Consider the following 72,089-nt stretch of genomic DNA (forward strand, 5'->3'; position numbering starts at 1 on the left):
TATCCAATTCCTTGCAGGTTTCTTTTAGTTGATCAACTAAGCTTCCTTGAGATGTAGGCTCCCTTCCGGCAGATGTCATGACATCATTGACATGACTTCCCTCAAACAGCTTATAATGAATGGACAGAGGGGATTTTCTCCTGCTTGGAATGTCACTTGTACTCAGGATGCCTGGTTGTTGGCTCAGGATAATGCCACAAATAAGGGAGGGGAAGGCAATGGGTAACTTCACAGCATTTGTAGAAGCATGTTTAATGGTTTGATTAAATATGAACTTGCCAAAATCATAGTTAACCCTTGTTCCAATTGCATGAATGATTCTTCCAAGACTAATGGAGATGGTAGAGACATGATTAGTAGGCACCCAATTAGCTGAACCAATCTTGTGTAAGATGGCATATTTAACAGTGAGCTTCCCAGCTGATAAGTGATTCCTACTAGGCCATTCCTTAACTTGGCCGACTGTGATAACCCTACAGACCTCATTGTCTGTAGTCTCTAGGTCCACTCCTCCATCAGTTCCTCTTCCTAGGAACTTGTTGATAATACTTGGTGAGAATTTCACACATTTTCCCCTTACAAACACCTTGCAGAATTCCCTGTTGCTCTTTTCATAAATATCCTCAGGGATATTAACAATAAACTCTTTAACCAACCCCTCATAACATTGGGGTAGAGCTACCACAGTCTTCATTAGTCCAATATTTTTTATCAACTCAACTACCTCCTTTACCTCTACAACCTCTTTTCCAAGCTCTCTTTCAATAGCTACTCTCCTCTGAATGACAAATTTCCATTTTGCTGCACCATCTTCTAAATGAAAGGAGATATTGTCTAGGTGTACAGCAGCAGCCTTGCCAGGAGACTTCTGAACAGCCTGCCTTTTTGCAGGGGAGATGTCTGGGACATCGTCTTCAACATCTTCCTCAGAGTCAGAGCTATCTCTTTCTTTCCTTTTCCTTACCTCAACTTTGCTCCAAGCTTTTGAGGGTCCTATTCCAGCAGTCTTTTTCACTCTTCCTGTTCTCATTCTAGCCACACATTTTCCTTTCCTAGTTCTTAGTTTCTCAGCTACACTAGGTTTTACAAGATTAACCAAAGGATCATCTTCTTCTTCAGAACTTTCTTCCTCTAGGTCAATAAGCTTCTCCTGAGACATATTTGCTGATTTCTTGCTAGGTAAGGTTTTACCTAGAGAGCATAGCCCTTCAGCAGCAACTTCCTTTTCTGATCTAGATGAGTCATCATCTTTCTCAACATGAGGTTCCTCCTCAAGAGAGGGGTCTCTTCTGGTCAGAGGAGTGGAAACCCCTTTGACTTCATGCCCTTCACTTAGAATCCTAGTGACTAGGTTCCTTATGGCACGATTAGCATAATGCATGTCTTTGGGAAGAGAAGAGTTACCAGAGGTATTACCTTGCTTATCTCCATCCTTGGAGGAGGGCCCTGGGGTGTCTCCTGGTATCATGCAGAGTGGAGTAACGTCCATCACGTCTTCATCTACAAACTCTATGGAGGGAGTCTTTGCATGGTGAGAGGATTTTGAACTAGATGATGATGGATGTTGAGACATGTTGTAAGACTTTTGAGAATAGTTTCTTTGACCTAGCTGAGCTTCTCTGAGAAGTTGAATGGTAATGGAGATTGTTGGGTTTAGGTAGCGTGTGCTAAGGGAATAGATACTATTTTCAATGCTAGGGAATGATTTGTCATTAATGTGGCTCTTTCTTTTAAAAGGGCAGACAATATTTTTATTTCTTTTATTTTTCCACTTTAATTGACATAATTTCACAAGAGCCCAAATCCCTAATTTTTCTCCCTCATATTCAATTTGAATTTCACCCAAATTCCTTGCAACCTTGTATGCTAGTTCCAGTCCATGCTTTAGACCTCTGAATTTGTCTTCCACAAATTTTCTAATAGAGTGATAATAGCAAAGACAGTACTTTGTCCATCTGTGCTGAATCTGATTTTTAGACCTAGTTTCAGCATTCAAGTTGTCATAATACAACGTCATGACATCGTGTGTGACATTGTATGCAATCATCAATAGTTTCATCCAACCCAGTTGAACCCAACTGCTTTCATCTTCTATACCTTTCACTTGTGTATGAGCAGGTGTCATCCCAATCTCTTCCATGTTGTCCTTGGCATTTTTGCTTTGAGATAAACATGTAGTCCCCTGTGGCCTAGCCCCAACAGTTCCATTCTGTCTATGACTGGTCATCTGTCCACCTATTTGATCTAACATCTCAATTGTTTGAGCCATCATAACCTTTTCTCCTATGAAGGTGAGGTTAAGTCTGAACTTCTGGTGTGACATCTTTGCCTGACATTTCCCACAAACTTGTTTTTCATCATTCTTGAGAGTTCTTCTAGCACTTGTACTCATCTTTTCCCTTTTGACATAGGGATACTTTAAGGGATAATCCATTTGAGAGCTCCACATGTAGCAGTTGTCTTTGGTCCTGATTCCTTTCATAATTATTTTACTATTTTTGTCAAGGATTAGACATTCAGTTTTGGTGAAGTTAACATTCAGACCTTGATCACATAGTTGACTGATGCTTATTAAATTAGCAGTCAGACCCTTAACTAGTAGAACCTTCTCACGTTTAGGACTGTAGATGTTTGATTGGCTGCATTTTATGGTAAAACACTAGCTGGATTCTAATGTCTTGACTGATGTCATGACATGCTGTGGAGATATTTGTTTGACTGCATTGTGTGTTAGATCATCTAACTGTACTCTGATGTCTTGACTGATGTCATGACATACTTGAGTAGTATGCTGCAGGTTTAGCTAATACATGACTTATTGAATGTCAAACTAGATGTTATGACATTCATCCCTGTCAGCAGATACTGAGGAATAGAACAGTTGGTGTTCTTCTATAACTCAGTATTTATTTTCAGTCTGTTTATCAAGGGAATAACAGACCTGGCACAAGGCCTACTGTCTGAATGTCAAACTGGATGTTATGACATTCATCATTGACAGCATATACTGAATAATAGGCAGGTTGGTTTTCTGCTACACTTTAGTATGTATCTCAGTCTGTTCTTCAGGAGAACAACATACCATGGCATAAGGCCTTATGTGTAAATGTCAAATTGGATATTATGACATTTATTAATGTAAACTGATACTGAAGTATGGACGGATTGGACCTATACAGTACAGCAAATTTGTACAGTCTGGTTTCAGGAAAAACAGACTTAGCATATGGTCTATGATGTGGACGTCAAACTGAATGTTGTGACTGTAACACCCCGAATTAAATAAGAGGATTATTCAAATTAAGTTAATAATATATTTAATAATTTAATTAAATAAATTGAATTATTGGATTATTATTATTAGTATTATTTGGAATAATTATTTGGAAAATATATATAAGTTGGAATAAGAGAAAAGGGTTTTCATTTTTGGTAAAGAGTTTTTCACGTGAAACAGAGAAGCGGCTGAAAGGTGAAAAGTGGAGAAAGGGCAAAGAGGAAGAGCTAGAGAGCAAAGGTTGAGGAACGGAAAAGCTTGAAGCTCGAAGATTTGCCGGATTGTTCAGGTAAGGGGGGTTTATCGTCGTTTGATGGGTATTATAGATTAACATGTCATGGGTAGTGATAGCCGTTGAATTGACCCTAATTGGGATTATGAATGCTGGAAAATTACGTTGGATGAAACTGTGTTTAGGCTGTAATTGAATATGTGTTTGGGTTAGTTGTGAATTTCCGAACGTATAGCTTTTTACGGAATTGGAATCGGAGGTCCGGAAGTCCTCCAACGGCGGAAAATGCGGAGAACTCTGCATTCTGCCTTGTGTTAGCGCAGGAACTGCTGTTTTGTCTGCGTTAACCGGTTAACCCAGGGCGTTAACCGGTTAACACTGTTATATTTTGTGGAAATGTGCTGTTTTGCCTGCGTTAACCGGTTAACACTGTTGCGTTTTGCCAGAAAATGTATTTTTGTCCTGCGTTAACCGGTTAACCCAGGGCGTTAACCGGTTAACACTGTTGGAAATTGGAAAATTTGATATTTCAATGTTGGGAACCTAATTGGTGATTGGCATATTCTCGTTGATTTCGATGAGTAATTTTGTTGAGTTTATGTTATGAAGTGTTGATATAAATATGTTGATAAGTTGTGTTAAGTTGTTGAAAATACTGAGTTGTAGGCTTGATGAGCCAACGTTGATTATAAGTTGATTATGTTGAAAACATTGTTGTGTTGCTGTTATTATTATGTTGTCGGAATTTAAAGTCGTGTATGCCATGTACATTCATATGCATTAAGTCGGAGCTTTGCTCACACCACGTTGGCCTGGATTGGCAAAAATCGGAGCTTTGCTCACACCACGTTGGCCTGGATTGGCAAAATTTTAAGTTGAAAGTTGAAGGCTTATGCCTTGATGCCCACTAAACTGGCAATGATTTAAGTTGGGAGTTTTACTCCGAATGGTACCACATGCATGACGAGTCGAGTCTCATTTGAGTTGCATTTTATGTTGTTGTTGAGTTGCAATTTATGTCGTTATTGAGTTGCATTTTACGTTGTTATTGAGTATGATATTTGAGTTGATGTGCCGTTACTGAATGCATGATACGATTAGGGTGATTAACGTGTAAATTTACTTAACATAACATGATAATTTATAATGTTTGTTATATCGATTGAGGAACTCACCCTTACAACTATTTTTCAGGTAACGAGCAGTGAGTGAGTAGAAGCTAGTGCCTGGAGTCTAGTGTAGTCTACTTAGTGGGTCGTGCTCTGATAGATGTAACATCGGGACGGGAGGTTTAATTGTTTTATTGTTGGTTGTTGAACCTTTTACCTGTAAAACGTTATATGTTTTGAATGGTTGGTTGATTTCTATCCGCTGCGAATTTTGCAAACAAAAATGTTAATGTTTATTTTGATTAAATAAAGAGCATGACAGTTTTTATGGTGTGAAATGTTGTGTGACACCCTTGGTGCATGATTACTCTGATATAAATAATTGTTGTTGTTATTAAATATTTGGGGTATTTTAGAAGGGTGTTACATTAGTGGTATCAGAGCAGGTCGGTCTGTCCGGCCAGTTGTCGTGTCGTTACTGTCTGACAATTGTGTAATTGTTACTAGTCTAACTTTTAAGTTGTGTTGTAGTGATAAGTTGAAATGGCTGGAAGGAATGACGCTGCAATGGCTGCCGCAATGCAAGCGATGGCACAAGCTGTGCAGAACTTGCCAAATGCTGGTGGTGATGCTGGATCACGTAGCTTGGCGACTTTTCAGAGAGAGAATCCGCCGGTGTTTAAAGGGAAGCATGATCCAGATGCAGCCTTGGGATGGTTGAAAGAGATCGAGAGAATCTTCCGTGTTATGGATTGCACTCCAGCTCAGAAGGTTCGGTATGGTACTCACATGCTAGCAGTCGAAGCTGATGACTGGTGGCTAGAGACTCACGAGAGGTTGACCGTGGCAGGTGAAGTCATCACTTGGGATGTATTCCGCAGGGAATTCATGCGAAAGTATTATCCGGAAGATGTCCGTGGTAAGAAGGAAATTGAGTTCCTTGAGCTGAAGCAAGGAAACATGTCTGTCACTGATTATGCTGCGAAATTTGTGGAGCTGTCCAAATTTTATCCTCATTACACTGGTGTTGGTGCTGAATTTTCAAAGTGCATCAAGTTTGAAAATGGACTGCGCTCTGAAATTAAGAAGGCTGTTGGGTATCAGAAGATATGCATTTTTACTGAGTTGGTTGATAGCTGCAGGATATTTGAAGAAGACAATAATGCTCATTACAAGATTGTCAGTGATCGCAGAGGCAAGCAACATCAAAATCGTGGCAAGCCGTATGATGCCCCAGTGGGAAAAGGGAAACAAGGAGCTGCTCCGGCTCAGAGGACTAGTAGGGGAGGTGCTCCTGTTGGTATAGTTTGTTTCAAATGTGGTCAGGCTGGTCATAAGAGTAATGTATGCACTGTTGAAGTAAAGAGATGTTTTCGTTGTGGTAAGACTGGGCATGCAATAGCTGATTGCAAACACAAGGAAGTGATTTGTTTTAATTGTGGCGAAGAAGGGCATATTGGAAGTCAGTGTCAGAAGCCAAAGAAATCTCAGACGGGGAAGGTGTTCGCATTGACCGGAACTCAAACCTCTAGTGAGGACAGACTTATCCGAGGTACGTGTTATATTAATGGCTTTCCTCTTGTAGCTATTATTGACACAGGTGCGACTCATTCCTTTATATCTTTGGATTGTGCTGTGAAACTTAAGTTAGAGATATCTGAGATGTTTGGTAGTATGGTAATTGATACTCCTGCGAAGGGTTCAGTGACTACTACTTCAGTTTGTTTAAACTGTCCTTTGAGTATTTTTGGTAGAGACTTTGGGATGGACCTAGTGTGTCTTCCACTAGTGCAGATTGATGTTATTCTGGGTATGAACTGGTTGGTGTTTAACCGAGTTTCTATCAACTGTTTTGATAAGACGGTGGTCTTCCCTGAGATTGAGGAGGGAAAGAGTTTGTTTCTATCAGCAAGGCAAGTGAATGAGGAAGTAGCTGATGGGGCAGAGTTGTTTATGCTGTTAGCGACTTTGGAGGCTAAAGATAAACTGGTGATTGGCGATCTAGCCGTGGTGTGTGATTTTCCTGATGTGTTTCCGGAAGAGGTGAATGAATTACCGCCAGAGCGCGAAGTGGAGTTCTCGATTGATTTGGTACCTGGTACTAGGCCGATATCGATGGCTCCGTACCGTATGTCTGTTGTTGAGTTAGCTGAATTGAAGAGTCAGTTGAAAGATCTGTTGGATAAGAAATTTATTCGTCCGAGTGTGTCACCGTGGGGTGCACCAGTGCTATTGGTTAAGAAGAAAGAAGGTACTATGAGGTTGTGTGTGGACTACAGGCAACTGAATAAAGTGACGATCAAGAATCGGTATCCTTTGCCGAGGATTGATGATTTGATGGATCAGTTGGTTGGTGCAAGTGTGTTCAGCAAAATAGATTTGAGATCTGGGTACCATCAGATCCGTGTGAAAACCGAGGATATTCAGAAGACTGCTTTCAGAACAAGGTATGGACATTATGAGTATTCTGTAATGCCTTTTGGTGTGACTAATGCGCCTGGAGTATTTATGGAGTATATGAATAGGATTTTCCATCCGTACCTAGACAAGTTTGTTGTGGTGTTTATTGATGACATTTTGGTGTATTCGAAATCTGAAGAAGAGCATGCTGAGCATTTGAGAGTGGTTTTAGAAATTCTCCGAGAAAAGAAGTTATTTGCTAAACTGTCCAAGTGTGAATTTTGGTTAGGAGAGGTGAGTTTTCTTGGTCATGTGATTTCAAGAGGTGGCGTTGCTGTTGATCCTTCTAAGATAGAAGCGGTGTCTAAGTGGGAAGCTCCGAAGTTTGTTGCTGAGATTCGAAGTTTTCTTGGCTTGGCTGGTTATTATAGGAAGTTCATTGAGGGATTTTCTAAGTTGGCGTTACCGTTGACGATGTTGACTAGAAAGGGGCAAGCGTTTGTTTGGGATTCAAAATGTGAAGAAGGTTTCCAAGAGTTAAAGAGAAGGTTGACTACTGCTCCTATTCTGATATTACCGAGTCCGTCGGAATCATTTGAAGTTTTCTGTGATGCTTCATTGTTGGGTTTGGGTGGCGTGTTGATGCAGAATAAGCAGGTTATAGCTTATGCTTCAAGACAGCTGAGGGTTCATGAGAGGAACTATCCGACGCATGATTTAGAGTTGGCAGCCATGGTATTTGTCCTGAAGTTATGGAGGCATTACTTGTATGGATCAAGATTTGAAGTTTTCAGTGACCATAAAAGTTTAAAGTATTTGTTTGATCAGAAAGAGCTGAATATGAGACAGAGAAGATGGTTAGAGTTTCTGAAGGATTATGACTTTGGTTTGAATTACCATCCGGGTAAAGCAAACGTAGTGGCGGATGCATTGAGTCGGAAATCATTGCATATGTCTATGTTAATGGTTAAGGAATTGGATTTAATTGAGCAGTTTAGAGACTTGAGTTTGGTGTGTGAGAGTACTCACAATAGTGTTAAGTTGGGAATGTTGAAGTTGACAAGTGGTATTCTGGATGAGATCAGAGAGGGTCAGAAATCCGATGTGCTTTTGGTTGATAAGTTGACTCTGGTGAATCAGGGTCAAGGTGGTGAATTCAGAGTTGATGAAAATGGTATTCTGAAATTTGGTAATCGGGTGTGTATTCCGGATGTTACTGAGCTTAAGAAGAGTATTCTTGAGGAAGGACATCGTAGTGGCCTGAGTATTCATCCTGGAGCTACGAAGATGTATCACGATTTGAAAAAGTTATTTTGGTGGCCGGGAATGAAAAGAGAAATTGCGAGCTTTGTTTATTCTTGTTTGACTTGTCAGAAGTCAAAGATTGAGCATCAGAAGCCGTCTGGGCTAATGCAACCGTTGGCTATTCCAGAGTGGAAGTGGGATAGTATCAATATGGATTTTGTTTCTGGGTTACCGAGAACAATTAAGAATTTTGAAGCTATTTGGGTGATTGTTGACAGATTGACAAAGTCGGCTCATTTCATTCCGATCAGAATGGATTATCCGTTAGAGAAATTAGCTGAGTTGTATATTGAGAAGATTGTAAGTTTGCATGGTATTCCGTCTAGTATTGTTTCGGACCGAGATCCTAGATTTACATCGAAGTTTTGGGAAGGTTTGCAGAAGGCTTTGGGAACTAAGCTGAGATTGAGTTCTGCATATCACCCGCAGACTGATGGTCAGACTGAGAGGACGATTCAGTCACTAGAGGATCTTTTGAGAGCTTGTGTTTTGGAAAAGGGAGGTGCTTGGGATTGTTATTTACCTTTGATTGAGTTTACCTACAACAATAGTTTTCATTCGAGTATTGGTATGGCACCGTTTGAAGCTTTGTATGGTAGGAGATGTCGGACACCTTTATGTTGGTATGAGTCCGGTGAGAGTGCCGTGGTTGGACCGGAGATTGTTCAACAAACTACGGAAAAGATTAAGATGATTCAGGAGAAGATGAGAATTGTTCAGAGTCGTCAGAAGAGTTATCATGACAAGAGGAGGAAATCACTTGAGTTCCTAGAGGGAGATCACGTGTTTCTTCGTGTTACTCCGATAACTGGGGTTGGTCGAGCTTTGAAGTCAAAGAAGTTGACACCTCGATTTATTGGTCCTTATCAGATTTTGGAGAGGATAGGAGAGGTAGCCTATCGTATCGCTTTACCGCCGTCACTTGCGAATTTGCATGATGTTTTTCATGTGTCTCAGTTGAGGAGGTACATTCATGATCCGTCGCATGTAATCCAAGTAGATGATGTACAGGTGAGAGATAACCTGACCGTTGAAACGTCACCTATGAGGATTGAGGATCGAGAGTTGAAGCAGTTGCGGGGTAAAGAGATTGCCTTGGTGAAGGTAGCTTGGGGAGGACCAGCAGGTGGCAATGTGACTTGGGAACTGGAGAGTCAGATGAAAGAGTCTTATCCAGAGTTATTTGCTTGAGGTATGTTTTCGAGGACGAAAACTCTTTTAGTAGGGGAGAGTTGTAACACCCCGAATTAAATAAGAGGATTATTCAAATTAAGTTAATAATATATTTAATAATTTAATTAAATAAATTGAATTATTGGATTATTATTATTAGTATTATTTGGAATAATTATTTGGAAAATATATATAAGTTGGAATAAGAGAAAAGGGTTTTCATTTTTGGTAAAGAGTTTTTCACGTGAAACAGAGAAGCGGCTGAAAGGTGAAAAGTGGAGAAAGGGCAAAGAGGAAGAGCTAGAGAGCAAAGGTTGAGGAAAGGAAAAGCTTGAAGCTCGAAGATTTGCCGGATTGTTCAGGTAAGGGGGGTTTATCGTCGTTTGATGGGTATTATAGATTAACATGTCATGGGTAGTGATAGCCGTTGAATTGACCCTAATTGGGATTATGAATGCTGGAAAATTACGTTGGATGAAACTGTGTTTAGGCTGTAATTGAATATGTGTTTGGGTTAGTTGTGAATTTCCGAACGTATAGCTTTTTACGGAATTGGAATCGGAGGTCCGGAAGTCCTCCAACGGCGGAAAATGCGGAGAACTCTGCATTCTGCCTTGTGTTAGCGCAGGAACTGCTGTTTTGTCTGCGTTAACCGGTTAACCCAGGGCGTTAACCGGTTAACACTGTTATATTTTGTGGAAATGTGCTGTTTTGCCTGCGTTAACCGGTTAACCCAGGGCGTTAACCAGTTAACACTGTTGCGTTTTGCCAGAAAATGTATTTTTGTCCTGCGTTAACCGGTTAACCCAGGGCGTTAACCGGTTAACACTGTTGGAAATTGGAAAATTTGATATTTCAATGTTGGGAACCTAATTGGTGATTGGCATATTCTCGTTGATTTCGATGAGTAATTTTGTTGAGTTTATGTTATGAAGTGTTGATATAAATATGTTGATAAGTTGTGTTAAGTTGTTGAAAATACTGAGTTGTAGGCTTGATGAGCCAACGTTGATTATAAGTTGATTATGTTGAAAACATTGTTGTGTTGCTGTTATTATTATGTTGTCGGAATTTAAAGTCGTGTATGCCATGTACATTCATATGCATTAAGTCGGAGCTTTGCTCACACCACGTTGGCCTGGATTGGCAAAAATCGGAGCTTTGCTCACACCACGTTGGCCTGGATTGGCAAAATTTTAAGTTGAAAGTTGAAGGCTTATGCCTTGATGCCCACTAAACTGGCAATGATTTAAGTTGGGAGTTTTACTCCGAATGGTACCACATGCATGACGAGTCGAGTCTCATTTGAGTTGCATTTTATGTTGTTGTTGAGTTGCAATTTATGTCGTTATTGAGTTGCATTTTACGTTGTTATTGAGTATGATATTTGAGTTGATGTGCCGTTACTGAATGCATGATACGATTAGGGTGATTAACGTGTAAATTTACTTAACGTAACATGATAATTTATAATGTTTGTTATATCGATTGAGGAACTCACCCTTACAACTATTTTTCAGGTAACGAGCAGTGAGTGAGTAGAAGCTAGTGCCTGGAGTCTAGTGTAGTCTACTTAGTGGGTCGTGCTCTGATAGATGTAACATCGGGACGGGAGGTTTAATTGTTTTATTGTTGGTTGTTGAACCTTTTACCTGTAAAACGTTATATGTTTTGAATGGTTGGTTGATTTCTATCCGCTGCGAATTTTGCAAACAAAAATGTTAATGTTTATTTTGATTAAATAAAGAGCATGACAGTTTTTATGGTGTGAAATGTTGTGTGACACCCTTGGTGCATGATTACTCTGATATAAATAATTGTTGTTGTTATTAAATATTTGGGGTATTTTAGAAGGGTGTTACAGTGACATTCATTCCTGACAGCATATGCTAAATTGTAGGTTGTTTAGTTTTTCTGTTTCAGCATTTTTCTCAGGCTATTCTTCAGGAATTCAACAGCTGAGCTAAAATCTAGGAAACTAACAACTAAGCTACAATTAATGAACCTAACAAATAGCCTATTTGTTAGTACCCTAAGATGTGGAAATTAGGTTAACTTGCTTTACCTTAATTTCAGGAAATACAAGTACAAGGACCAAGTGCTGCAATATAAAAGGATGGCTATCCTTCATTCAGAACTCGGGGATTTTAGGCATGAAGATTTTATTGTTTCATATACTTCGCTGCTGTATTTTTGTATGTGTCTTGTATTAGGTGTATCTTGTGAGCCAAGCAATTATCACCTAGATGATTGCATTGGACTAGGGTGTTCATTGAGTTGTAAGTGTTGTGTCACTCTAAGCTTTTAAGCGTGAGTGCTGTGTATCTTGATTAAAGCTGTTAAGCACAATCAAGAGTTGTTTGAAGTGTGACTTCATAATTATCTTTAATCTTAATTAAAGGTTGTAATCACTGAGGTGATTGAGGGGGAGTGAGTAGGAACTCTGATCTTAGTGTAAGATTGAAATTGCATTGGGTAGGTATTAAGTGATAGGGTTAAACAATTGGTTTAAGGTCTGAATTAATACTACTAATAGTGGATTTCCTCCCTGGCTTGGTAGCCTCCAGACGTAGGTCATGTTGGACCGAACTGGGTAAACAATTCCTTGTGATTATTTACTGCACTTACTTTTTAAGTTCTGCATAATTCTTGTCTGCGCAGAATTGGATGTCATAACATCCCGTGTGACATCGAAAGTCTGTTAACTAGAATTTCAATTGGCATCAGAGCAGGCACCCTGCCTGTTAATTTCTGGGTGATATCTAGGGAAGTTACTTTCTAGTACCATGGACAAGGATGTAGGATACTCAAATAGACCACCCATGCTGGATGGGTCTAACTATGATAACTGGAAGCCTCGTATGATAGCCTTTTTGAGGTCTCTAGATAGCAAAGTCTGGAGAGCTGTCAACAAAGGATGGGAACATCCAACGAAGACAGATGAAGATGGAGTCAGTGTGCGAATTCCTGAAGAAGAGTGGGACAGGGAGCAAGAGGCATTAGCCCTTGGAAATTCTAAGGCCTTGAATGCATTGTTCAATGGAATAAGTAAGAACATCTTCAGACTGGTGCATCACTGTGAGCTGGCTAAGGAAGTCTGGGATACCCTCAAGATAACTCATGAAGGTACCTCCAAGGTGAGGATGTCTAAACTTCAGATGCTGACCACCAAGTTTGAAAATCTGAGGATGAAAGAAGATGAGACTATTCATGACTTCCACATGAATATTCTTGAAATCGCCAACACTTCTGGTGGCTTAGGTGAGAAAATGGCTGAAGAGAAGCTGGTAAGGAAGAATCTCAGATCATTGCCAAAGAGATTTGCCATGAAGGTCACAGCCATAGAAGAGGCTCAAGATATCAGCAATATGAAGGTTGATGAGCTTATTGGTTCACTCCAAACCTTTGAAATGGGCTTATGTGAGGATGCTGAAAAGAAGAACAAAAGCATAGCTTTTGTGTCAAATACTGAAGAGAATTCAGAAGTAGGAAACATTGGAGGAAATGAAAGCATTTCAGAAGCCATAGCCATGCTTGGAAGACAGTTCAACAAGTTCATAAAGAAGGTTGATCAACAGGGTAGACCTAATGTCAAGAACTCTTCATATGACATCAGTAGAAAGTCAAAATATGAAGAAAAGGTCACTCAAGGCAAGGGAATCCAGTGCCATGGATGTGAAGGTTATGGTCATATTAAAGCTGAATGCCCTACCTTTCTCAAGATGCAAAAGAAAGGGCTATCTGTCACATGGTCCGAAGGAGATTCTGAGAGTGAATCTGAAGGAGAATCTGCTAAACATGTCACTGCTCTGACCAGTGTTTGTGCCTCTAATGATGACTCAAGTGGAGATGAACTTACCCTTGATGAGCTTGTTGCTTCATATAAAGAACTATGTATTAAAAGTGCAGAAGTTTGCATCCAAGGAGAAAAGCAGAAGAAACTCATCAAAGAGCTGGAAGCTGAGAAACAGAAGCAGCTGACAGTCATAGATGGTATGAATGGTGAGATATCTGTGCTGACATCTAAGCTAGAACAAATGACTAAATCCATCAGAATGCTGAATAAAGGAAATGACACCTTGGAAGAGATTCTAAAGGTGGGGCAGAAGTCAGGAACCATGTCTGGTTTAGGCTATGCTAAGAAATCCTCAACTGAACTCAAGAGATCAAAGGCTGAAGTTCAGAAACTCAAGCAGAAGTCACAACCGATGTCTCAACATCAGGGAACCAGGATGAGTAACCATCAGAAGAAGAAAATTCAAAGATGGAGATGTCACTACTATGGTGGATTTGGTCACATAAAACCTTTCTGCTACAAGCTGCATGGTTATCCTAACCAGACTGCTCAAGTCAGACCTAAGCTGAAGGCATCTAAGCATAATGCCCCCATTAAGAAACAAAAATGGGTTGCTAATCAGACACCTCAAGTCAGACCTAAGCAGAAGGCATCTAAGCATAATATCCCCATTGAGAAACAACAATGGGTTGCTAAACTAGCTCACACATCTCCAAGGGCATCTACCAGACAAGACTGGTATTTTGATAGTGGTTGCTCAAGACATATGACTGGGATGAGCAACTTGTTGGTGGATCTATAACCCCATGCCACCAGGTATGTGACATTTGGTGATGGAGCTAAAGGAGAAATCAAGGGTGTTGGTAAGCTGGATTGTCCTGAAGTTCCAAAACTGAGTAATGTGCTGTTAGTAAAAGGACTAACTCCTAATCTCATCAGCATAAGCCAGTTATGTGACCAAGGATTCGATGTGCAATTCACTAGGGGAAGATGTGTGGTGTTGAATGGTTGTAATCAGGAAGTGATGAGAGGAGCCAGATCCAAAGATAACTGTTATCTATGGGAATCTAAAGACTCACTCTACTCCTCCAAGTGCCCCTTAGCCAAGGGAGAGCAGGAAGTGAAGCTGGGACATGGAAGACTTGGACAACTTCATTTAAAAGGAATGAAGAAGATCATATCCAAGGGAGCAATTAGAGGAATCCCAAATCTGCTTATGGATAAAAGAACATACTATGGAAAATGTCTGATTGAAAGCCATGAGTCATTGTCACCTATTGGTCATCATACAAATGGTGCAGTAGCAAGGGATAAACAGATATGTGTATCATTGTCCATGGCAGAAGCTAAGTACCTAGCTTATGACAGCAGGTGTTCACCTCTGGTATGGATGAACCAGATGCAGACTGAGTACAATGTCACTCAGAATGCCATGACATTGGATGCTACTCAGTCTGACGAAGTTAGGGGCAAAGAGGGAATGTGCGCTTCTGAGAAATTATAGCAACTAATGATGTTAGTTATTTACTGTTTAGTAAGTCAACTTATTAAACAATTAATAGTGCACTCTGAGTGGTCAACAAATAATAGACATTGCTCGTGCAACAAGCGCTTCCTATTCCATCGCTTCAACTTTCAGTCTTGCAAACCTTCTTCCAAAGAAACTGTTCAACTCTCCTCCGAGATATTCATCATGTCGCACCAATCCGACTCAACCTCCTACACGACCATGTCTAATTCCTCCAACTCTGAGTCTTCCAAACCTAACTGGGAGGATCCTGTGGCTGACGCTGCAACTTCGCCTCATGCAAGAAGACCTAAAGAAACGGTCTCCGGATTCTCATCAGCAATCGCACGTGATGAACAACCCAGGGAAGGCTCGAGGTATGTGCATAATGCCATTGCAACTATTGTCACTAATATACTATCTGGCAATCAGAATGTTCCTGGGGTTTCCGTTCCCTTGAACACTATCATACCTGATAATGTTACATGTCAAGAAAACGCAATCGTCTTAAGAAAGAATGTTTCTGACAATGCTGAGCAACCTGAGGGGCAAAATTTGACAAACCCTTAGGCAATGTGAGAGGTGAGAAGGTCCGTGTCACTCAAGATGTTAGTGAAAACCCTAAAGCTGACACAATGAATCTGGAAGAATTCTCTGATAATGAACTGTTGACCTCAGTTGCCCCTAGCATAGCCAAAAGGGTTAGGACTAGGAGAGGAAAGAAGATTATGGTGCAGAGGTCCCCAACAAGGAAGGCTGATGTGGCAACTTCTTCCACTCCAAAGGTGACCGAGAGTTCCCTCAAAAGGAAAGGGCATGGGCCTGCAAAATCTTGGAGCAAAGAGGTGTCCAAGAAAATGAAGACCAAGACTGTTGTTTTGGAGTCTGATTCTGATGTCCCTTGTGATGTCACAACATCTCTGTCAAAGAAGAAGCCAACCACTAGCAAGTTGGCTGCTAGTGTCCCTGAGGTACCTATTGACAATGTGTCATTCCATTTTGCCTCCAGTGTAAACAGGTGAAAGTACATCTATCACAAGAGGCTGGCCTTGGAGAGGGAACTGGCTCAGAATGCCCTGGAGTGTAAGGAGATTGTAGACTTGATTCAAGAAGCAGGCTTACTGAAAACTGTGACTCAACTCCCAAAGTGCTATGAGACCTTAGTAAAGGAGTTTATTGTCAATGTGTCTGAGGAATGTGCAGATGGAAAGTCAAGTGAATTCAAAAAGGTATATGTGCGAGGCAAGTGTGTGAACTTCTCTCCCTCAGTTATCAACCTGTATTTGGGAAGACCTGATGTAGTTCAACCAGAGCTTGAAGTGACTGACAACAGAATATGTCAAGTCATCACTGCAAATCAAGTCAGGAAGTGGCCTCTTAAAGGTAAGTTGGTGGCCAGCAAACTCAGTGTGAAGTATGCTATGCTACACAAAGTTGGAGCTGCCAACTGGGTGCCCACAAATCACAAGTCCACTGTGTCTGTGATGCTTGGAAAGTTCATCTATGCTGTTAGAACCAAAGCAAAGTTTGACTATGGAACCTACATTTTTTATTAGACCATGAAACATGCTGGGAGCTTCAGTGTGAAGGGGCCTATAGCCTTTCCTTCCCTCATATGTGGCATTGTGCTGAATCAATTCCCAAACATCTTAACAGACAATGACTTTGTGAAAAGAAGAGAGAGTCCGTTGGCCTTCAATTACAAAGTGTTCCTGGGTAAGCATGTCCCTGACATTGCCATGACAACTGGAGAAACATCAAGTGTTGGCAATCAACCAGATAAGGCTGCTGTCGTTGCCATACTCAGAGAAACTTGCAAAGAGTTAGAGGCAAGGAAGCTCACTTTGGAAAGGTTGATTATCCAATTGGAGATGTTTGATGATGGTGTGCTTGGTGAAGCTACTGAGGGTACAGAAGGAGCTGCAAGGCAAAGTGCAGAAGGTGAAGAGGAGGCCAATTCTGATGATGGCACTGATGATGGGGCTGACTCTAAGTCAGATGAATAAATCATTTTCTGTAATTCTGTCATTTGTGTGTAATTCTGTTTATTGTGGTCTGTAATTTAAAGTGTTGCTTTGGCAACATTTTTGACAAAAAGGGGGAGTAACACCTGTGATGCCCCAGGACAACAGATTCTTTCTAAACAGATATTGAAGATCCTCTAATCCATAGGTTGTGCTGCAACTGATGTTCCACTTCCATGAGTGTGAGTGTGTTTTTGTGTGCTACTATTAGAAGTTTGTATTTAACTTCTGTATGTGTGCTGAGATGTGAAGTTTTTATTTAACTTCTATGTGTGTGAGTGTGCTGCTACTCTGAGTGTATTAGCTAGGTCAATTTCCCTGCTAGATGTGTGTTTTCCGCTGCTGTGTACTCTGTTGTGATGCCAAGTTGTTTTAGCCAAAAATTTGCCAAAGGGGGAGTTTGTAGATGTTTGATTGGCTGCATTTTATGGTAAAACACTAGTTGGATTCTAATGTCTTGACTGATGTCATGACATGCCGTGGAGATGTTTGTTTGACTGCATTGTGTGTTAGATCATCTAACTGTACTCTGATGTCTTGACTGATGTCATGACATACTTGAGTAGTATGCTGCAGGTTTAGCTAATACAAGACTTACTGAATGTTAAACTAGATGTTATGACATTCATCCCTGTCAGCAGATACTGAGGAATAGAACAGTTGATGTTCTTCTATAACTCAGTATTTATTTTCAGTCTGTTTATCAAGGGAATAACAGACCTGGCACAAGGCCTACTGTCTGAATGTCAAACTGGATGTTATGACATTCATCATTGACAAAATATACTGAATAATAGGCCGGTTGGTTTTCTGCTACACTTCAGTATGTCTCTCAGTCTGTTCTTCAGGAGAACAACAGACCATGGCATAAGGCCTTATGTGTAAATGTCAAATTGGATATTGTGACATTTATTAATGTAAGTTGATACTGAAGTATGGACGGATTGGTCCTATACAGTACAATAAATTTGTACAGTCTGGTTTCAGGAAAAATAGACTTAGCATATGGTCTATGATGTGGACGCCAAACTGAATGTTGTGACATTCATTCCTGATAGCATATGCTAAATTGTAGGTTGTTTAGTTTTTCTATTTCAGCATTTTTCTCAGGCTATTCTTCAGGAATTCAACAGCTGAGCTAAAATCTAGGAAACTAACAACTAAGCTACAATTAATGAACCTAACAAATAGCCTATTTGTTAGTACCCTAAGATGTGGAAATTAGGTTAACTTGCTTGACCTTAATTTCAGGAAATACAAGTACAAGGCCCAAGTGCTGCAATATAAAAGGATGGCTATCCTTCATTCAGAACTCGAGGATTTTAGGCGTGAAGATTTTATTATTTCATATACTTCACTGCTGTATTTTTGTGTGTGTCTTGTATTAGGTGTATCTTGTTAGCCAAGCAATTATCACCTAGATGATTGCATTGGACTAGGGTGTTCATTGAGTTGTAAGTGTTGTGTCACTCTAAGCTTTTAAGCGTGAGTGTTGTGTATCTTGATTAAAGCTGTTAAGCACAATAAAGAGTTGTTTGAAGTGTGACTTCATAATTATCTTTAATCTTAATTAAAGGTTGTAATCACTGAGGTGATTGAGGGGGAGTGAGTAGGAACTCTGATCTTAGTGTAAGATTGAAATTGCATTGGGTAGGTATTAAGTGATAGGGTTAAACAGTTGGTTTAAGGTCTGAATTAATACTACTAATAGTGGATTTCCTCCCTGGCTTGGTAGCCCCCAAACGTAGGTCATGTTGGACCGAACTGGGTAAACAATTCCTTGTGATTATTTACTGCACTTACTTTTTAAGTTCTGCATAATTCTTGTCTGCGCAGAATTGGATGTCATAACATCCCGTGTGACATCGAAAGTCTGTTAACTAGAATTTCAAGGACCTCTAAGACAATCAAGCTTACCTGTTCCCTTGATTTCACCTTTTGCTCCATCTCCAAAGGTTACATGGTTTATGGTATGATGATGCAGATCAGTTAGCAGACCTTGGTTTCGAATCATGTGTCTGGAACATCCACTATCAAAGTACCACTCTTCTTTGGCAGAGATTCTGAGGGGAATGTGAGCTATCAGACTTGTGACATTAGCCTTAGGAACCCATTGCTTCTTGATGATAGTCATGTGCTATTTGGGTCTGGATTAATAGTGATCCTGATGATGAGTGGGCCTAGGATAACCATACAGTTTATAGCAGAAAGGCTTTAGATGACCAAATTTCCCACAGTAATGGCATCTCCATCTTTGGTGTTTCCCTTTCAGCTGTTTTCTCCTCTGGTGTTGTGACATATGATGTGACATCACATGTTTGCTTTTATTTTGGATGCACTTAAGTTTGGCTTGAGGTTTGACACCAGTGTAACTGCTCTCAGACTTTGAGTCATTATATCCAATGCCAGATTTGTCTCCTATTATTTGTCCAGTTTGAAGAATCTTGTCTAAGGAATCAGACCCATTGCTTAACATTCTTACATACTTGGTCATCTCTTCTAATTTAGATTTTGAAACATGACTTCAGTTTTCAATTTAGAGATAGTTTTTGCATGGTCTGCCTTCTCACTTTCCAGCTGTGCTATCTTCTGATTTTCAGCTTGTGGATTTTTACCTAGCTTGGCATTCAGAACCACTGCTTCTGTTTGTAACTTGGAGATGGTTTCCAAGTATTTTGCCTTCTCATTCTCAAGTTGAGTTATTTCCTTCTTCTGGCTTTCAACCTATTTGCACAACTCTACACGTTTGTGACACAACTTTCTGTAGGTAGAGGCCAATTCTTCAAAGGTTACTTCATCATCACTTAAGTCTTCATCAGATCCCCATCTTCCTGTCAACGCAGTCACAAGATTTGCAGCCTCCTCTGTTTCACTCTTATCAGACCAAGTGGCAGCAAGACTCATCTTCTATTTCTTGAGGTAGGTTCCACATTCAGTCCTGATGTGTCCATACCCATCACATTCATAGCACTGAACCTCTTTTCCTTCTTTGAGCTTCTCATATGATCTTGCTCTTCTTCCAGCATTGTTGGATTTACTGATGTCAAATGAAATGTTCTTGACATTTGCCTTTGATCTTACATCCATCTTTTTCAACAGTTTATTGAACTGCCTTCCCAACATTGCTACTTCATTGACCAAATCTTCATTAACCTCCTGACTCTTTTCCTCTTCTGTGTTTGACATAAAGGCCATGCTCTTTGTTTTCTTTTCAAAACCATCATTTAATCCCAACTCAAAGGTTTAGAGGGAACCAATTAGCTTATCTACCCTCATGTTGGAAATGTCTTGAGATTCTTCTATGGCAGTCACCTTCATTGCAAATCTCTTAGGAAGTGACCTGCGTATTTTCCTTACCAGTTTTTCATCTGTCATCTTCTCTCCCAGGGCTCATGAGGCATTAGCAATTTCAAGGACACTCATATAAAATTCATGAATGTTCTCATCTTCTTTCATTCTTAGGTTTTCAAACTTGGAGGTGAGCAACTGAAGTCTAAACATCTTTACCCTAGAGGTGCCTTCATGAGTGGTCTTGAGAATGTCCCAAGCCTCTTTGGCCACTTCACAGTTGTTTACCAGCCTGAAAATATTCTTGTCTACCCCATTGAATATGGAATTCAAGGCTTTAGAGTTTCCAAGAGCAAGATCATCCTCCTCCTTGGACCATTGTTCTTCAGGCTTCTTAGTGGTGGCTTCTCCTTCTTTAGTAATGACATAATGCACCCAACCTGTTAACACAACTTTCCAAGCCTTGTTATCAAGGGATTTCAGAAACACTACCATTCGAGGTTTCCAATAGTCATAGTTAGAACCATCCAGAATTGGTGGCCTATGAACAAATCCTCCATCTCTCTCCATTGTACCAGAAAGTATTGCCCCTAGATCTCACCCAGAACTAGAGTAGGATGCCTGCTCTGATACCAATTGAAATTCTGGTATCAGATATAAGATGTCGAAGGTAATGTTACGACACTAATATTTGTTATCACACAATGGATAAAAAATACAGAATGGTAAAGCAAATAACACAAGCAATTGTTAACCCAGTTCGGTGCAACTCACCTACGTCTAGGGGCTACCAAGCCAGGAAGGAAATTCACTAAAATAGAATTAGTTCAAAGACTCTCCGTACACTTCAACAAGTTACATTCTTTCTCACCTAATCTCTACCCATGCAATTTCTACCTAAGCACTCTTAGATATGAGAACCCACTCACTTCCCTACAATCACACACCAGTGATTTTAAACAACAATCCCTTGAGAAAAGAAAATACTTTTCAATTACACACTCTTGATTTTACTTCACAGTTTCAATCAAGAAGACACACTCTTGATCTTGCTTCACAGCTTTCATCAAGAAGACACACACTCTTGCTTAACAACTTTAGAGTGACAAATTACAACTACAAATCAGTCCAATTCAATCATCAATGGATGACTTGAATGACCTACAAGTCTTACGACTAAACAGACACAAACCCTAGCTCTCTCTCTATATTTCGCTCAGTATTGGTTGTGTGTTCAAACAGGTTTTCTAAGTCCCTTTTTATAGAAGCATCTAGCTGAGCTTGGACATCTTGAAACCCCTAAATCTATTTTCCAATTAAATCTTTTTATAACAGCTGGTTAGATATCCTTGGAAAATAAGTAAATCTGGTTATAATCCATGATTGAATGCGCCAGCTAATCATATCTTCAATCATCCAAAGATTGCCATTAATTGTGCAATCACAAAACACCAGACATTCATACTAAATGTTCTGTGTACAGGATGTCATGACATCAGGTCTGACATCCTGGAAAAATCCTGCATAATCCAATAATTCCTTTTATAACTTCCAGCAGGTACAACAATATCAGATGCCATGACATTGTGTATGTCATCTGAAACAATCCTGCATGAACATGTCTTTCATTTAAGCTCCAGCAGGTACATCCAATATCAGAATCCATGGCCTTGTATGTGGCATTCTGAAACAATCCTGCATGCACATGTTCTTGAACTCCAGCAGGTACATAGGATATCTCATGTTAAGACATCACACATAACATCTTGTGAACACTCTTTGTTTTACCAAAATTGCTGCCAACACTTAGAATCAACATTATGTTGTTTTACATTTCAAGTATTTACCAAATAATCAATCTTTTGATAAACCAAACTTAAAGTAATAGAAACTATTGAATGGTCTTTCAAACAAAATCAGTCAATATGGAGAAGATAATTACAAAACTTACACTTTCATGTTACAACACAATTAATCATCATCGTAAGCAAGTTATCGTTGTTATAAAACTACTAAGACCTTTGAGTATTCCCTACCCACGTAGAGATACCACACACACCTATATTTTTTGACAAGTAATATATATATATATATATATATATATATATATATATATATATATATATATATATATATATATATAAAACAAATGCAACTGTTAGGAAGAATCTGATACCATATTTTGAGGATAAAATTTTAGAAGGTTTCTTCCTAACAGTTGCATTTGTTATATATATATATATATATATATATATATATATATATAACAAATGCAACTGTTAGGAAGAATCTGATACCACATTTTAAGGACAAAATTTTAGAAGGTTTAACTTATGTTTTTGATTTTTTTTTTGGGACTACTCTTAAAGATGTTTCAGTCAAGACAAATGAACATAAGTTTAAGTTTAATTTTATGGGATTGATAATATTTTTTAAAGTGAATCCTTTTGAAATACCTTGTGCACATTTTGATGTTATGTCTTTTCTCAACATTTTGTCATCAACTAAAGAAGACAAGTTATTTGGTGAGATTTAATTTGTTCTCTATAGTATAATAGTTGATAATTTTAAACTATATCATATGTTATTTTTAAAATTTGATTTGATAAGTGTTATTGGTCATGTGGTAAAGAAGGATAGTATTAGAAACCCATAAAAATGGCAAAAAGAAAAGCAAGGTTATGATTTGGAGTGTTTTTTTATATTGAGAATGACTATTTTATTTTATTTATTATCATGTATATAACTAAATGTTTTGATATAAATTCATTCATCTATATTCTAGGAAAAATAGAGTTCACTGTAATTTTGGACTTCTAAATCACAAGTTAAGATTGAAAATTGGAGTCTCATTAATGTTATTGAGAAATGTTAACCAACCTTTAGGATTCTGCAATGGAATAAGGTTAATAATCACAAAAATGGAAAACACTTTGGTAAAAAAGTTTATATCCCAAACTTATCATTGACTCGTTTTAATAAAAAATCTTCTTAATGACCTCAATTTTTATTCGTTGATTTATTTGCAATGATTATGAATAAAGGTCAAGAGCAATCACTCTAACATGTTGGAGTATATCTACCACAACCAATCTTCTCCCATGAATAACTATATATTATCATGTCAAGGGTTATAACTATATATTCTCATGTCAAAGGTTACTTTAACAAAATGGTTAAAGATACTAGTGACTACTGATGAATGTCAAGATACATATACAACATCAAATATAACTTACAAAAAGTATTCAATAATATTCATTAGTTAATTAATATTCTTTTTTCTAAATGTATAAAATTTAAATTACATTAATAAAAGTTATTATAATTTATTATTTTTCACCTAAAAAATGATAGCAACCATACAATATAATTTAAGGTCATGCTAATGAGGGTCTCGGGCACTCTTTATGGATGCCAAATAAAAAAAATATTTTTTATAAAAATTAATTATTTCAATTTTCAATTCATTAAATACATGCATTTTTAAAAAATCTTACTTTTCAATAAATTAAATATTAACTATTGAAAAATATTATATTTTTCAATTCTAATTAATTAATGTAAAAATTAAATTGTTACAGTTTTATATTTTAAGAACTAAAATTATTATATATATCAAAAAAATATATTTAAGTTTAATTTTAACAAATGTCACACTTTTCATTATGAATCTTTCTTATACAAATGTAATTACCATTATATTAAGGTTTTCATTGTCATACATTTCTTTGTTTTCTTTGTTGTGGTTGTTGACTTCTAAGATATATTGCAAAAGTTTCGTCTTTCCAAACATTTTTTATCACTCCTCCCTATATTAAAACGTGATTTAAAATATTGATTATTCCCTCCGTTCTTTTTTAAATGTTATTTTTTGATTTTTTATACATATCAAGAAAACTAATCATTATTGTTACTTTTCAAACAATAATTCTTGATTTATCTCTAATACATTTAATTATATATTACATTCATTTTATTTTTTCTCTCTATGTAATAATTACCTAGGAATAATTTTGACAAAATTGTAATTAATACTACTTTGAACTTTGTCAATGACAATTAAAAAGAAACAATCTTTTTATAAGAAATGATCACTTAAAAAGAAATGGAGAGAGTAATACATTTCTATTGGCAATCTTAAACATCTTAGATCTAAGTCTGATCATCATTTTAATAACTAATTAATCATATATACCATGAAATCACTCTTATATGCTCATGTTATTTATTATGATGTATGAGATATAATGAATGTTGCACGCTATTCATCTTTTTGAATAATTTTTCACCACTCTTTCCTATATTAAAATGTGATCTCAAATGATAATTAATATATTTCGATTGTCAATCTTAAACGACACAGGTCAAGATTCTCATTTTATAAAGTAATTAGTCAAGCATAACACGAGATGAACTCTTATTCTGATACTCTTTTTTGTTTGAGCCATTTTGACAAATTCTTTTAAATAATTTTTTTCGTAGTAAGATTTTCTATTTTTTCTGTAGAATTTAATTTTAAGAATTAAAATCAAAAAGATTTTACAGAAGCAAAATAAAAAACACGACCAATTTATAAAAATTAAAAGATTATTTAAGTTAATAATTTTAGATTTAATTACTATCAATATAAAAAATATTATATATAAATTCAATCAAAATACTTTGGCAAATTATATAAATAATTTATTTTTTTCACTTCATTTTCTTCTAGGCGTTTAAAATGCTATAGTATCCTCATTTTGTTGTTTAGCTGTCTTACTTTTTCTCTTTATCATAAATAAAATATTAATTATAACAAATTATCAATTATTATAATTAAAATAATTTAATTTCTCCTCATCCTAGATTTAATAAGAAATCAAATTAGAGGAATCATCTCGATTTGTAGCTATATATAGTTCCATAATTAAATACTTACAAAGACCATCGTGCCCTAAAGTTAAAAATGCACAAATCGGGTCAAAGGATCTACCGGAATAAATTTTGACGCCCACATATTTACACCCTGTTCGATACCCTCACCCCTCCTCTTTCTCTCTCTAAACACTTTCTCTCTCTAAAGTTGAAACTCGAGCTTCGGAAAAACCAAGCATAAACCCAAACTGCTTCAATTTCATCACTGATCAAGGTGAGTTTCGCTCCTTTTTCTTCTACTGTTCAATCTTCTCTTTCTCATACTTGATTTTCGATTTTTTACTGGTTTCGATTCCGTGTAATAATTTATTGCATCTCATTAAGTTCGTTTTAGCTTAGAGCTTATCCCGAATCGCTTAATTCTATGATCAGAGTAGTTAATTTGTGTAAACAGTTGTGTTTGTTTTTTGGTTTTGTTTTTGCTTTCTGGCTTTTTTCTGTGTTATATGTGTGTTTATTTAGAGAAGATTTGGGGAATTCAGTAGCTTCATCGAGCTTAGTTTGCTATGTGTTGTAGGTTTATTTTCTATGATTGATTGTGTAGCTTTGGATTTTGGTTTGATTTTGATTGAGTCGGACATGAATTTGATCCGCAATTGTGCTTTGACTGGTAGTTTTATTCATGGAGTGGAAATATTGAGTTTTAACTTGGCGTAGATATTGTGATTTTCACTATACAAATACAATTGCTGAGAAACAAACGAGTTAGTTGATCAAGAACTTGAAATTGTATATTTTAGTTCTGCTGATATACTACTAGGTCCATCTCAAACGAGTTTTTTATTGAATGGAAAGAGCTAATGGACTATGTGGTTACGCCTTACACATTTATGGCTTCTTTCGAAGTGAGGTTGTTATTTTTTAAAATGTGCCCTTGAAAGAGCTCTACTGAGCCGTGTACTTTCTTTTTGAGTAGATGGGTTGTATATCATAAATTACATCATCTGAAGTTTTTGTTTCGTAATATTATTTTTTCTACCGATGTAAATGTTGCGAAGTAAAATTCCTCAATTGGAATTATTTTCTTGTATTTATTCATGGGAATACTATTTATTCGATGTGATTTATGACTGTTATAGTTTCTGCAATGCACCGCGTGGGTAGTACGGGTAACGCAAACAATTCAACTCGTCCTCGAAAGGAGAAGAGATTAACGTATGTGTTGAACGACTCTGACGACACAAAGGTGATCTCATTATTTATTTATTTGTTTTATTTGTTCTAGGAAAACTGTCGAGTTTCATTATTGCTTCTTTTAGTTGCATCGTTATCCCCACTAGAGTTGTCTTTGGTATTATACACACCTCTCTACAAAACTACAACTATTAACTAGTTGAGAATGATTGGGCAGCTCATAATGGTCTCTTGCAAAATTTACTTGGTTGGATGAAAATAAAATTTATATCTTTAGAGTGGATCCCCAATTCTCCCTCAAAATATTTTTTTGAAGCTAAAGTTTGGTCCTCGAAAGATTATTGGCATATTGTAATCCTCAAGTTGTAATATTTGAATGACAGTGTTTTGATCTTAGTAAACTGTAATTGGACTTTTTAAAATTTTAAAAACCAAACATTTGAAAATCAAATCAATTTAATAGTTATGCGAGGATTATATTGATTTTAAAAAAAAAATTACAAGGTTCAAAATGGCGGCTTTCTTTAAATTTTAATATTACCTACTCCATTCATTTGTAAGTGCAGTTCAAGGTAAGGACACAGAAATTAATAAATACAATTAATGTATTTGCATTGAAATTGTTATTTAGTAGCTAGTATTTTAATCTGGGCAACACAAGGAGAGATTTCGGTTAAATTGTAATTTTTATCTCTTGACAATTCTTTCTCTTATTAATTAACTAGGCAAAGATAAGAGTATAATTCACAATTTATCATGTAACCGGACAGTTAAATAGGACTGCAGGGAGTATTTTCTCTTTTAAAAATTGAACCAACTATTCGGTGCTTTGTGTAATTCCCCTTTTATATTTAAACATTTACCCAATAGTCTTTTGATCAATCAAAGCTTCATTTTGGGATCATATTGATATTTGACATTTTTCTGCTAGCTGCTTAGCATTTTGGTTATATAGGTTTCAAGTCATGTCAGAGATTCTATTTTTGCATTAACATTGCTTGCTTAAGTCAATTTTTAAAGTTTTCTTAGTTTCTCGATCTACTGTCTTTGAAAATTGTTTTTTTTTTCCTACAGCATTGTGCGGGCATAAACTGTCTGGCCCTACTTACATCTGCAATATCTGATGGGTCAGATTATCTCTTTACCGGAAGCCGTGATGGCAGGCTAAAACGATGGGCGCTTTCTGAGGATGTGGCAACATGCTCTGCTACCTTTGAATCTCATGTGGACTGGGTAATCCTTTTATTTATTGCTTCTTTTTCTTCCTGTCCATTTATTTGGTGTAATTTATTTTCGTAATGCTCAATATTTCTGTACTACAATTACTTGAAGCTACATCTGCATTTACAATGACACCCTCCCCCCACAGAAGTTTTTTGGCCTTTTCATATGCAGGGTATTTTGGTGACCATTTAGTTAGATTGTTAATAATGCATTTTTAAATATCTCTAATGTCTAATGTCTAATCTCAATTCTCAACTTGTAACAAATTTTTGACGCACATATTTTTATTTGCATTTGATTTGGATGTTCTACTGTAATGGGACACTAAAATGTTGGTTCCTTTATAACATGAAACTAAGGCAATTTATAACATGTGCACAGCAGTATAAGTTACAGGTGAATAAATAAATGTTATTCTATTCTTGCAGGTTAATGATGCTGTTCTTGTTGGTGACAACACACTCGTTTCTTGTTCTTCCGATGCAACCCTTAAGGTTTGTTGATTGCTGGCTGTTATTTGTTCTGACAGTCCTTAAGATTCCATAACAGTACCAGCACTAATATAATTATATACTCATTTTGATTTTTAATTGGGTTGCTGTATTTTTGTGCTAGACATGGAATGCTTTGTCCACGGGAACTTGTGTTAGGACACACCGCCAACACACTGATTATGTTACTTGCCTCGCAGCAGCTGGAAAAAATGTAATGTACTTCAAATTTCATACGCTTCTTATTAAGTTCATAAAAAGGTTGATTTTCTTATTTTTAACATGTTCCATATAATAGTCACTTTGGTTCAATTAAAAGTTTGTATCATTGTCAAATCTGTTCTCTGATCCTTTAATAGTGTCTGCATTTTAGAGCAATATTGTTGCCTCTGGTGGCCTTGGTGGGGAGGTTTTTATGTGGGATATTGAAGCTGCACTTGCTCCAGTGTCTAAGTGCAACGATGCTACGGTTGATGAGTCTACTAATGGTATTGCCAACTCATTACCTTCGACAAACTTGCGTAATATCAGCTCAAGCAACAGTATATCCTTGCACACTACTCAAACTCAAGGGTACATTCCAATTGCTGCCAAAGGCCATAAGGAGTCTGTTTATGCATTGGCCATGAATGAAGGTGGGTCGATTCTTGTCTCTGGTGGCACAGAAAAGGTACAATATGACATACACTCCGACTTAATGAGGCTTTTTACCATTGGACTGTTGGAAGATATTTTGTTTGAAGTGCAGTTTCTTAAATTTTCCACTAGCTAGATTATGTAATATTATCTTAGACCTAAAAACATGCTTCATTAGTTCTTTTATTAATTTGTCTGGGACACTCTAGGTTGTACGCGTCTGGGACACAAGATCAGGATCAAAGATTCTAAAGCTTAAAGGGCACACAGACAACATCAGGGCTCTACTTCTGGATTCTACTGGCAGGTTTGTAGAATAAATATTTAAGTTTAGTGGCAAATTTTCAGTTGACATTTATATTTTAAAGTTTGTAACCTGCTTTTCCTTCAATTCATGTATAATTTCTATTATTAAAAAAATTTCCTCACCTTTTTTTTATCCTTCTATTTTGGCATTTGTTTCCTTCCTACAACGTATAGATAACAATACACATGATAAACTTGTAATAATTTTCTTAGATTTTGGGCTAGACCTAACTCAAAGAAAGTTAGGTCAAGCTGTTAGGAATTAGGATTGCCCAAGCCTTATAATACTTTGGCCATACCTCTAGTTGGCGCGGCATTCAACACTTTTTCTTGCCTAGGAACGAACATCTGAAGCATGAAAAAATGCGGGCAGCCCCTATGTCGTGAATAGTGGCACCATAGCATGCGATTACTGAGCAAAATCAAGGTCTCTGCTGTGATGTGAAGGGCTGGTGCAGAGTATTTTTTAGGTGTGGCGATTGTGGCTGCCAACCTCACTGGAAGTGTCATTTCCCAACGACTAAAGTGGCTTCCTTCCTCCCAGATTCCCTCCATCAAGGTTTTAAGGACAGCTCTTTATTATGCGGCTAGCTTGTGTTTTCAGGTCACAAATGAGGACTTAGAGATGAGAGAATAAAGACACAAATGAGGGCACAACTGATCATGGCTTGGCCCAAGACCACTAAAAAATATTAAAAGTGTGAAAACAAAGAAATCCATCCGGGCATTGCTATTCCTATGAAGGTTTTTATTTTTTCGAAATGGCAAATGTTAGTATTGTTAGTCTTTTTTTATGCCGGGGGTAGGGATTGAACCCTGGCCTCTTATCACTCCACACTAATCCTATTAAGTAACGCACCACACACACACACAATTATTTAAAATTAATGCTATTTAAAATATATAATAGTTTAACAAATTTGAAAATAAATAGAACTTTTATATATAGTATTAATTATTTAATAAATATATAAAAAATTAGAATAACGGTCATTTCACTACAAGTTATACTGATATTTGGCTTTTGGGACTGCTTGCTATCTACGATTAATAGCAGTGACCCAATAACAATATCTCTCATGCCTATGCTTGAACATCCAGAGCATGGACAAAGACAGGTGGTCCAAAAACAGGTTTAGGTTAAGTTCTGATACCATGTTAGAGATTGGGCTAGACCTGATTCAATCCCAAAAACTAGCTCAAGAGGTGAGGGTTGCTAAATCCATATAAGAACTGCTTTGGCCATATGCCTAGGATCCCAAGAGCTTTCATTGGCTGTGTCACAGTGGAGTGCTATTTGATAGTCAGCACAACGAAATAAATGCTGCTGGGTTTTCATTGCTATTCTATGCTTCCATGCCTCATACCCTCTGAAGCATGGGTACTTCTAAAATGGTGAAGTACCGGTACCGGGTACGCACCCATACCGGGTACTCGTGGTACTTCATTTTTTTTTCATTATTCGATATTGAATGAAATTTGTGGTTTTCTCAAATACCAATATAGTATATTTATGTGTTTTAATTTTTTTGTTAATGTATCTTTAACATTATTTTTGGTTTTTTCAATTTTTAATAGTGGTGTTTTGTTATGAACCTAACATTTTAATTCTCTACTCATATATTTTATAGAAAATTCTTATTTCTTATTAACATATCGGTACCTTGGTTTTTTTAAAAATGTCGTATCCTGTACCGGTACCAGTAGGGGTGGCAAAACGGGCTCGGCCCGCGGGCCGAGCCCGTTTTGCCCGCACTTTTGTGCGGGGCGGGCCAAGGATTTAGGCCCTCATCTTCAAATGTGTCTGCCCCGCCCCGTTTTTTTCGCGGGCTTTTGCGGGCACGTGTATTTACATAAATTTTTGCATTTTTAGGCTTAAATAGTGCAGTGCCCGCGGGCTTTCCCCGTCCCGTCCTCACTTTTGTGCGGGGCGGGTCTAAGCTTTAGGCCCACATCCTCAACTATGACCGCCCCGCCCCGCCCCATTTTTTTGCGGGCTTTTGCGGGGCGGGCCTAAACGGGACGGGCATGCCCGTTTGCCACCCCTAGGTACCAGTACCCGCACCGGGTACCATACCCGTACCTATGCATCATAGCTCATACCTTTTTCATTGGATAAATTTGCTATTTTGAATTAAGTCGTACAGTTGTACTCCCCCCCTCAAACAAGTCAGCTGTAACACTTATATTATTTCATTATTGCAGATATTGTTTGTCAGGATCTTCAGATTCTATGATAAGGTAATGCATGCATTTGGTGTTGTTAACATTTCTATTTGTTTTGTTGCGTGGTTGACTAATAATCTTTCCTTGCAGGCTTTGGGATATAGGTCAGCAGAGATGTGTTCATTCATATGCAGTTCATACAGATTCTGTTTGGGCACTTGCCAGCACCCCAACATTTAGTCATGTTTATAGTGGGGGCCGAGATTTTTCAGTGAGTCCAACTTCCATGACAATAACATTTTTATTTATTTATTAATATGACTTGCATTTATTTGACATCCTGTTTTGTTTAATAACATGTGGAGCTTGTCTTTCTAATGCCAAGTTCTTCCATGCCTTCAGTTATACTTGACAGACTTGCAAACAAAAGAGAGTAGTTTGCTTTGCACCGGCGAACACCCTATTCTTCAATTGGCTTTGCACAATGATAGCATATGGGCTGCATCAACAGATTCTTCAGTTCATAGATGGCCCGCTGAAGGATGCAACCCTCAAAAGATTTTCCAAAGAGGCAATTCCTTTTTAGCTGGAAACTTGTCCTTTTCAAGGGCAAGGGTGTCACTAGAAGGAGCTCTCCCAGTATGTCACATTTATTTATGATAAATCACCATATTAATTTTCTATTGTTTTATCTTCAAAGTATTGTGGTACTATGAAAACTCATTATACCAGTTACTTATGTAAATGACGTATGCTATCGAGTATTCTTAGGCTTTGTTTGGGAGTTTGGAGGGAAGGGAAGGGAGGGCTTTGAAAAAAAGGAAGGATAGAGTGGAAAAAATTGAAGGATTTTGGTTGGGGGGATTTTGGAGGGTTTGTTTTTATTCATAACACAAAGTTTCCCTAATTTGGGGAACTCAAAATTTGTATTGGACAAGGGTTTTGGAAGGCTTACAGAAATTCTTTAAATATATTAAAAATATAGTAATGATTAACATTTATTTATCATTCTATACAAAAGCACAATTTCAAAAAATGTTAAATATTTCTCAATTTTTTTTTACAAATCCCCTCCCCAAATCCCTTTCTTTCCCTCCCCTCCAGACTCCCAAACAAGCCTAAAAGTATTGGTTAAGGAAACAAAATAACAAGAAAAACATCTATTATCTTAAAAATATGACAAAAACATTCAATACATATTTTTTAAAATAGTTAACGTAGTATATCAAATGCTCCTTTACCTGTTTTCTTAGGGAATTTGTTTGTGAAAAGACCCTACGACTTTGTTGGAAGTTAAGAGGGTAAGGAAGGGAAGGGCTGTGGAGGGAAATTTATTGCTTTCTTTGAGAGTAAATTTTGTTAGAAGAGGGGGAGGAGAATGCTTATGATAAATCTTTTTTTTTTTTTGTGTTGAGAATATTATAAAATGATTTAAATGATTTGGAGAATTTTCCTAAATTAAACCCTCCCTATTAGAGATATAAGTTAGTATTATATTCTACTGTAGCAAAATGCTTAGCTGTCATTCTGTTAGTATTATATTCTACTGTAGCAAAATGCTTAGCTGTCATTCTATTTGTTATAGTATATATAAGCACCTACTGTAACTTCTTCTTTGAGATGAATACCATAACAGAATTCCTCTTTCTCTTTATTTCCTAATTCTAACATGGTATCTAGAGCTTCTTTTGCGATCTAGCGCTTCCATGGCATCACCGTTTAATTCCGAGGGCGTTTTTCCCTCTTCTCATGTCAAACTCTCTCATCTCATCTCCGTTAAGCTGGATGATAAGAACTTCAAACAATGGAAACAACAAATTGACGGTGTGATTCGCGGCCACAAGCTCCAGCGGTTCGTGACGGCGCCGCTTGTGCCTCCACGTTGTACTCCTGGTGCCGATCCTGTTACCGGTGACGCAAATCCAGAGTTTCTTGATTGGGAACAACAGGATGCGCTCATCTGCACCTGGTTGCTTTCTACAATCTCCGATTCGCTCCTTCCAAAACTCGTGGATTGCACATACTCATGGCAAGTGTGGTCTGAAGTTCATCGTTACTTCAACACCTTGCTCACCACTAAGGCGCGTCAACTACGATCTGAGTTACGAAACCTGACGAAAGGATCCCGCACAATCACGGAATTTGTTGTCCGCGTTCGTGAAATCAGTGAGTCCTTGGTTTCGATCGGAGATCCTGTCCCTCATCGTAACCTAATTGAAGTCGTGCTTGACGCTCTCCCTGAAGAATACGATCCTATTGTTGCTGCGATGAATAGCAAAGAAGATCTATGTTCGTTGGATGAACTTGAGTCGAGTCTTCTTGCTCACGAATCGCGTATTGAAAAGAATCGTAAAGCTGTTCTCACTGAATCTGTGACTGTGAATCTCACACAGGCTTCGCCGCCATCAGCACCACCCTCAACTGAGCTCTCCGGTGTTGATTTGAACCCTAATTTCCTACTGGAACTAGTCATGTGACTGCCAACTCTGAAAATCATGGTTATGGTTCACGCGGTGGTCGTAATGGTCGTGGTGGTGGCCGTTCCGGTCGTGGTGGAGGTCGATTTGGGAAGGTTTCATGCCAGATATGTCATAAATCTGGACATGATGCCTCTGTATGCTACCACAGATACTCTTATTCAGGTGCTCCTTCCGTTCCCTCACCAAGAGCTCCCTTCAATCCTTACATGATGGCACCACGATCTCCCTCTTATCCTCCCTCTTTTGGATATCCTGCTGCTCCACGGCCAACACCACCTAGGCATCCTCAACCACAAGCTTTTCTCACAGGTTCAGATTCTGGCTTCAGCAACCAGTTGTGGTACCCTGATTCAGGTGCGTCTCACCATGTCACGCCTGATGCTTCAAATTTGTCTGATGCTTCCTCGTTGACTGGAGCTGAACAAGTGTATATGGGAAATGGCCAAGGTTTGTGTATTAACTCTGTAGGTTCCATGAATTTCCCTTTATCCAATCATCCTAACTCATCTCTAATGCTTCATAACCTTCTTCTTGTTCCTCACATCACTAAGAACCTTATGAGTGTCAGTAAATTTGCACAAGATAACCGTGTTTTCTTTGAGTTTCATCCTCAGGTTTGTCTTGTTAAATCGCAGGATTCTTCTGAAGTTCTTCTTCGTGGCACTGTTGGAGCCGATGGACTCTACAGCTTTATCAATCCTGTTTTGTCTCTGTCCAAGCTTCATAGTTATAACTCTTGTAATAATCTTAGTTCCACTTGTAATTCAGCTGCTTCTAGCAATTGTATCTCCTCTTGTAATCCTGTTTCCCATATTAATGAAATTACCACTGGTTCTAGTTTACAGTCTTCTCCTACAGCTCATGTTTCCACTGTTAATATTTCTAATTCTCATTCATCTGTCCCCTGCTCCACCTCCATCTCTGTTAGTAAATATATATTATGGCATACAAGACTTGGCCACCCCCATCACCAAGCTCTTGCTGAAGTTCTTAAAATATGCAATGTGCCAATTCCTCATAAACCTCCCACTGCCTCATGTTCTGCTTGCTGCTTGGGCAAGTCTCATCGACTTCCATCCTCCCTCTCTACCACTGTTTATCACCATCCCTTTGAACTTGTTGTCTGTGATCTATGGGGGCCTGCACCCATTCACTCCTCAGGTGGTTATACATATTTTCTCACCTGTGTTGATGCGTTTTCTAGATTTGTTTGGGTCTTTCCTCTTCGGTTAAAATCTGATACCCTCACCCAATTCATTCACTTCAAAACCATGGTCGAACTCCAATTTAATTGCAAAATTAAAGGAGTTCAAAGTGATGGAGGTGGTGAGTTCAAGCCTTTCACCAAATATCTTACTGAGTTAGGTATTGTCCATCGTTTCACCTGTCCCTATACTCATCATCAAAATGGTATAGTTGAACGCAAACATCGTCATATAGTTGAAACAGGCCTAGCTTTGCTTGCTCATTCCAAGCTGCCTCTCAAGTATTGGGATCATGCCTTTGTCACTGCAGCCTATCTCATTAATAGGCTGCCTAGTTCCTCATTACAAAACCAGTCCCCTTACTCCATTTTAATGCAAAAACCTCCTGACTACTCTAGTCTCCGTGTCTTTGGTTGTGCTTGCTTCCCATTCCTACGTCCTTATAATTCCCACAAACTTGCTTTTAGATCTCAGGAATGCATTTTCTTGGGATACTCATCTGTCCATAAAGGATACAAGTGTCTTGCAGCAGATGGAAATATTTATCTCTCTAAGGATGTGTTATTTCATGAATCCAGATTTCCTTATTTGGACCTCTTCCATCCCTCCACTTCCTCTACTTCCTCTAACATGTCTTGGCTCCCATCTGCTGCCTCTCCACCCATTATTCCCACTCACCGTGTTCCTCCTCTCCAACATATTAGTCCCACTGCTTCTTCCCTTAACAGGCAGTTTTCATCAACCTCTAATCACCCTTCAGCTGCAGATACTGCATTCTCATCTCCATCCAGCCCTTTACCTCTCTCAAGCCAACAAAATGTATCTCAGTCTCCCTCCCCTTCACCCAATCCTGCCTTTTCTGACTTAGCTGAAGCCAGCACAATCTCACCATCCTCCTCACCAGGTTCTGTTAATTCTGACAGGTCTGGTTCCAATTCTGCCGCTAATTCTAATCCTGTTGTCAGTACTGTTCCCAGTCCTCATATTCTCAATCCTCTCAATGTCCATCCTATGACAACTCGAGCCAAAAATGGGATTGTGCAACCCAAAATCCATCCCACCCTTTTACTCACCCATATGGAACCTACTACTGTTAAGCAGGCTTTGGCTTCCCCTCACTGGTTCCAGGCAATGCAGGAAGAATATCAAGCTCTTTTGAAAAATCAGACATGGACCTTGGTGTCTCCATCTGAGTCAAGGAGGCCCATAGGCTGCAAATGGGTTTTTCGGGTGAAGGAGAACCCGGATGGTTCTATCAACAAGTATAAGGCAAGATTGGTTGCCAAAGGGTTTCATCAAAAGGCTGGCAGTGATTTTACTGAAACCTTTTCTCCAGTGGTGAAGCCTGTTACTGTCAGGACTGTCCTCACCCTTGCTGTCACAAACAGGTGGACCATCAAGCAAATAGATGTTAATAATGCTTTTCTCAATGGCCTTCTTGAGGAAGAGGTGTATATGATTCAACCCCCTGGGTTTGAAGCTACTGACAGGTCTCTTGTTTGCAAGCTCAACAAAGCCTTGTATGGGCTAAAACAGGCTCCCCGGGCCTGGTTTGATAGGCTCAAAAGCTCCCTAATGCAGCATGGTTTTAAGGCCAGTAAGTGTGATCCTAGCTTGTTCTTTCTCCACACTAGCAGCCTCACTATAATGATGTTGGTTTATGTGGATGACATCATTATCACTGGAAATTCTCCTTCTTTCATTGATAATCTTATCGCAAGTCTCAACAACAAGTTTGCTCTCAAGGACCTAGGACAGCTGGACTACTTTCTAGGCATTGAGGTGACACATCTTTCTAATGGATCATTACTTCTTTCTCAAACTAAATATGTGACTGACTTGCTTGCAAAGGTGAACATGTCTACTGCTAATGGAATGCCAACTCCCATGATATCTAGCAGCAAACTGTCCAAAGTAGGCTCTCACACACTATCAGATCCCACCCAATTTCGTTCTATTGTTGGTGCTCTTCAGTATGCAACATTAACTAGGCCTGAGTTATCCTTTTCAGTTAATAAAGTATGCCAATTTCTGTCTAACCCTCTAGAGGAGCACTGGAAAGCAGTGAAAAGAATCCTAAGGTATCTAAGTGGTACACTTCATTATGGATTACTTCTTCAACCTGCTCTCAGGCATCAACCTATGTCTCTTCTGGGCTTCTGTGATGCTGACTGGGCAGCTGACCCTGATGACAGAAGGTCAACATCTGGTGCTTGTGTGTTTTTAGGCCCAAATCTGATTTCTTGGTGGTCAAAGAAGCAGCCACTGGTGGCAAGATCCAGTGCAGAAGCAGAATATAGAAGCATGGCTCAACTGGCTGCCGAAATGCTGTGGATTCAGTCTCTCCTCACTGAACTTCACTGTCAGTTTCACACTCCTAAAATTATGTGTGACAACCTAAGCACAGTTTCCTTGGCCCATAATCCTGTTCTCCATAACAGGACAAAACACATGGAACTGGACATTTTCTTTGTGAGAGAAAAAGTCCTCAGCAAAAGCCTCATTGTGTCTCATGTTCCTGCTCAAGATCAGTGGGCAGATGCTTTGACAAAACCCCTTTCTGCAGCAAAGTTCCTTCCTCTTCGTGACAAACTTAGAGTGTTCAACAAAAGATGTTTGATTGAAGCACCCTCAGCTTCTAAGGGGGAATATTAGAGATATAAGTTAGTATTATATTCTACTGTAGCAAAATGCTTAGCTGTCATTCTGTTAGTATTATATTCTACTGTAGCAAAATGCTTAGCTGTCATTCTATTTGTTATAGTATATATAAGCACCTACTGTAACTTCTTCTTTGAGATGAATACCATAACAGAATTCCTCTTTCTCTTTATTTCCTAATTCTAACACTCCCCCAGCCCCAGTTCATTTGTTGAGTTCCTCTCTTCCATATAGGAGTTTTAGTTTTACGGAGATAAATAAATTCCCTGCAAAGTGGGGGAGCTATCATCCCTTTCCCTCCTTGCTTTTCTTCAAAGCCTTTCCCTTCCATTTCTCTCCTAACTCCCAAACAGATCTAGGTTAATTTATAGATGAAGCATGTTTCTGTATATATCCCATATTATTGCTTCCTATTTGTGAGTATGACTGGGTTTGCCATCTAAACAGTTTTTGTTGGAAATAAATTTTCTTTTCGTTTGTTCTGTTCTGGGATACTTGTAGTTGTCTAATTTGTTTTTAAATTATGAATTTTTAATAGGTTCCTTTATATAAAGAACCCACCTTAACTATCAAGGGCACCCCTGGAATAGTGCAACATGAAGTTTTAAATAACAAGAGGCATGTGTTGACAAAGGTAACCGTGGTGTTCTCTTTTCATGTTACTGTGCCATACATGCTAATATTGTCATTCATTCTTCTGTAAAGTTGATAACTGTTATTAGTTACCCGTTGAACTGATAATTGGCACTTGGTGTAGGATACATCTGGTTCAGTGAAGCTTTGGGAGATTACCAAAGGTGTTGTGGTTGAAGATTATGGAAAGGTGACTACTGTTGATTTCATTTGCTAACTTGCATTGCATATTTTCTGGGGAAGGAGATTGCCTTTATTGAATGATGTTTGTGAATTTCATTTATAACCAGCTTATTTATTGGTTCGAAATAGCTCATGCTTTACTTGTGGACTATTTAGGTTTCATTTAAGGAGAAAAAGGAAGAGCTATTTGAGATGGTACGCTTAGTGATTTACAGCATGATTTTTTATTTTAAATCACTACTTTTTATCTGTTACAAAAATATTATGAATTGTAATATTTTGTTAGCTCTGGCTAGTGTTTATTTTTCTTTCTGTGCTGCGCTCCAGGTAAGTGTTCCTGCGTGGTTCACAGTGGATACCAGGCTCGGAACATTGTCCGTCCATTTGGATACTCCCCAATGCTTTTCTGCAGAGATGTATTCAGCAGATCTTAACATCATTGGGAAGCCTGAAGACGACAAGGTACTGGCTCCATTATCATAAGCAATTCACCCATCCTCATCTTAAATTCCTTATTATCTTGATTTGCTCCTAGTTTTTTGTATGCTGTAAGAATCAATATCAACTTCATGCAACTATTTGCTTGTCACTTGCAACTTTAATAATTGATGTCAAGTTTATACAACTGACGACACCATTTGTCTCCTCATATGTGGGATCCATCATAGTCAGTAGCACGTGATCATCTTCCTATCTTACTCTATATTCTTGATCAGTTTGAAATGATTCCTATCATTGTACTAGTATCATGAATGTGGAAGTATTCAAGTGTCACATTTCTGTTGAACTGATATTGGCTGAGGTATATTGCATGTTTTTGTTTCAATAGTTTATGCTTAACATTCTAAATCAGTGTCTGTTACTCTGCCCAGGTTAATTTGGGCCGAGAAACCCTAAAAGGACTCTTGGCTCATTGGCTAAGAAAAAGAAAGCAAAGAATGGGGTCTCCAGCTTCAGCTAATGGGGAATTATCTGGAAAGGATGTTGCTTCTAGAAGTCTTATCCATTCGAGAGCTGAGGTTGACGTGAGTTCTGAGAATGATTCTATGGTTTATCCTCCGTTTGAATTCTCAGTTGTTTCCCCTCCATCAATTGTTACTGAGGGCACTCATGGAGGTCCGTGGAGGAAAAAAATAACTGATTTAGATGGAACGGAAGATGAGAAAGACTTCCCCTGGTGGTGTCTAGACTGCGTTTTGAATAATCGGTTACCTCCCAGAGAAAATACAAAGTAACTCTTTACCTTTCTCTTAATTTTTCCTTCGCTAATTGAGCATTATGACCTAGTTATACTTAAAAGAAAGGAACCATGATCGTTGCATATCTTGTTACTGTAGTTAACTTTCTAATGCTACGATGATAATACATTTATCATCATCATCTTCACCATCATATATAAAATTGATGCTGCCCTTGTTAACGATAACGTGACTCTAGAGTGTTAAATGGAAGTTCTTTACACTTGCAATTTTTATTTAAAAAATGACGGTGCTAACACATGGTTTATACCTGACCTTGCTTTCTATATGCTTAAAGAGTCTTATGAATCTATCTTTTGCCAATGGTATCTGTTGCTTGGTCTATCTATGTGTTGATTATCACATTATCTTTGAACATTTTTATGTACTTCGAATGGTTTTGCCATGAAAATATTGAATTTGTTTCCTTACTTTTGTAGATATAGACAACAAATGGAAATTTGTCTATGAATTCATTGTCTGAGTCTGATGGAAATTCTTTTTAGAATGATTATTGTTGGTCTTAGATCAGTTATATAGATTCTTTTGTTATAACCTCTACAGATGCAGTTTCTATTTGCATCCATGTGAAGGCTCTCCAGTACAGATCCTGACACAAGGAAAGCTAAGTGCTCCACGTATATTAAGAATTCACAAAGTAAGTTTTTCATATTTATATTGATTAACAATTGGGAATTATAATTTCATTAAGAATATTTGCCCGTGTTGTTGACTTTGGTCATGCTTACCAAAAGGATTAATATATTTTTCATTTAAGTCTTCAGTTTTTGTATTTTGGAGGCATACTTGTCCCACGTGACTATGCATTTCTGAATGATCAACTTAGCTTTCCTTTTTTTTGTTTGTTTGTTAGGTTGTTAATTATGTGGTAGAAAAGATGGTGCTCGATAAACCTTTGGATAACTTGCTTGCTGATGGTAATTTTGCCCCTGCACTTACCGGGTCACAGTCACAACTTCAAGTAGTCGGGGATGGATCTTTCCGATCTGGATCTGGATTTAAACCTTGGCAAAAGCTTAAACCTTCAATAGAAATATTGTGCAACAACCAGGCAAGTGTTATGTTATCTTTAACATGGTTTCAATGACATGCATGTAATACAGTTCTCTATATACTGAGATTGAGCAAAGTTCATGCTTTATTTTTGTATACTTGTCTTTTCAATTTATGTATATGCTTTCCAGAATCTTTCCAATTTAAGCCTATGCCATTTTTGGTTTCTCATTGTGGTGTTTTAGTGGAAATTATCAAATACATATATATCTTCAGAATTGCACTTCATTTGTCATTGTAGTTTAATTTACAATAGCCTACCATTTTGACTGATTTTTGAATTGGCAAAATCCTGGGCAGGCAGCTTTAAATATGGTTCAAGTATTCTTGGTTTGGTTGTCCCTAAAATTAGCTAAACATACGTTTTACGGTTAATTTGATGTATTAAATGGACCACAGTAATTGTATTTGATGTGTAATTTTGAACATACGTCTCATGATTGATTGAATGAGGACATGGCATCTTCTTTAACAAAAGAAACACTGTTTGACCGTAATTAACTGGAAGTTGTTTGATTTAATTTTATGTAGTCTGCTTTAATATGATACTCTCATCTTGGAAGGATGTAGATTTAGCTGACTGTTGTTTATTTCCAGGTGTTATCTCCTGACATGAGCTTAGCCACTGTGCGAGCTTATGTATGGAAGAAATCAGATGACCTGGTCCTAAATTACAGAGTTGTTCAAGGAAGGTGACCTCAAATTGGATATGCATCAAAGGTTGGTAATCTCAAGCTTTGCTTGCTTTTATCAGCTACAATATGATATTAATTGTTTAATGGCTTCGTTCCTGTATACATTTTTATTTTACTTGGTAAAAATAATTTGTCGCCATCTGGAAAGGGGAAGTCTTTTATTTTTTATGGAGACCATTTCTTTTCTTTTTATTGATGTAAATGTTACGAAAGTAATTTTAGTCGATAAAACCTAATCTTTGTTAATAGTTTTTTCTCTATCAAATGAGACGAAATTACCTGTGTTCAAATGGTCATTATTGGTATAGCTAATAATTTTTAGATGTCTGGAACTGTTGTGTAACCATTTTATTTCTTTACTAAATACAGTAAGTTTTATCAATAAAAGAAAAATCGGAGAAGGTAAGCGCATTTGTTTAATTGACTCTCTATGCTGAATTTACCATTTTATTTGGCTATGAAACATATACTTGATTTGTGTTGTCTCAGCAAGGGATTATTCTGACTTTATTACGATTAAAATTCACAGGTTTTCTTATGATCGTCTAAAAAACCTTTGAGCACTGCTTCGGTTTTGGTTGCCTGCATCAATCGGTGGCATGTAAGAATGTTGTAAATTCTGAACTCTCATTTGTCACCATGTTTAGTAGCATTCTCTTAACCTGCTTGGATAGTTTTTCTTTAGTAAAGAGCAATTACTATAAATTTTGAGTTATATCTAGCTGGAGTGCATACATTTTACTGGACATGATGGAGTCATAGTCTGGATATGGCGCAAAGGTTAATTAATTGGTTCTGTTGGGAACTACTGGGGATCATGCTGGCATATTGGGGTGTTTCTCAGAAATCAGGTGGTTAATTTAAAGATGATAACGAAAATATTGTAAATTTGAATTGTGCATCAAATAATCTACCCATAGAAATTATGTTCTACAGATATATGTTATTCTCACTCCAGTCATTTAATTTTTTTTGGTAATCATTAGTTGCTATCTAGGGCTGGTTCGCAGCCAGCCCTGGTTTTGATCCCGTGCTCTTCTTCGTTGATTTTGTATGTACATTGGAATTTTTTGGCTACATATTGTTAGGGTGCTTTTGTATGTATATTGGAATTTTCTGGTTACATAATGTTAGGGTTAGGGGATAGTGTCTTCAGTTCAAGGTAGGGAAAACCTTAGGGTTCAAAGAGCATCCACAAAAATATATAAGAACTGGAATGGCAATGTATTGAAACCTTCAATCAGTGTGGCCGAAGTTAAGCTACAACAAATTTCGATTGAATGTGTGGCTTTTTCTATTTTAAGATTCTTACTCACCCCTTTAGATTCAGACTTGCATTCCCTGCAATTGTGTAATGGTGCAGTCACACAGTTAGTTTATTGCATACCCCTTGATCGTAATTGAGCTGTACATAACTAACACTAGTCGATAAATTAATATACGCCAATTCAAATTGAATGGCCGAAATTCACCTGCAGACCACACAACATGCAGTCAAGGGCTGCGTAATAGATCTTGATCGGAATTTGTGTAAGATTTTAACCGTTTGATCTCAATCAATAGATCTTGATAGGAATTTGTATAACATTAACACTGTCTGATCTCAATTGGACAGTTATACAGCGACTAGCTCTGTGAGTTGTGTAGTTAGTGACAACAAGTTAAGTGGGGAGGGGAATTTGATTTCATGAATGTGTAGTTAGTGACACCAAGTTAGTTGCCACTAGGGAAATCCAATTTCATTTCTTAATCGTAAGAACAAAACAACATGTCAAGAACATTAAGGAAGTCATGTTTAATCAGTCGGAATCAATGTATTAGTAATACTGAAAGCAACGAAAATTCTATGTCCAAAAGAAAAAATAATAATTAGATTCTTTTTCACTTGTGGTTATAATGGTCTTGTTAATGATTATTTTAAGAATATTCTTTAAAAATTTTAAATAAATAAATTAGTTGTGTAAAATTTAAATAGTTCAATTTTTAGTGCTTTGAATGGATACGTTTTCATAACATATTTTTTAAATTATTTTAGACTTTTTAAAGTATTTTTTATCCAAATAACCTAAACTTTTAAATTAATTCCTAAAATAATTCATTTATTTTTAAATTCTCAAAATTCACCTCTTTCTGAATTGGTCCAAGTGATGTATCTAGATGAAGTGTTGTATCCGGAAGAAGATCTACATTTTTAAAAGGAGACGTCAATTGAATTGACGACTCTATATGGTATTGTCAATTCAATTGATGCAACTGTACAATTTTATAAAGAAGACGTCAACTGATCTGACACCTATGTACAAGTTGAATACCAGTGTACAAGTTGAATTGATGTCTCTTTTATAAAATTGTACACTACGTTTCGTTTATAAAATGGTATACTGGTATCAATTAAAGTGACAACACCACATAAATTTGTCAATACAATTAACGTCTCCTCTTAAAAATAGAGAATTGTCATCCATTCATCTGACAACAATACATGGATCAATTTTAAAAGTGGAGTATTTTATGAATTTTTTGAAACATGGATTATTTTGAAAATTAATTTAAAAATTAGAGTGACTTAGATAAAAAAAAATTATTACAAAGTTTAAAAAGAGAAAAAAATAGACTAATCTCTTGTAAAGAAGGCTTTTGTTGCATCAGCTGCGAGGGTGAGGCTAAATGGGTAGAACCACCTATATCAGGGGGTAGTATAGGGAAATGCAGGTCAATAGAAACTGCTAGTTAAACAATTTTAAGGTTCAAAACAATATAACTTATCTCAAACATAAGAGGTTCTATGTAGAAGAAAAGTTAAATTTGGTTATGAAATCAACATAATGAATACCATACATAGAGTATGAGTGGTGGTTTGAGTTCCGTTAAAATCAATATATTGGTTACCTTTACATGGAGTATGAGCGCGAGGTGTCCTGCGACATATTCTAGATGTTTTGAATCAACTCTATATATTTGTGGTAATTGTTGATAAGGTTGATATACATGAAAAAATATGCATCATAGATGACATAAAGCATCGCCTATAGATAACTCAAATGTAGTCAGAAAAGTCTCCTTCTCAAACACCTACAAAATTGTGTATGATTTCTCTATAACCTGTCGGGTAAGGGTTTAAAGGAAGCTTCTGCCAACATTAATGATAGTGTAAGTGTGACTGAGGAAATTTTATTTGACAAGTCTTTCTTCTTTAGGCAAGTGACGCGAGTTGTTGAAGCAAAAGTGGAAGGAGTTTGCTTGCCATGTTGTGATCAATTATAGTGAAGCAGCAAATGGGAAAGATTTCATAGAATTTATATTCCTTTAAGTCCACCAAAGACCCACTACATAACAACATAACTCATTCATACGGATACTCAATCGAATTCATCTCAAATTTTGTCGATGAAAATCTGTTTTGACTAGATTCGAGTTTTATTTTTCTCCAATAATAAAATATGAAGACGAGTCGGATAATAGAGATATTTATACTCACTTCGAATCCGTCTTCAAATCCACCCGGTTTAACTTATCATGTAGTTTATTATTTTAATTTTGATAATTTAGAATATTAAATATATGATTAATATTTTAAAATTTTGATTTCTATTTATTATTTAAAATATTTGAAATATGTGTGTGAATTTTTTTATAGATCTATTTTATTTTATTATTTATATGTAATTTGATTTTGAATAAATAAATATTTTTATTAAAGAACTTGATTTCACAAAATACATAGTGGCAAAGCGGGGATACTCAAATCTAATCTGAATTTGTTTAAGACGAGTTTGAGTTTTTATTATCCATCTCCGATGGGGATTGAGGTTTGAGATCTGAATTTGGATTTGAAGGAGGTAAAAATTATTTCCAATCCGCCCTGTTGCCACGTCTACCCGCTACAAATCATTGTGTAATTCTTAAGATCATTCCTGACCCTTTTCTGGACTTTTTCTGACAAGTTCTGATCCATTCTGAAGGCTTTAAAAGGGGAAGATTAGTATTTTTTTTCAAGGGTTATAAATTTTACACGTTTTGGCAAGGGTTTGCAGCACCATAAGTGATTTTGGAGAGTATTTAAAGTCATTGAAGATCAATTCTTTAAAGGGATTTTTTATGCAACCTTCTTATTTGTTTATGGTATTGTAATTTGTATTATGAATAACTAATTCTCTTTAGGTTAGGTTGTATTTGATGAACCTAGTTTGACATTGTTGGTACATATGTTTGATTTGATATTGCATGAATAATTTGATTTATAATTCTATTCGATTCCACCTTGCTCGTAATATTTTTTTATGTGGGATACTCTTTTAATTTGATTGTGGGCACATACAGAATATTGACCATTAGTTTATATGTTGGACCTATGGAAAATTGTTTACTTACACTGGTGGACTAGGGATATGAAACTCCGAGTAGTGGCTTAATAATTAACGCAATATTGCATTGCCTAATCTTACTTACGCTGGTGGACTAGAGATAGAAACCTTCAAGTATAGATGAGTGATCTATACGCCAAAGGATTAGGTATAGCGATTTTATTAATTCGCCAGAAATAGGGAATTCTATATACAATCTTATCGCTTTCGCATTTCTGTCAGAACATTTTATTTCCTTTTCGCATTTGAAACCTGACCCCCCTTCCCCCCATTTACTATTTTATACGCATTGCACAATATTGTCTTGTTAAATAGCAGTCTCTATAGATTCGATCTTATTTTATTACTGCGACATTATCAGTACACTTGCCGAGAAGTCATCAGGTTACCAATTGATTTGGGTTTGTGCCAAATATAAATATAAAATCTAAGGAAACTTTCTTAATGCACCTTATGTATTACTAGACACCACGTGACAATACAAAAATGTCCTAAGATTCCAGAAATGCATCTCCTAACGCGTTCTAAGTCAATAACATTCTGAGTTAATATGAAAACTATGGAGATGCATCTTCGTGTACATTACGGAGATGCATCTCTGAACGCTATTTGTTCTGAAACGTGTTAGAACCCCTTCTCCTTCAACATTTTAAAAAAACAACTATAAACCTTTCTCAAACTCTCGCAATTCACATTTCCTCAAAATCAATCAATCAAATTCAAAACTTCTTCCATCAACATCAAGTACATTAAAGAACTCATTCAACACATAAGTAAACTTATAATTTGTAAGTTTTTTATTTTTGTAAACTTTTTTTATTTTTTGTATAAATTTGGAGAAATTGATGATTAGGTATTGAAATACATAGTTTATGCATTTTGATAGTTGATACATTATGAGAAATGTGTTTGATAGTTAGAAGTAACGATCAATGCATTATTTTTTAGGGTTTGGTCGTCTGTATTAGCACCATTAACGAAGATGAAAGTTATAGGAAATTCCAGAGATGCATCTCTGTAATTTTTCAACTTTTGGATTCTTAGGAACCGGAGATGCATCTCCATAATTTATTTGTCTGCTTTTTTTTTTCTTTTCTTGCTTGTAGTAATTGTTTGACACTTGTCTAGTTTACTTATATGCATTATAGTTGATAGAGATGAAAGACTGAGGCTCCTCCCACAATATGCATCTGTCTGGAGGGGAAAAAGTCAGGTTTAAGAGGCTCATGTTCCCTCTAGCCTGGTTCACACGGAGACTTTGACTTCTGGGATTCATATATCTTCACCTTTTTCTTCCCGTAGGAGACGAGTGTCACCTAGTGATGCATCACTGCTTCCATTTTTCTGTAGGCGACAAGTTTCACCTATTCGGACGTTAGAGGTACCCGAGTCACCGGAGGTACCTGAGGCACTAGTGCCACCCCAAACACCTGAGGGACCTCAAAATAATGAGCCAGTGTCACCTCAGGCTGATGAGCCAGTGCCACCCCGGGTATTTGGAGGAGCCTGTTAGAGTTGTCACTGCTGCCTTTTTACCCGAACCATATTGCCAAACATATATGGGACGAAGAGGTAAAATTAGTTGGATTCATTCTTTTTAAATTACTTTTATTATTATATTACAAATTTTTGACGATGATTTATTTTTCCGCAGGACCGTGATCCACTAAAATTTATTAACTATGGGTGAAAGATTATTGGCTTGCATTAGCCTAATGACAAGTGGTTTCAGGCTGCTTTGTCTTTATTTGGCATGAATGACTTATGCAAGACCAATTATGTTACGATGAACCAAAGGATGCTTAATGCATTTGTGGAGAGACGATACACTGAAACCTCATCATTTCATCTACGACTTGGTGAGATGTCTATCACACTCAACGATGTGTCGTGTCTGCTTCTTCCGATTAGGGGGAAGATTTTAAATCATGGAAGGATTTGTAAAGATGAGACACTCGAGTTGATGGTAGACTATTTGGGAGTTGACCCAAAGACTGCCTCGAGGGAGATGGAAAAAACCATAGGGGAATATGCTAGGTTTGAATTCCTGAAAAAAGTATATACATTTGCGCTGCTTAGAGTAGAGAAGTCTAGAGGTGATGACGAGCAGATGAGGCAACATAGAGCGTATCATATGAGAGCATACTTGTTATATATGATTGACACTACCATTTTTATGGACAAGAGTGCCACTTATGTGGATGTCATCTACGTACGATACTTCGAGGTTTGAGCGGATCCATGAGTACAACTAGGAGGCCGCTTGTTTGGTCTGCTTGTACTCTAAGTTATCCGAGGACTGTAGGTGGAAGACGAAGCAGGTGACAGACAACATCACACTTTTTACGGTAATATTTATTGGTCTTTTAGTGTTTGTGTGTCATTTCGTTACATTTTTGCAGCGGCTTTACTAATGATTCGTGTGTTCCAACACTTTTTTAAGCTTGAATCCTCCACCACTTCACACGTATCTCCAGCTGGTTGTGTGTATTGACATATACTTAGGATATGTCGCGTGCTTCTGCATTTGTCCCGCTCATAGGAAACCAAATGATATAGTTGTTTCGAGTATATCTTGACCGCTTGATAGCCAAGGATATGCACTTTAACATCTATGTCGATCACCGTGAGATGCGGCCATTTGACGATATAGTGTTATACTCTAGATGATTGACTTGTGGTTTACGTCTAACATTTTCTCATCTTCCTGAGCGCGTCATGCAGTAGTTCGACTACACCCTGACTATTCCTAGACATCGCGTTGTCTCTGCTCCTCCTACTATGACACATAGAGATATGGATGTCATGTTTGATGATTATCTTAGTCGTTTGGTATCAAAAAAGGCGCAAAGTACCATAGCTAAGAGTGATTGGAGCTATGTAGACGGATACATCAGATGGTTCTTTAGGGTGTCACATCCATATATGGTGCAGGCTGCTTCAAGAGATTCACCGAGACCATCTCATCAAGAGATACTAGAGATAAACATGGCAACGGGGCAGGTCGGGGACGGTTTTTACTTCCCCCAAACCCGAATCCCCAAACAATCCTCGTTCTCCGCCCCAAACCCAAACGGGGATGAAGAATCAAAACCCAAACTCGTCCCAAACGGGTTCGGGTAACCCTGCCTCGCTACTATTCATTTAGTGAAATCAATTTTTTTAATATAAATATTTATTTTTTTCAAAACAAAATTACATTACAAATAATAAAATAAAATAATTTTAAAAAATTTCATTTATACATTTCAAATATTTTAAATAATAAATTAAAATTAAAATATAAAAACATTGAACACATATTTAATATTTTAAATTCTCAAAAATAAATTATAATGTACATGATAAAATAAACTGGACGGATTCGGGGTGAATACTAGTATCCCCATTACCCGACCCATCCCCATATTTTATAATCGGGGAAAACCCAAACCCAGTCAAAACGGATTTTCCCCGTCAAATTCGAGGCGGGTTCGGATGTATATCCACGGGTACGGGTTATGTTTTCATGCCTACTAGAGGAGGAGGATGAATGGTTAGGTCATGCTCATGATGTATTGCCTAGATGTCGTTGCATTGTGGAGATTACGCAGACATGCATTGATAGAAGCATCTTTCCTGATGGTTCTGAGGTGAGTGAGATCCTAGATGCCACTATGACGGATGCACGAGAGACACTGATGTACTGGAGATAACGTCTAAGGACGAGGGGCAGAGAAGACCATAAAACTAACTTAACATGCATTGTTTTGATGGGTTACGGAGATGCATCTCCGTAAATCCTAAACGAAGATGCATCTCTAAATCAATAAATGTTTAAAATAGATCTTTCAAAGAGGATGCATGGGTGTATTTTAAAAATATTTCAAATATGCATCTCCGGATAAATTGTAACATTTTGACTTAAGACAAGATACGTCCAGAGATGCAACTCCGAAATTTGAGGGACATTTTGAGTTTTTGATGTTTTTCTACTCCATTGAATATTTTTCCATGGATGAGATAAATAATTTTCAGAATTATTAAATATTTTTTTAACATTATTAAACTACTATATCTATGTATAAAATATGATTTTTTTTTCTTTCTAAAAATAATATAATATTGTTTTTAATGTTATAAAATATAAATTATTTTATATTTAATTACCTTCGGTTGAACCTCGGTCCGACTTCGATTAAACCTTTAAACTTTGAATCCATATCTACTCCGATCTTATGTCCGTTTCAATTTTGATTACTTGTGATCAGTAGATAGAATGTGTATATTATAATTAGGCATATTTGTTTTTCTTTAATTAGAACATTTCCTATTCTGTGCAAAGTAAGTTGTATCTATAATTTCACCAAAATGGAATCCATGAAAGTTGAAGAAAAATGTCTGAGCTATAAACTATGACAAGCTTGATTTGATTGTGTCTTAATAAATTCAAACAAAAGTTTATATACAAATTTAGAAGAGCTCTAGACTCTCCTATATATCATCATTAAGATTGTTAACAAGATCAACCAATATATCAATAATTTAACTTCATTGACTAACACAAAAATTTAGTTCATTTCAATTTGCAAAGAATGGCAGAATAGGTATTATGCTTACATAGGAGAATTTAATTGAAACCATAAATATTTTATATAAATAAAGAAAATCAGTATTATTTTTTATTATAATGATGATCATCATCATCCACAGTTTCCAAATAATTATGTTACATAAAAAAGAATAACATAATGTATGATATCAACAAATTTTCATGGCTTAAATGTTGGGGTTTGATCAGTTTCAGAAGGATAAAATGTCTGATACATTTTCCTATCTATTAAATTCCTATAAGGATCCTCCTCTCTCTTCTTGATCAAGTAATCTATGTTTTTCTCAACTTCAGACTTAATCTGCAGGTACAATTCGTTTGCATTTTCTCTGTCTTTTACTATATTCTCCATGCCTTTCAATCTTATTGGCTTCCCAAATAGATAGTAAAATCGGCCCGGTATTTTCGGTAGAAGCACGGGAAATGACAGATTTTGGTTCGCCACCTCGCCACTTTCCTCGTTTCTAAAGGTTGAAAAATATCACATTCTTTGACCTATTGAATAAAATCACATTTCATAAACTCAAGTGAAGAATAATTACCTAATTCTGACCGAGTCTCGATTAAGATCTTTGATGTAATCGTTGAGTATCGGAATCTTCATTAAGTCGTTGTAGTCAAGAGCTATCTGTAATAAGATTCAATCAGAAAAAGTCCAATACATTCGACATATACTTAAATATTAAGAGTCCCGTTAAACCAGCTCAGTTGATAGCTGTGCAGAGACATAAGATACAGGGACGCAGGTTCAAACCCGCGACATCCCACCAGCCACCAGGCTACTTGACCAAAAAATGTTAAAGATGTTGGAGAGAAAAGAAGAAACCTACTTCAGCTATATCATCTTCGCCTACAGCTCCAAACGGCACAATGGTAGCGCCAAATCGTGCCGCCATTCTCACGAATTCTGGATGATTAGGCCAAATCAACTTGTATTCTTCACCCTGGCATTATAAGTTTACATGGAAAATGTAAGAGTGTAAAATAATTTCGGACTGAAAATACGATTAAATAAAGATAGTCGTTGATGAACCTTGAAATGGAGAGCCTCGCGAGCACCACCAGGATATAGGAGAACATGAGATTTAGTTGAAAGTAATTTAAAAAGATTGCTTGCTGATACAGGCACACCACCGAATATCTTCACCCAATCAACCATAGAAAACTCGGAAGAAGTACTCTCCATTTTTCCGGTAAACAGTTCAGGATGGGCTATTCCGCGAAGAGCAATACCCTTCTGACTTAAAAATTCATCTGTAAGTGAGATAAGTTCTAATCCCAACAACATGTGATAACCGACGAATAAGACAGGACCTTCATCTGGAACACCTGATAGACCTTTTACTATCTGTCCGTCCTCCAATGTAGAGAACATCACAGATCCGGTAACAGAGCGAAATAATCTGTCATTCACATCATGTCAATAACATATTAGCAATGAAAATCTGTATCTATTCAATGTGGCAAGCATAATATTGCTAAAACAAATTACCCGACTACTTGATCCATTGCGTATCTGAATTCTGTCATACTGGGGGGAATGAAGTCCATGACCAAATCATGCCTCCTCGTACGGCGGTACATGCAAGTCCCCTTGATGATTGTTAGCAGACCAATACAATCTTCCTGCACTACCATGGAGAGCATAATTAATCAACTGCGATGCAGCTGTTACCACCGAAGATTACATAGGTAGAAGAAATCATATTTAAGGAATACACACTAAATGTCAAAAGCCTCTTCCAGAGCCGTCTCAAGTTATTGGAGGCCCTGTGTAGACTAGTTACAGTTTAATCACGACAAAACAAAATAGAGACCCTATTTAACTACAATTTAACCGTGACAAACATTTTGAGACCCTATTTAATCACAGAATAAACTTTGGGCTAATTGCGGTTGTCCATCTTGCACGCCCTCAAAGACGGTCCTGTCTCTTTCATCAGACATGACATTCAAACGGTTGTTCGACACATTATAAGAGATTATCCTTCCACTAGACCTAAACACTGACCAATGGTTCAATTTCAAATGAATGATCAAAATCAGAAATAATATTAGGTCACATGTTTATTTAAAAAAGTCGCATGATTAGTGTTGATGATAGTTGTAAGTATCTCTATCTATAACACATACCAAAAGAAGGGTGTGTCCGTTGTCCTTAAAGATACGAATTTTGCAGTTCTTCAACGTACCCGCGAGTCTTTGAGCTTCATTTACACTGGGAAGCATGTTATCCTTGCCACTAGAAAGGAAACATCGTCGATCTCAAAAACCAATTTGAGAAAACCAACTTAAAAGCAATGTATACATTTGAATGAGACATCCAATAATAGAGAGATAAGAACCTAGCAAGTACAAGTACTTCAGCTCGGACAGCATGCAGACGCGAATTAGTATATGCAGCAGCTGATTGGAGAAGTTTAATCTTCCAAAGTAGAGTGTCTTTTGGTATAATATCAGCCAGCTCCTGGCAATAGATCACACAGAGTAAATGGAAAATGATAGAGGAAAAGATGGATACTACTACAAAATAAGGGATACCGACAAGTTTACAAGGTAAATTCATTAGAGCATAAAGTCAAAAGCTTCTTACAGGAAGACATGGCAGCAATGAAGTAAGGTTGTTTGACAGTTGTTCCATTATCTTCGTAGGAGGAAGCCCGTTTCCAATATTGACTGATGCCATCTTCAACGGTTCACCTGAAGTTATGAAATTATGTGTGAAAAATGACATGCAAAAGGATTATATCACACTGAAAATCAGACCATCTCAAGTTTTTGGAAATAGAAGCTAAGCACTATTTAACCACAATTTAACCGTGACAAATATTTTATAAGACTCTATTTAACTACGATTTAACCATGACAAATTTTTAGTTATGTGTGGTAATCTGCTTTGCACGCTCTCAAAGACGGCCCTGATGAAAATGCAAATGGAAAAGTCGAGAGTGTTGAGAAATCAGATTGTTTACCCATGATAAAACTAAGAAGAAATGGAACAGTTACATGTAGTTCATCCGGCATAGCCTCCAAGATAGGTAACAAAGGTTGCAACTGAGATCTACCAAAGGATGTAGCTGTGATTCAAATTGGAAAAAAACATTAGCAAATAAATAAAATATGTGAATAAATTGGACAAAAAGAATACAAACGTTGATAGACTAACCAGGATTGACTAAAATAAGTATTAGATCAACGGTTGGATTACGAGCGGCAACGGCAAGTGCAAGGCATCCACCTAAGGAATCGCCGACCAGATAAATCGGCTTCTTTGGCGATTGAGCATACTCAAGTTTAACAGCTTCTTCAACAAGTTTCACCAGTCCTTCATAAAATCAAAAAAACAAAAAGGAAAAGCTTTCAGTTCATGAACAAATAAATAATAATGCACAACAATAATGGCTTCATTCATAATAATGAACATCAGGAAGTTGACAAAAGCATACGTTAAAAAGCAAAGACCTTCAAATGGCGTTCGATCATGAACAGGAATGTGCAAGCAACGAACTTCAAAAAACCTGTTGTGCGAAAAGCAAATCTGATAATAAGAGGAAGCAAAAAATATAAACTACATAGAGTAAATCTTCTGAACAGCACAATAAACTTGGAATCAGTACAATATATGAGCAGCATAATAAAGTAAAAGAGTTCATCGCAGATTTAGTTTAAATTATAAGGATGGCGTAATTTGGCATCTAAATTAAAGAAAATTTAAAATAATAACACCATTGAAATTGAAAATCTATGATTAGACTTGTTTGTTAGATTTATATTTTTTGAGCTACTTATTTTAAACAAATTTTCTTTTGAACTTGTTAAATTATGGAAGGATGATTATGAGCTATTAATCAAATTTGTTGAATTTTGTGATTTATAGATTATTTTGTCTATGTATTATAATTTTTATGGGTATTCATGGGTACGGATCCATTCAAGAATTAGCTGACTCAAACCGAACCAATCCATAAATTATTCAAACATATTCATTTACCGGGATACTCAACCCAACTCATAACAACTCGTATAGATTTGGTTCGGGTATCGGATTTGAATATTTCAACCCGTCGACCCAATCTATTGACTTGCCTTTAGTAATTTCTTATTATTTTTTTATTATTATTTTAAATAAAAACATAAAACTAATATCTCATTAATAATCATAATTTTTTCAAAAAAAAATTATTGTCCATCAATAATACTATTAGATAAATGAGTTTACTTAATTCTAAGATTAAATATTATCATATTTTCTTTTGTATCATTTCCAAGTTATATATTTTATGGAAATAACATGTTTTGTAAAATTTTATACTATTATCCAATGTTACGTTGTGTTAATGAATTTTATTAGATATTATATGATATGTTTCATCAAATTTGAGTATTTTAAATTAATATGATTGTATTGAGTTAATTTGAAACACAACCACGAACCCAACCCAACCCATAAATTAACGGATCGGTTGGGATTGATATTAACAATGAAACTGAGGGGTTAGACGAAGAACCCAACCCATTGAAATTTGAACAAGTTGGATAACGGATTAGGTCAAATCCGATCCAACCCCTGTAGACAACCCTAATAACTTTAATGTTTTTGTGTGTGTATATATATATATATATATGTCAAATATCATTTTGCCCTTCGATAACATCTTAAGTATCATACTACTATCCTAATTTTAGGATGTTTCACATGCCATCCTATCCTACTTAAAATCTCTTGCTTGACTATCTTGCTTAGAGACATAGACATTGACATGTTATTGACAACAGAACTAGTAATAATTAAATTGTAAAACCACTTACTCTAATCACCTAATCACCTTCAAGTAGAATTTCCAACAGCAAAAATAGTGAAAGTGACTAATGTCTCCTACATACAATTTAATTATAAAAGCACTTACTCTAATCACCTAAACACGTGGTTATTAAACAAATTCAAATTTATAATAATGTTTCCGTTATTATACAATACAATAGAATAAAGTAAAAACAACATACCTAGCAAGAGCTTGATGATGCAAAGATAGACCCAATCCAGTCCCATCCATCCCTACAATATTTAAATCCAAAAACTACACATGACCAACCCATTCTTCACATCCAAATATAATAAACATAATCATCAAAACCAACCAAACAAAAAAAAAATTCTTCACATCCAAATTTATTTTGAATTTAATCACTCAAACAATTAATTATTTTTAAAATAATGGCATAAATGATTTTTGTAGAGATAGTAGTGAGTGGTTTACCTGGTAGAAACATCATAGTGGGAGAATCTTTGGAAGGATGAATGCATTCGATTGGGCAAAACCAACGTGGTGGCCCACCATCAAACTTGCAAATCTCTTTGGATGCAGCAAAGTAATCTTCCACCGTACGATTTCCATATCCATCGTCCCAAAGTGGTGCCAAACCAGCTTCTTCATCATCAACATCAACAACTCTAGAACTCAATGATGAAGGGACCTTGCTTTTTACTACATCTTTGATAGCAGAACCGTTTTGGTTTGTTTCAACAGAAACAGAAGAAGAAGCTCTGTTGAATGCATCGGATTCGGAAGATAGGACATCTAAGTTACGTGGTGGTTGATAAACTTGGAGTTTACGGCGGTGTTTTCTTAGAGATGTTGTTGTCGTTACGGTGGAAATGGGTGAAACTCCGAAACCCATTGTTGAAGAAGCCATGACACTGGCTTCTTTCGGAACACAAGCGAATAAAGTTGGCTTCTTTTTATGTTAAAATTAATTATTTTTATTTTTATTTAAATCATAAATTTTTTTATCTAAACACCGACTCTTCTAGATATTTACTCCCCACACATATTAAAAATAATGAATACATAAAATATAGATAATAATAATTTTATTAAATAAAAATAATATTAATTAAAAAATAAAATTAAAAAATATATATTAAAAAAAAAATAGATCATTTTTTGAAACATTTTTTTATGGATTATTAATTATGGACGGAGGGAGTATTTATGTACAATATTCGAGGTATGTGATTCAAAATATATTGTTTATCAAATAATTTATTGGTGGGTTGTCTGTCATAGTATTTTTTTAAAATAAAATAAGATTAAAATTCAATTTTTAAAAGTGAAATCATGAATTTGAACATGTTTATATTTGAGATTTCTATAAAGCTATTAAGGAAACTACATTTGATTTGAGCCGACTTAATAGATTGTTTTTTAGTGTATTTTTTTGACAAAATTAAATTTTATGATTAGAATTAATTTACGCATCTACATTTGATATCTCTATATAACTATCAATTGAAAGTATATGATATCTCTGTACAGTTATCATTTGAGTTGTCTTAATCAATTGTTTCTTAATATTTTTCTTTGAAAAAATGAAATTTAATAATTAAAATTTGTTTTTTAATATTTCTATATAACCTTCAATTGAGCCATTTTAGTATTTTTCTTTATAAAGTTAACTTGTTGAAAAGAATAAAGAATGGTGGTGGTGATGTTGAGTGGAAGGAAATGTTACATTACAGAGCGTGGTTGTGTTGTGTTGGATGGAATCACGTGTTTGGTTTTGAGCGGGAGAAGTGAAAGAAAGGAGGAGTGATAGAAGCGAAATTGGAGGTACACACAAATGTTGAGTTGTGACTTGTGTGCCAGAGGTTGCCACACATTCAAATGAATAATTATGTCCTTCCTATTAACTTCCTAATTACACGCATTCATCTTTGTTTTTTCTTAAATATATGAGAAACAAACTCGAAAGGAGGATAATTGATGGAAACTTTTCAATTAAATGTTCATTGAATGTTGCACTTTATAATATTATATAAAATATTTATGTACTATCATTTATTATTATTGTAATAATTCCAAAAAAAAGTCTACAGTATTAATTAGAAAATATTATTAAAAATATGTAATTTTATTTAATATTTTATTTGTCTTTTCATAAAACACTTAAAAGGGATCTTTTTTAAATAACTACTATTTAAAAAAAATCCAAAATAACTGATATTTCAAAAAAAAATCAAAATAACCATCTTTCAAAATAGATGAACTGACGCATCCATTTTGTATTAGGAGGAGGCGCTAGCATCACTAACGCATGCTTTGGAAGCATTTAATATTAGCGTCAAGTGAGTTGGTGCATGCATGTAGTGCATTAGGTGGCGCCAATACTTCTGGCGCCTACATGTCTTGACATGTGTGGCGCTTAGTCCTTTGGCGCATGCATTTTCTTACTCCTTCTATAAATACTTCGCCCTGCATGCAATATTTTTCACACAACTTTTATCCTACAATCACATTTTCTTTCATTCAACTTCACTCTCCTTTAAATTGTTGAGTTTTAACCATGCATGAATACATTCACAAGCGAAATGTCGATTTAATCTTTTCCGTCGTTGCGTCTCCGATAAAGGTTCGACTTTGGAATATAGATTTATTTGAACGTCTTAATCGAACGTTGAACAGTTGGTTAGATGAAGAAATTGGAGATGGTGAAAGGATTAGAAGAATCCAATGGCTTGTGTCCACGTTCAACCAAAATGGAGAAGTGTGTGAATTGGTGGATATTAAGACTGACATAGACGTTCGTAGGATGATGCATTATATCTTCAAAATTGTTTTGATGGTTGTAATTGCTTAGTTGTTGTATTTTAATTGTTTTAGTTGTTTGTGTTGTTGTTTATATAATGGTATTTCCTCAAAAAATTATAATATGAAATAAATTTAGTTTTTCATATATTGCAACAGAGGTGCATGCGAATTTATCTGGTTGTACTCGTTCCAACACTAGGACAGTTAATACGATTGTGACCTGGATGACGGCATGAACTACATAATCTAACCATTTTGTTCGTCGTATCCATTTCGGTTCGAATACGGGTGCTGTTTGGGCGACCATTTTTCTTTCTTCGCATAACATCGTTATGCCAGACGATGTCCCTTTGATATTCTGGCCAGTAATCTTCTTTTGCCACTACAAAAAAACTAATTTTGTAAACATTTGATAGGATGATGACTTTGTAAGCGTCAACTAATAAGTAGGATAGATCCCTTCGAACCTTTGAACATGTCGCAATGACATGGGAGCAGGGCGTACGAAAAGCTTAGAACTTTCCACAGTCGCACCAACCTCTATCTAGTTCTATTATGTACTGTCTCATCGGCATGCCCTCATTGTGATCCATGAACTCGGGAACACTATACCAACATTTAGTGCAGTCAAACACCGTGGCCACGTGTGTGTTTGCTTTGGTAGTTTCATGTCTAATGAATTTCATTGAAGCATCACTAAACAACTGCCCATATTACAACACTGAACTCCATTTGGAACGTCTGGTCTCAAACAACGCCCCTAGCCTGAAATATGTTGCCTGCACCAAAGCGGTTATAGGTGGGTTACAGATGCCTTTGAAGATAGAGTTTATTGATTCCACAAGATTTGTTGTCATGTGGCCCTAACATTGACCGTTGTTGTATGCCTTAGTTCACTTCTCCAATGGAATACTATCGATCCACCGTACTGCATCTGCGTTTGACAATCTTATTTCTTCACGGTAGTGTTTGAAAGAAGGTTCTGATAATGCGTAACCTGCGTTGACAATCTTCTTCCGCAACATTTTGTCTTTGATCTCCCACATAAAATTCTGAGCAATATGTCTAAGACATAAGACATGCATCGAAGAAGGATCTTGCCAGCCATTATCAATGTTATTATATGCACTAATGATTGAAGGGTGTCTGTCGGAGATCAAACATAAGTTAGGTTGAGGTGTAACGTGCAATCGGAGATTTCTTAGGAAAAAACTCCATCCCTCAGCAGTCTCCCCTTCAAAAAGGGCAAAGGCGATTGGAAAAATGTTGTTGTTGTCATCTTGTGCCACTACCATCAGTAACGTTCCTTTGTATTTCCCGTACAACCATGTACCATCAATTTGTATAATAGGTTACAGAAAGAAAAATATATGATGCATGGTTGATACGCCCAGAAGAGACAGTGGAATATTCCATTTCCAATAGCACATGTCCCGTCTGGTGTATACGCGGGCAACGTTTCCAACTTGATAATAGTCCCTAGAGCATACTGCTTTAGAGTCAACAGGTATTTTGGAAGTTGTCTGTAATACTCCTCTTAATTTCCATACACTTTTTCAACAACCTTTGTCCTAGCTATTCATGCCTTCCTATATGATGGAGTGTAGTGGTATTGTGCTACAATATACGAGATTATTGTACTCACCTTTAACGACGGATTGTCGCCAATGACAGACAATATTTCATCGCATATTAGCTGAGAGCTTAGTTTCCGATGGTCTTGTATTGGGTTTGTGAGCATGCATGTGTGAACTGGACCCATGGATCCAATCTCCTAAGAATCGCTCCTCTTCCGGTACGAAGCTAACAACCTGAAAAGGTAGTGCTCATTGGGATAATAAATTTTGTACCTCAGTGCATTAGTTCGATAAACTCTGAAATCAGATGATAGTTCCATGTGAAACTTTTTAATGGCTTTTACACAATCTTCTTTTATGCGAAATGTGTCTCCTTGTTTCAAAGATCCTTGCATTTGCATATAAGGATTGTACCATATATATGATGAAGGTTCATCGGAACCCAAATTCAACCTTGTCATGTGTTGAGGTGGACAATATACATGACTAGCTGGTAATGACTCTTCTTCTTCATCAATGTTCACCATTGAATCAACCAAAATCTCGGCTTCTTCTTCTTCGTCATCTACAACATTCACCTCAGCTTGTTCGTCGTCATCTGTTTCACAAAACACTTGTGACTGATCAATGAACTGAGACACTTGTTGTTGTTGTGGTAATATATACAACTATATATCATTGTACCCAAATTGTTATTGACTGACAAACATATGTTGAACATCGTCATCATCTTGAATCTTCTTCTGATAAAACTTTACCTGGTTTTCTGCAAACCAAACCAGATTTTTATAGATGATTTGGCCCACAGGACTGCACTGCAATTTCTTTTCTATTCTTTGTTTCAGATATGAAAATTTGATCTTCGATTTATTGTAAACCGAGTTACCTCTGTGTTGAGAAAACAAAAACCGAATAATTTATGCTCAAATATTTCACCTTCGATATGGGCACTGATCATGTAATGTTGTGAGGAAGATATTTTTTAAAATCTAACTTTAGTATTTCTTTTGATCTGTATGGATACTGAAGGTGAATGCATTGATATGTTATTCACATGCATTTAAATAGGGTAAATGTTGAATGCATTGATCATGCAATTCATCTGCACATACAAGACAATGCAATGAAAAGAATTCATGCAGAGACAAGATAATACAATGCATGAGCCTGGTAGAATCTCTGCACACACAAAGCATGCGCCTGCACACAAGAAATCTCACAAGAATCTCTGCCCTAATAGTCCAAACAGGCGCTCATTTCCTAGGCGCATAAAGCAACCTAGGCGTCATTAGCATGGGCGCCTCTTCATTGCATGACAATATTCACATGCATGCGCCACTAGCCTTGGCGCATGTGACCTTGGATGTGAATATTGCATGCATGCACCTAAGGCTATGACGCCTCCTACACTTTGCCATGCATGCATCCAATAACATGTTGTGTAGGTTGCAAACCTAGTAAGACTTCTTCCTTTATAAATAGGACATCAATTCCCAACATCTAATCATCTGCAACACTGACATTCAATCTCTGCAACACTCTTTCTTTACCACACTCTTTCTCTACCACACTCAAGCTCTACAACACTCAACCTCTACAACATTATGTCTCTGTTGACTATGGGTGATGAACACAGAGGAACACTCGAGAATATCTCTACATTTGTATGTTATTACTCTCTTTTTACTTATTTCATATTTATTTCGTATATCTTTCTTATATATGTTTTTATTATATATTACTTCTTCTTATTGTATTTCTTACTTATGTTTTATTAGGATCCAAACCGATTTCGATGTCGTGTACATGAATATGTACCCCACGATCCTTTGATAGAACCATATATTAGAGGATGTGGATTTGGAAATCTCCTTAACATAGTCTCATACTCGGTGGACAACAAATTTATTCTTTCTTTGTTGGAGAGATGGAGACCCGAGACCCACACATTTCACCTTCCTTTCGGTGAGTGTACCGTCACACTTGAGGACGTATACATGTTGTTGGGTCTATGTATAGATGGTAAGGCCATGAATGGTAGAGTTAACCAGGACAACTCTATCTGCAATGAATTATTGGATGCCCCTTTGTGTGACGACCAAAATGAGGGAGACTCATTCGGTCAAGCTAGGGGGCATGGTATAAATTTAAAATATCTTAAACAATATTATGTGAGTATAATATTGTCCGAAGAATCAACCGAGTAAGAAAAATAATTAAAGCTCGGTGTTATATTATAATTTTATTTGATAATTTTTTATTTCCAGAAAATACTGGTAATACAGTAAATATTATGTATTTACCGTTGTTATGCAACATTAATAAGGTAAGCACATATAGTTGGGGTTCAGTTGTGTTAACTCATCTATATAGTGCAATGTGTAAAAATGCCAAAAAAATACTTGTACTTTTTATTCATGTGCGTATTTGCTACAAGCATGGGGTTGATCAAGAATGTTATCACTCGCCCCGGTAAACGAGAAGCCATTTATATTCTCGTTTGCAATAAAGTAAGATTAAAACTTTACCATATAATTAATTATACTTTATATTACTATTAAATGTACATAATATTTATCAATTGTTTATGATCTAGGTGGTCAGTTAGAGGGATGAACTACAATAGGTGTCTAAAACACGCTATAGTAGTTTATCACAATCTATTGGATCACATTGGACCAGACGATGTAATACTCCTACACAACTCTATTTTAATTTAAACATACTTATGAAATTATTTATCATCTAATTGTGTCGTATTGTTATACAGTTTATCTGGAGGTCCTATCTAGGTCTTGATCATCAGTTTAACCATGATGATGCTGCAGTTTGGACAGTAAATACACCAATTATCTAGTTCACTACTGTGAAGATGCATCAGAGTGACCGGGTAAACTGTAGTTCGACATGCAGCAACAGATTCCAGAACCTTCGACGTGTTTGGGAGATTGACATCAAAAAAGAGTCGATGCCCAATGGGATTATTCTGACTGGAGAGACTTCGTGAAAGAGATGTGTCGTCATTGGAGGAATCAACGACAACACATCTTAAACGAATCAGTCATACATGGTGCAAGACCAACTCAACAATATATGGCATGGTTTAGGTCGGTAACAACACAACAGTTTATGTTTGAGCCACGATATTTGATTGATCCACGCCAACTAGCTTCGTCATCATACGCCCAACAACAAGTCCCCTTCCAACACCAATGTCAAACAACCCAAACCCAACAACCAACCTCACACCATCTGTAACACCCTTCTACCCAAACGACATATTTAAATAGATTATCAGAGTACAACATGTAGAAGAGTTTACATTTCTTACAACATAACAATTATCGCATCACAACATAAAACATATTATTTATTTTATTAAAACTTCGCAGCGGACAACAACATTAATGTTATCATTCATCATATAACAATTCATAATAATGGTTCAACATTATCTCAACAAAACATCTCAACATGTTAGTCATCATAAACAACGTAAATAATAATCAATTATCTATCGAATCCCATAACCCCGGTGTCACATGACCAGAGCATTTGACTCGACTCTGTAGAATAACTCTACACTTATTCTTCAAACCTCAACAATAGCTACTCCTCTTTATCTGCACATTGCTCATCATAGATGAACATGAACACATGCAGAAGGGGTGAGAATTACATTATTAAATAATAATATAACGACAGAAATATAAACATAAATATATTTCACATATGCCAACACAGCTCATCATAATCATCATAATCAACATACTCATGAACATCAACAAAGCAACATATCAAATGCAATGCACACACCCATGCATGACTCAACACGACTCGGTATACCCATTTTGTGACCAACTACAGGATCACCACTCCCAGATTCATCACCATAGAATCCGAGTTCCCCGCAAGGAACCAAGCCTCTCAACAAGCCCGGAGTCAACAACATCATTGGAACTCAGTCCGTTCATCACTAGGCATCGGCCTTTCATGAATGCATGCACACCAAGCATGCATCATAATCAACATAGCAACAACAGCATCATATAGTCATGTTATCATCATCATTAACACATTCTATCACAAAAGCATATCACATCATGCCACATAATCAAACACAGTATTAGCACACTCTACTAATATCTATACCACTCAAAGCAACGGGAAATGATCCCTCGTATACTATGCATCAGCTAAGTTACCTCGCTCAGCCTAAACAACCAAAAACTGCACAACAACAGCCCAGGAAAGACCACAAGTCTGCCCATACGCGTATTGCCTATGCTCATACGCGTATTACCCACGCCTGACCAAATCCATACGCGTATTGCCCATGTCCATACGCGTATGCTACGCGTATCACATTCCCATACGCGTACCAACAGAGACCAAAACACGTTCAAAACATCATCTTCCTCATCCATACGCGTATTGCCTAGTGCCATACGCGTACCAGCAATCTCATACGCGTATTGCCTAGTGCCATACGCGTATGACCAGAAATCAGATTTCCAGATCTGCAATGGCTTTTTCTGCTACGAGATCTATCCAAATTCATCCTTCCACAGTCCAAATTTCACACAAAATCACTCATATCATCTAATACAAATAGTCCCCTATTCGATTTCACAAATCCTAACATCATTGCATATAATTTCTACGAATTCCTTCGATTAAAATCCCAATTTCGTTCATCCAATATTTCACCATTTTCAGCATATTATTGTTTAATAAGGTTCAGACCCCTTACCTCTTTGGATTGAAGGAAGCTCTGAGCAATCTTTGGCCTTTTCCTCTTCCTTCTCTTTCTCTTCAGCGTTTCTCCCCCCTTTCTCTGACTCTGAGGCAAAACACGTGAAAACAACCTGAGTCCTCACTTTGGCCTCTTTTATCCAATTTCCACTTTTACCCTTCCACTCTTCATATTCCATTTATTTTATTTATTTAATTATTATTAAAATAAATAACATCTATAGTAATAATACAAATAATCCAATAATTCAACTTTATTTAATTAATTAATAAAATAATATTAACTCAATTAAATAATTCTCTTATTTTAATCGGGGTGTTACAACTCTCCCCCACTAAAAGAGTTTTCGTCCTCGAAAACATACCTCAAGCAAATAGAGCCGGATACGACTCCTTCATCTGATCTTCACGCTCCCAAGTCAAGCTCTCACCAGCTGGACCTCCCCAAACAACTTTCACTAGAGCAATCTTCTTACCTCTCAGGGTCTTCTCTTCTCGGTCATCTATCCGAATTGGCAACACCTCAACGGTCAAATTATCCCTCACCTGGATATCATCCAACTGAACAACATGCGAAGGATCCGCAATATATTTTCTCAACTGAGATACATGAAACACATCATGCAGATTAGAAAGCGACGGCGGTAAAGCTATCCGATACGCCACTTCCCCAACCCTCTTCAAAATCTGATACGGACCCACAAACCTCGGAGTAAGCTTTTTAGACTTTAAAGCTCTACCCACACCTGTCGTCGGAGTAACTCTCAAGAACACATGATCTCCCTCTTGGAACTCAAGTGCCTTTCTCCTGTTATCATGATAACTCTTCTGACGACTCTGAGAAATCTTCATTTTCTCCTGAATCATCTTAACCCTTTCAGTCGTCTGCTGCACAATCTCAGGTCCGAGTACAACACTCTCACCTGATTCATACCAACACAATGGAGTTCTACACCTTCTACCATACAATGCTTCATATGGAGCCATACCGATACTAGCATGAAAACTATTATTATAAGTAAACTCCACCAACGGCAAATAACTATCCCAAGAACCACTCTGCTCCAACACACAAGCTCTCAACAAATCCTCCAAGGATTGGATAGTTCTTTCGGTCTGACCATCAGTCTGAGGATGATAAGCTGAACTCAACCTCAACTTAGTTCCCAACGCTTTCTGCAAACTTTCCCAAAATCTAGAAGTAAATCTGGGATCTCTATCAGACACAATACTGGATGGAATACCATGCAGCCTCACAATCTCCTCAATATACAACTCTGCCAACTTCTCTAAAGAGTGATTAATCTTCATCGGCAAGAAATGCGCCGACTTAGTCAATCGATCCACAATCACCCAAATAGAATCATTACCTTTCACCGTCCTCGGCAATCCCGTCACAAAATCCATGGAAATGCTATCCCACTTCCATTCAGGAATCTTCAAAGGTTGCATCATACCTGCCGGTTTCTGATGTTCAATCTTTGACTTCTGACAAGTCAAACAGGCATACACAAACTTAGCAACATCTCTTTTCATACCAGCCCACCAAAACAACTTCTTCAAATCTTGATACATTTTAGTTGCACCTGGATGGATGCTCAATCCACTCCTATGGCCCTCTTCAAGAATACTCTTTTTCAATTCCGACACCTCAGGAACACAAACTCTACCTTTAAATCGCAGGATGCCATTCTCATCAATCTCAAAATTACCACCATTACCCTGGTTAACCATAGTAATATGATCAACTAGAGCGACATCAACTTGCTGACCATTCCGAATATCTTCCAGAATTCCACTAGTCAACTTCAGCATACCCAACTTTACACTATCAGCGGAAACTTCACAACCCAAACTCATATCACGGAACTGTTCAATTAACTCAAGCTCCCGAACCATCATCATAGACATATGTAGAGACTTTCTACTCAGCGCATCCGCAACTACATTAGCCTTACCGGGATGATAACTCAATTCAAAGTCAAAATCCTTCAGTAATTCTAACCACCTTCTCTGCCTCATATTTAACTCTTTCTGATCAAACAGATACTTCAGACTCTTGTGATCACTGAACACTTCGAATCTGGAACCATACAGATAATGCCTCCACATTTTCAACACAAATACAACAGCTGAAAGTTCTAGATCATGCGTAGGATAATTCCTCTCATGAACTTTCAATTGTCTAGAAGCATAAGCTACAACTTTACCATTCTGCATCAAAACACCACCAAGACCCATCAAAGAAGCATCACAATAAACAACGAAGGACTCACCAGGATTAGGCAAGATCAACACTGGAGCACTGGTCAACCGCCTCTTCAACTCAACAAAACTCGCTTCACAAGCTGCATCCCACACATACACTTGACCCTTCTTAGTCAACTGCGTCAACGGCAATGCCAACCTAGAGAAGCCCTCAATAAATCTGCGATAATAACCAGCTAACCCCAGAAAACTGCGTATCTCAGTAGCAGACTTCGGAGTCTCCCACTGTAATACGGCATCAACCTTAGCAGGATCAACAGAAATCCCACCACTCGAAATCACATGGCCAAGGAAACTCACTTCCTTCAACCAGAACTCACATTTAGATAACTTTGCATATAATTTCTTTTCTCTTAACACCTGCAAAACAATTCTCAGATGTCCTGCATGCTCTTCTTCCGTCTTAGAATATATCAATATATCATCTATGAACACCACAACAAAATTATCAAGGTACGGATGAAATATACGATTCATATATTCCATAAACACACCTGGAGCATTAGATACACCGAACGGCATCACAGTGTATTCATAGTGACCATACCTCGTACGGAAAGCAGTCTTCGCAATATCGTCTGACTTCACTCGGATCTGATGATAACCCGACCGCAAATCAATCTTACTGAAAACATGAGCTCCAACCAACTGGTCCATCAAATCATCAATCCTCGGCAATGGATACCGATTCTTGATAGTCACCTTATTCAACTGCCGGTAATCGACACACAACCTCATCGTACCTTCTTTCTTCTTCACTAACAATACTGGTGCACCCCAAGGAGAAACACTTGGACGCACAAACTTCTTCTCAAGCAATTCTTCAAGTTGCTTCTTCAATTCAACTAATTCAGTTGCCGACATTCTATAAGGAGACATCGACACTGGACTCGTACCTGGTACTAAGTCAATGGCAAATTCGACTTCACGTTCTGGAGGTAATTCACTTACATCCTCCGGAAACACATCCTGAAATTCACAGACAATAGGCAAATCTACACTCACCACTTTCTTATCCGATTGCAGAGACGCAAATAAAGCGAATATCTGAGCTTCATCTTTCACAAAATCCCCCACCTGCCTAGCAGATAGAAATCTTGCCTCATCATTCTCACCAACTTCAGAAAACCGCACCGTCTTCCTATAGCAGTTGATAAACACGCCATAGAATTCTAGCCAATTCATTCCCAGAATAATATCAATTTGGTGCAAGGGTAAGCACACCAAATCAATCACGAACTCTCTCTCAAAGATCGTCAACTGACAACCTCGACAGACCACAGAAGTCTTCACAGAACCATTAGCAGGAGTATCTATCACCATACTGCCGCCTAGGGACGACATAATCACACCAATCCTGGTCGCACACTCATACGAAATAAACGAATGGGTAGCACCAGTGTCAACAATAGCAAGCAATTCAACATTATTAATCAAGCAAATACCTTTAATCAGATTATCTTCTTTAGGAGCTTCAGCCCCACTCAGGGCAAACACCCTACCAGTAGTATGAGCTGCAGTAGCCGCCTTCTTCGGTTTCGAGCACTGCGAACTGATATGGCCTTTCTCGCCACAATTAAAACATGTCGGACCAGCATCCTTACATTCCGTAACTCTATGACCAGCCTGACCGCATCGGAAACATCTCAGCACTTTCTTGGTACAGCTATCAGCACGGTGGCCTGGCTCGCCACACTTGAAACATTTACCAGCTATGGGAGATCCTCCCCCACTTGGCTTCTTCGCATCTACCACTTTCTGCTTACCTTTACCATTCGGAGATGCATAAGGACTACCACGATCCTTATTCTTCTTCTCACTAAGACTCTTGTAGTGAGCAGTCCTAGCCTTGCTATCTTCATCAAATATCCTGCACTTGTTAACCAGTGTAGGAAACCTACGAATCTCCTGGTAACCAATGCCCTGTTTGATCTCGGGACGCAACCCGTTCTCAAACTTGACACACTTGGATTCCTCAGCATCAGCATTATTATAATGAGGACAATACTGCACCAGCTCCTCAAACTTCGAAGCGTAATCAGCAACAGACATGTTACCCTGCTTCAGTCCCAGAAATTCCATCTCCTTCTTACATCGCACATCAGCAGGAAAATATTTCTCCAGAAAGGCCGTCTTGAACCTTTCCCAAGTCATCTCAGCACCTGGTACTTCAATCCTCTGTCGAGTGTTATCCCACCAGTTTTCAGCCTCTTCAGATAACATATGCGTACCAAACTGCACTTTCTGTGCTTCAGTACACGTCATCACCCGGAAAATCTTCTCAATTTCCTTCAGCCAAATCTGAGCACCATCTGGATCATAGCGCCCCTTGAATGTAGGAGGGTTATTCTTCAGAAACCTTCCCAAATTCCTAAACTCGTCGACCGGCGGATTCTGCTGCGCCTGCATAGCCTGCGCCATAGCAGCCAAAGCCTCAACAATCGCACGGTCATTTTCTCCAGCCATACTCTGCACGACACAACTACAACTGTTAAATATCGACAGTGTCATTTACACTAATCGACCAACAGGGAAAACATCACATTATGACTCGACTGGACTGACCATGCTCTGATACCACTAATGTAACACCCTTCTACCCAAACGACATATTTAATAGATTATCAGAGTACAACATGTAGAAGAGTTTACATTTCTTACAACATAACAATTATCGCATCACAACATAAAACATATTATTTATTTTATTAAAACTTCGCAGCGGACAACAACATTAATGTTATCATTCATCATATAACAATTCATAATAATGGTTCAACATTATCTCAACAAAACATCTCAACATGTTAGTCATCATAAACAACGTAAATAATAATCAATTATCTATCGAATCCCATAACCCCGGTGTCACATGACCAGAGCATTTGACTCGACTCTGTAGAATAACTCTACACTTATTCTTCAAACCTCAACAATAGCTACTCCTCTTTATCTGCACATTGCTCATCATAGATGAACATGAACACATGCAGAAGGGGTGAGAATTACATTATTAAATAATAATATAACGACAGAAATATAAACATAAATATATTTCACATATGCCAACACAGCTCATCATAATCATCATAATCAACATACTCATGAACATCAACAAAGCAACATATCAAATGCAATGCACACACCCATGCATGACTCAACACGACTCGGTATACCCATTTTGTGACCAACTACAGGATCACCACTCCCAGATTCATCACCATAGAATCCGAGTTCCCCGCAAGGAACCAAGCCTCTCAACAAGCCCGGAGTCAACAACATCATTGGAACTCAGTCCGTTCATCACTAGGCATCGGCCTTTCATGAATGCATGCACACCAAGCATGCATCATAATCAACATAGCAACAACAACATCATATAGTCATGTTATCATCATCATTAACACATTCTATCACAAAAGCATATCACATCATGCCACATAATCAAACACAGTATTAGCACACTCTACTAATATCTATACCACTCAAAGCAACGGGAAATGATCCCTCGTATACTATGCATCAGCTAAGTTACCTCGCTCAGCCTAAACAACCAAAAACTCCACAACAACAGCCCAGGAAAGACCACAAGTCTGCCCATACGCGTATTGCCTATGCTCATACGCGTATTACCCACGCCTGACCAAATCCATACGCGTATTGCCCATGTCCATACGCGTATGCTACGCGTATCACATTCCCATACGCGTACCAACAGAGACCAAAACACGTTCAAAACATCATCTTCCTCATCCATACGCGTATTGCCTAGTGCCATACGCGTACCAGCAATCTCATACGCGTATTGCCTAGTGCCATACGCGTATGACCAGAAACCAGATTTCCAGATCTGCAATGGCTTTTTCTGCTACGAGATCTATCCAAATTCATCCTTCCACAGTCCAAATTTCACACAAAATCACTCATATCATCTAATACAAATAGTCCCCTATTCGATTTCACAAATCCTAACATCATTGCATATAATTTCTACGAATTCCTTCGATTAAAATCCCAATTTCGTTCATCCAATATTTCACCATTTTCAGCATATTATTGTTTAATAAGGTTCAGACCCCTTACCTCTTTGGATTGAAGGAAGCTCTGAGCAATCTTTGGCCTTTTCCTCTTCCTTCTCTTTCTCTTCAGCGTTTCTCCCCCCTTTCTCTGACTCTGAGGCAAAACACGTGAAAACAACCTGAGTCCTCACTTTGGCCTCTTTTATCCAATTTCCACTTTTACCCTTCCACTCTTCATATTCCATTTATTTTATTTATTTAATTATTATTAAAATAAATAACATCTATAGTAATAATACAAATAATCCAATAATTCAACTTTATTTAATTAAATTAATAAAATAATATTAACTCAATTAAATAATTCTCTTATTTTAATCGGGGTGTTACACCATCAACCTACCACATACACCCAACAACCAAACACCCAACTTCGCAACTCATTCATGCCACCCATCCAACAACCAAACATCCAACCTCGCAATCTATTCATGCCACCCATCCAACCATAAAACCAAGAATCAAACCCTACCCACCAACAACCATACGCATCAAACACAACCATCTATAACCCAGATGATTCATATGGGTCACTTCATCGTAGCCCCCCACCAATGACCACCCAAACATCCCATCATAAAAACACCCAACAATTGTTTAATTATAGTACACCCTAGGAATCATTGCTTCGTTTCCAAAACGATTCAATGTCCCAATTCGGGCAACTATACTGTCCACAATCCACCCAACCACATCGACCTAACTACAACAACATGGGCACTGAACTACATTACGGAAGCATCGTTGGCCAGATCCCCCCTCCCCCCTGCTATTGGGAACAAATGATGACACATCTATCAAATACCGCTGGAACTTCCGCCGGACCTTCACACCAACCATCATTGGATCAGGTCAGCTCGCAAAGACCCCAAATACCTCAGGAAAATCGTGGGAGACCTCGAAGACAAACTAATGCACCTAGATGTGGAACAGGGGAACGTTTCGATCGGGTCGATCATTAAATTTTTGTCAATCCTATGTAACTTTTATTATATCATGAATACAAAAAATTTAACATTATATTTCATTACTTATTAAAAAAAATAATACAAATGTGTATGCGCCAGATGAATTGACGCATACGCCAAAGGCTAAATGCATGCGCCAACTCACTTGGCGCCAACATTAAATGCTTCCAAAGCATGCGTTAGTGATACTGACACCTCCTCCTAATATAAAATGGATGCGCCAGAGTATCTGTTTTGAAATGTGATTATTTTGAAAAATAAAATAAAATATTGATTGTTTTGGTTTTTTTTTTGAAAATAATGGCTATTTTTAAAAAAGAATTTGCATCACCATATATGTCATTTTATATTCCTTTTGAATAATTAATAATATATTTTTTAATAAATAAATTGGTGATTTAAATTTTACAATTTAAAAGTAAACAACCGAGATGTTGCATTTTCGAACTCATGTTTATGTAATATCTCTGCATAACTATCAACTGAGTTGATTTAAGGAGATTATACTTTTAGAGTTTTATTATGTATTATTTTTTTTAATTATTAAAATTTATTTTTTTAGTACTATTAATAAAGAATAATTTTATAAAATTATTTTTAATTTCTCTTTCGTGTGTAAAATTAATTACATGAATGAAAAGCCTAAAACACTAAAATAGAAATAGATCGTTCATATGTAAAATTGACTACATGTATGACAAATTTAAAACATCTTATAATAAAAAATAAAGAAAGTAATTTGTA

At 37.1% G+C, this 72,089-nt stretch overlaps 2 protein-coding genes across 4 annotated transcripts; one reads left to right on the forward strand and one right to left on the reverse strand.

Annotated features, from left to right (window-relative positions):
• The first annotated feature begins 25,073 nt into the window (after positions 1-25,073).
• LOC127132304 (uncharacterized) lies at positions 25,074-42,133 on the forward strand. Of its 3 annotated transcripts, none has more exons than XM_051061216.1 (19): positions 25,074-25,242; positions 26,108-26,214; positions 27,237-27,395; positions 27,815-27,880; positions 28,002-28,091; positions 28,251-28,547; positions 28,723-28,820; positions 31,025-31,060; positions 31,136-31,256; positions 31,388-31,624; positions 37,870-37,965; positions 38,089-38,154; positions 38,304-38,342; positions 38,475-38,609; positions 39,020-39,378; positions 39,950-40,043; positions 40,260-40,457; positions 41,057-41,183; positions 41,684-42,133. In XM_051061216.1, the coding sequence occupies exons 2-18, from the start codon at positions 26,116-26,118 to the stop codon at positions 41,153-41,155; spliced, it is 2,289 nt and encodes a 762-aa protein (XP_050917173.1). In that variant the 5' UTR covers positions 25,074-25,242; positions 26,108-26,115; the 3' UTR covers positions 41,156-41,183; positions 41,684-42,133. The 3 variants fall into 3 exon arrangements, with proteins under 3 accessions (XP_050917173.1, XP_050917172.1, XP_050917174.1); XM_051061215.1 differs by having other exon boundaries at positions 41,057-41,179; XM_051061217.1 differs by lacking the exons at positions 25,074-25,242; positions 26,108-26,214; positions 27,237-27,395 and having other exon boundaries at positions 27,814-27,880; positions 28,237-28,547; positions 41,057-41,179.
• Positions 42,134-50,157: 8,024 nt separating this feature from the next.
• On the reverse strand, positions 50,158-55,854 carry LOC127132305 (phytyl ester synthase 1, chloroplastic). Its single transcript, XM_051061218.1, has 13 exons — positions 55,368-55,854; positions 55,114-55,165; positions 53,572-53,627; positions 53,276-53,434; positions 53,082-53,186; positions 52,703-52,809; positions 52,455-52,576; positions 52,243-52,351; positions 51,602-51,735; positions 51,143-51,512; positions 50,940-51,053; positions 50,652-50,737; positions 50,158-50,573 (listed from the first exon to the last, which is right to left on the reverse strand). The coding sequence occupies exons 1-13, from the start codon at positions 55,801-55,803 to the stop codon at positions 50,270-50,272; spliced, it is 2,154 nt and encodes a 717-aa protein (XP_050917175.1). The 5' UTR covers positions 55,804-55,854; the 3' UTR covers positions 50,158-50,269.
• Positions 55,855-72,089: the final 16,235 nt, after the last annotated feature.

Source organism: Lathyrus oleraceus, chromosome 3, assembly GCF_024323335.1.
Source record: "Lathyrus oleraceus cultivar Zhongwan6 chromosome 3, CAAS_Psat_ZW6_1.0, whole genome shotgun sequence".
NCBI classification, from domain to species: domain Eukaryota; kingdom Viridiplantae; phylum Streptophyta; class Magnoliopsida; order Fabales; family Fabaceae; genus Lathyrus; species Lathyrus oleraceus.

Excerpts from the sequence above, each read along its gene's own strand:
- LOC127132304 (XM_051061216.1), top strand. The coding sequence starts at position 26,116 with ATGCACCGCGTGGGTAGTACGGGTAACGCAAACAATTCAACTCGTCCT. Across the intron at positions 26,215-27,236 it reads ACGACTCTGACGACACAAAG|CATTGTGCGGGCATAAACTG; the intron begins GTGATCTCATTA and ends TTTTTCCTACAG. Across the intron at positions 27,396-27,814 it reads TTGAATCTCATGTGGACTGG|GTTAATGATGCTGTTCTTGT; the intron begins GTAATCCTTTTA and ends CTATTCTTGCAG.
- LOC127132305 (XM_051061218.1), bottom strand. The coding sequence starts at position 55,803 with ATGGCTTCTTCAACAATGGGTTTCGGAGTTTCACCCATTTCCACCGTA. Across the intron at positions 53,187-53,275 it reads ACTTATTTTAGTCAATCCTG|CTACATCCTTTGGTAGATCT; the intron begins GTTAGTCTATCA and ends TTTGAATCACAG. Across the intron at positions 51,513-51,601 it reads GCAATGGATCAAGTAGTCGG|ATTATTTCGCTCTGTTACCG; the intron begins GTAATTTGTTTT and ends TGTGAATGACAG.